General features: G+C 38.1%; 2 protein-coding genes across 2 annotated transcripts; one reads left to right on the top strand and one right to left on the bottom strand.

Moving 5' to 3' along the window:
* Positions 1 to 1,287: 1,287 nt before the first annotated feature.
* prdm6 (PR domain containing 6) lies at positions 1,288 to 27,245 on the bottom strand. The gene is made up of 8 exons (XM_036577992.1): positions 27,068 to 27,245; positions 26,195 to 26,733; positions 23,847 to 24,154; positions 12,090 to 12,217; positions 10,300 to 10,424; positions 7,193 to 7,535; positions 4,547 to 4,723; positions 1,288 to 1,891 (listed from the first exon to the last, which is right to left on the bottom strand). Exons 2-8 carry the CDS (start codon positions 26,718 to 26,720, stop codon positions 1,777 to 1,779), a joined length of 1,722 nt encoding a protein of 573 aa, XP_036433885.1. The 5' UTR covers positions 26,721 to 26,733; positions 27,068 to 27,245; the 3' UTR covers positions 1,288 to 1,776.
* A 6,929-nt stretch (positions 27,246 to 34,174) lies between these two features.
* LOC118813253 (peptidyl-prolyl cis-trans isomerase C) lies at positions 34,175 to 37,874 on the top strand. The gene is made up of 5 exons (XM_036578481.1): positions 34,175 to 34,352; positions 35,499 to 35,612; positions 36,211 to 36,304; positions 36,402 to 36,586; positions 36,847 to 37,874. Exons 1-5 carry the CDS (start codon positions 34,248 to 34,250, stop codon positions 36,973 to 36,975), a joined length of 627 nt encoding a protein of 208 aa, XP_036434374.1. The 5' UTR covers positions 34,175 to 34,247; the 3' UTR covers positions 36,976 to 37,874.
* Positions 37,875 to 60,948: the final 23,074 nt, after the last annotated feature.

Below are 60,948 nucleotides of genomic sequence, written 5' to 3'. Positions count from 1 at the left end.
AAAAATACAGGTGTTAATTCTGACTTAAACGTACTCTTAGGGTGAAAAAAGTTAACTTTTATGGTACAAAATACCAAGAAATGTCTGTCTGAGACTATGATAACATGACTAAAAGCCCCACTCTCCCTTATTTACACTGTCAGGCTGGTCAGATTTTTGGTACTGAATTTTCATAGAACATACTTTCGAAGAGATTGGTGTAGATACACTTCAACATTCCTCTGTCCTCTTCTGTTTAGTCAAGGAGCCAGTTGTGAAAAAAATGCCCTCATATGTACAAAGAAAATGCTAGTGGTTTATGTTGTTCATGCTTTATGTTTATGCAGCCATTACGTTAGTTCTGTCCCTCTGTACAGGGAATGATTTAAAAACTTAGGAATTTGGAAATGATTCATAAAATTAAAAGAACACACAACCCAGTAGTGCGCTTCAGCTTTGTTTTTTACATTTTTTTGACAAGAAATGCGTTTTGTTTTTGGTTGTAGCCCATTGTTTATTTAAAAAGGCATATGTTGAAATCATGCAAACAAGAGTCAAACGTTGATAAGACTGAGCTCATCACACCTTCCAGAACTTAAAGTATTCCGAGACACAGCACAGGTAATGATTATCATACACATGATACTGCTTTCTACACAACCGACTCTTTGTTCAACTCAAAAAGCTAAGTCCATGAAAAACAAAGTTCATAGAGGTTTAGAAAAGGTAGTACATCTTGATTGAGTTACTTTGGTTCAGAGGTAAATCAGTGTGATCTTTTTATATATATATTTTTGACACTTGGTCAAACACTATGTTAAATAATCTGAGACTGAGTTGCTCAGTCTGTCTGTGTTTCTGATTAGCAAAAAGTATGTCAAAATAAGGCTATGTACATTCTGGATTTGGAAAGATAAATCTTCCGCAAAGTCTGGCAAACACAGATACTGTAATATTTGTCTTGGAATAATGATGTTAAAGATTCTTTCTGACAAAATGCAACATTCAATGGCCACACACCCCAAATAAAAAGGAGCACGGCTGCAAAAGCAGTGAGTTTTTATGAATCACACAACAGCCTCAATTCTATATATCACTTTTCCTCTTCCCTTCATATTCGGTAACAGTTTTTTTTAACTTAATTTATTTCACTAGGAATTTTTTTTCTTTTTACTCATACTTAAATAGTCTCCATAATTACATTTTGGAGCATTATCCAACTGAAATTTTAAATAATAACAAAAGTGCCAAAAAGCATGACGTGAGAGAAATATAATTAAGAATTTACATTTTATACAGAGGATATTCTAGGTGAAAAAATGCTTCCCTCAAAAATCCTGCTTTCTAAATGGTGCGGTTATTATACAAACACTGTGCATTCTCAATTTGAGGGATGCCCATTCATGCACCATTCTAGTCTTTTACCTTTTGTTTCATTGTACAGAGTATAAGACTAAGAAATAAAGCTATCTTGTGCCTGTATCATAATGTCTCAGCTTTGGTGACGTTTTAACAGAACTATGATTCTCCCAGTCATGAATAAATAATCTTGTCTTGCCCTCCTAATACGCACCCCCCCCCCTCAATTTTCTATTTGCCATTCCCATCCCCCGCCATGTCCAGTCCCTTATCTGTGTCAGGATCAATAGCTTTTAACATCTTACTTATTTTATTACTGCTTTTGGTTTTCTAGGGCTGATTGAGAGTTTCTCAGAGGAAATCTTTGGTTTTGCTTAAGTGTCCGTGACATTTAATCATGATTTTCCCTTGCCGTTTAATTCCGGCTCGGTCAATCAGCTAATCCACCTCAATTGATTCGCTGCTTTCGCTGATGGGCTTGCACTCGTTGGGCATCCGCTGGTGTCTGCTGAGCTGCGTGGCCTGCGTGAAGCTCCTATCGCACCGCTCGCACCTGGGCACACACACACGCACACAAAGCAGACAACACACTTAGTGAGGGCCATCAGACGTTGCGTCTCATCCCGTGCTGCCTTAATGACAAGTGACACTTGAAAGTGGCTGGGAATCTTACTGGGCCAGAAAGGTGTAATTGCCGCCCACGCCTAAGGGCCTTGATGCCGATGATGGGCGAAGGCTCAGACGCCTCACAACACAGGGACCCTGTCAATAATCTGAGAGGAAGGGGTGCCCCCAGAGAGGCCTGTCTAGATAAGGCCCCGCATCATTGTCACTTACAATAGATAAAGAACAAAAAGAGATTTTCAGCAGGCTGGCTATCAAAGGGGAGCATCTGCTGATGGCTTGTACTTAGCAAGCTTGAAAGCAATAGCATGCACAAAGTGTGCAGAAGTGGGTGCTTATTCAGCTGGATATACTCTATTTCTCGAGTACAAATAGGAACTGTCACAAAAAATTGTCACAAAAAGTGAAACCAGATAGAAATCACATTACTAGCTTGAGTAAATTTGAAACATTTTTACTTTTCACTGTTAACAGCAACACATCCATGTGATATAAATTTCAAATTATGTTAGAAGCACCTATATTCTGCTGAAAAATTATTTGAATAATACCTACTAGCGGAATATACTCACAACCAGATCATGTCACATCTGGTAATCCCCCCAATTATACTATGCAAGAGAGCAACTATTGAGTTCATCAGATCACAGTTGTTATTTGTATTCCAAACTCTAGAGAGGGAACAGCTGAGCTGGAACACCAAATTTGCAGCTGATGTCTTACAGTGCAAAAACACTTCAGCATTCTCCCACAAAAGAAAAGAGAAAATGCCAGCCTTATTCTATCAAGCACATCAGCTCAATGAGAATAACTCAGGCATATTGATTGACTAAAGATTTCTGTGGTGTATTCATTAATGTCTTTGTGTGCCTCTTCCTCTCTGGAGCTCCTGAAGTGCTGATGACACATTTGTGTATCACTGATTGCTTATTAGATAGCTGATTTGTTACTGGATTGCTCTGCTCCAAATAGCCCACCTCCTAACACTGGAACTGCTGAGCTTGTGAGATGATATGAAGAGTTTGTATATGAGACTCAGTTACTAATTCATGGCCTATGTCACGAAAAGGCACGACCTATCACTTGACCTTTGACCAGCAACTAGTAGAAAAAATGTTCTAGCATTGGTTATTATGTATATACTAACCAATAATTTTCTGTGTAATGCTTAAGTCTTGGAATGTGACATATTACAGTAAATAAGAGGGTAATTTGTAAATTAGTATTGTGTAACAGTTGTTGATTATACAAAGAAACAGCTAGTAGTCAGATTGTTGTCAACAAGAAAAAGACAACAGTACCTTTCCGATTCAAATCCCAGTGGCTGCATCATGACTAGTAACGAGTTAAGCATACATATTAGCACAAACAGAACTTTTCATCAAAATAATCAGTTCCTGCAAATTCTTTAAAGCCAGCTATTCCTTAATCAGCCACAATTGCGCTTTAGAGCAGTTTTGGTGCTACAAGAGGCATTTAAAGAGAGCAGTACACATAGAGGTATAGTGACAATGGAGTGTTTCTGTGTTTAAATTACATAGAATGATTTGAGATTAGTTAATATTTATGTATTTCATCTTGTAACTTTGAATTGTAAGTTGAGCTGTTATATCAGCTTATTACAGATTAAAAGTGTACCTCTGTTTAGCTATGTGCTTTTTTTTGAACATTCACATGCCTGGCTATGTCAAGCTGACAATTGCAAGGGATAAATGGAGTAAAAATGATATAAGTGAAAGACCAGATTTAACACTGAAATAAAATGGTGTTTTATTAAATTAACTTTATTCAGTCTATTTCATTTCTTAGCCACAATGTCTTGTGCAAGTCAAGAGGGTCAGGGTGACAATCCAGGCAATAGAGCTACTAAAGTCCTTTCTTTCAAAATTCTATGAAAAGTTGTGCAGTTTAAGTTTATGTAATCATTTCTAATTAGGCTGTCATGATGTTCTGGGTGAACCTGTGTAAAAGTATGCTTTGAATTAAAGCAAAACCCAGTAGTATTAATTAATGTTGCTTGGGAACTTTATTGAAAACATGACCTGTATTTGGTGTAGAGGAAAAAAGTCAAAGAGTCAAAAGGGTCATATGTAAGTAACAGCCCATTGACTTGAAAGAAATCTATTAACCACTCTGCATGTTCAATTTGCTTCACTTTTTTTTTAAGAAACCTATGCAGTTCACATAGTACCTCCCATGAATCAGAGTGGTGTAGCTAAAATGCTAACCCCAGACCTAGACAATAATATTTTCCTCCCATAAGTTGTGGCCAAAGGAATGTCAGTGCTGTCAGAGCTGGAAATACCATGACGGGCCAAATGCAACCAAACGGTTATATAACCTTATGGTGGTTTAAACTCGAGCAAGCTGTATTAGAGGAACTAACAACTGAATATTTATATAGTTCATTAGCTGTAGTTGAATAATCCTGGTCACTGACATGGCTTTAAATATACCACGAATGTAATGTAAATGACTTTTTAAATATTTATATGTTTAATGTGTCTTGTCATTAAAAAAAACAGAATTCAACAAAATTACTCAAAATGGTGACGAGGAAGCAAAGGTACTCACTGTTACTTACTTGAATGGCTTCTCCCCTGTATGTGTGCGGATGTGGTTGTTGAGCGTGGTGGCCCCGGCGAACGCTCGTCCACAGTAGCCGCACTTGAAGGGCCTGTCGCTGGAGTGTGTGACCACGTGGTTGCGTAGCTCTGAGGGCTGGGAGAAAGACTGGGAGCAGTGTCCACACTGATACGGTCTGGAAACACGCACACACAAGCAAATCAGTGACATCCCACTGCTGTTACCATGGCAGCCTGACCTCTCATCAACAACGGGGCACGGAACACAGTTTGGGCCATCTATCAATATTTTCACTTGCTGGTAGCGCTACTCAGTGGGTTAGGGTTTCTTCTGCTTTTCTGTTTCTGAGCTGGTAGCTACAGCTGTAATGATCTCTGTTAATTATTAGCCCAGTTCCAGTTAATCATGGAGAGCTGATAACAAATCACAAATGTATTGACAATTAGGGGCAACAAAGGAAAGCACTTACAGGCGTAATTAGATGAATTGACAATTCAACTGTGCCATCAATCATGTTATTTATTTGGTTAGAGGAGGGAGACAAAATGGTTCACCTGAAAGCTGAGTTATCTCCAAGGAAGGTACAGATACAGCCTTAAGACTGCGTACACAATTATTACAATTTTCATGTGCAAAATATTCAACAGCATGTGTTTCATAGTTTTCACTGGCCTCTGTGACTGAAGTTTTTCTGTTGGGAGATGCATTGATTGTGAATATTTTAACATGATAAATGTTTGGCGAGTATTTACTACAGCAGCACTTGTGATTAATGTCAACATATTGTTTACTGCCGCACTGGGCCCTGGTGCGGCACAATATTAGAGATAAATAGCCCACTGAACTTGGACGACTGCATCTGTACTAAAAACACACACAAACCTTATATAAGCCTATACTGAATAGAAAATAAAAATATGACAATAGGCTACCCATATGCATACACATGGAGGACGGCTCTTCTGTAAAGCAGAAGAGAACTTAGTTTGATAGTTAGAGCTGGTATTTTGGTGTTTATGGACAAGATCAACATTGTAATTAATAGTCTTTGGAAGGCTTTGCTCATTAATGGAATGCAACAAAGTTAAAGAGACTAGAAATGACGGATGTACTCAAACAAAAAACAAGAAAAACGCTTTTTGCTCTGAGAGGTCAGCAAAACAGATAACCAAAACCCTTTTTCGTGATGATATACCAGAGTAATTTATCTCTTCTGAAATGTACATATAAAACAAACATCAATAAATATGTATGGCCAAAGCCCATAAAGCATAGCTGAGAGCATTTTAAACAGATTCACAGCGTCATTTACGGCACCGGCTTCGACTCCAAATACCAACAGATCCAGATTCCCTTGTTCAGCTAAATTTTATCTGCACCCCAGGGTCATAAAGTTTAATATTGACAACCCCTCATATTGACTTCAACTCCTAGGGTATCCCAGCAACATTTTTCTTCTGTATGAATATTAGTTTATTGAATAAGTGGCATCTGTTTTCCTCTGCATCACCGTTGGAGTGGGTATTTCTTTGTGACAGCGGCAACTGATTTATAGGTTTGTATGCACCCAAGAAAAATAGAGCTAAGCAAAAAATTTCCAATACATCCTGGGCCGTATTTAATTAGGTTTAGAGATGTTACACACTGTGTTTGAACCCTAAATCCACGAAGGTTGGTGATGCGAAACTGTGTGTAAATTGTGGATTCTACTCCCCATCATACAGTTTACAGGGAAGCTATATTGTACTGTTTCCTATCAATGGATACTCAATAACTCTGTAACGAAAGATTATAGTTATAGGGCATAAAGAATACATATAAGCTTATATGGCCTTACAATATCTTCCTAATGCATCCTACTACCTATATCTTCCCTATACATCCTACTGAATAGGTGTTGAACAATAGCATTACAGTGCACAAAAGAAATGAAAATATTAATAATACTGAAATTTAGATTAGTGTTGGGATAGGCTTAAGTTAATTTTTTACTTTATTCCACATTTTACCATTCTCTCAAGCAGCTTCAAGACAAGCCACCTGAGATGCTTTTCCAACAGAACTGAAGAAGATATACATATACTGAGACCTTGTTGTTTTTACTGAAACCAGGGGGCATTAATAAAATGCTTTTTATTTATTTATTAAGCATACGCCTTTAGTGAAAATGTATTTAAGATTATGAAAAATGCATCTGCAGTTAGATGTGCCCGCTTTTGACTAGCAGTGTATGTGAACAGTTCATTAAGATATCTTTCACCAAGTACATGAATGCAAATGCATGCTTTAGTAGGACGATTTGTTATAGATGTGATGATGTTGCAAGTCAAAGACACTGGTCACTGGTTTTATTCAAACCACACACTTTCCTGGCAAAATTGTCAAGAGCTGATGTAAGAATAACTGAAAACATTCAATGTTCTAAAAAGAATTAGCATCACGTTGATGGTTTTGGCCATGCTGCCAACACTGGCACACAACTGAACCCCCAGCAGAAGCAACAGCAAACCCCACAGTCTCATAAGCCAGTGTATAAAAGTTATGCAGAAGATTGTTTATGGCATAATTTTTAGTTCAGCAGGGGAGTACAGGTAACATAAATGTAAAAATATTATAAATAGTATCCAGACAAAGTCATGGTTACCTGTCAGGGTTCTGTGTGCATACATGCATTTGTAGAAGAATGCGCTGGGTGAAGGTCTTGAAACACTGGCCACACTTCCACAGATGCCAGTCACTGAACTCAGAGCTGAGTTGGCTGGTGGAGGTGGGACTGGCCAGCACCCGCTGGTTTTTGGCGCTCAGCTGGTTGAAGCCAGACTCTGTGCTGCCTGCCTTGTCGAGGAGAGAGAAGCTCCGCGAGCAGGGTGAGTGGGGGAAAACCATTGAGCGCTGCAGAATGGTGGAGGAAGATTTGGATGTCTTGCTGAAGGGCTGTAGGCTCTCCTGTCGGGACATGGCCTCGATTACAGTAGATGGCACATTCACTGTTCAGAGAAACAGAAGTGCGAGATCAAGAAAGGAACTCACAAAACAAGCACTGTGAAGGACAGTTAGAGCTAAAGGAAGTGTGGCAAAAATACATGCAGACGTTAATGCTTGATTATTTATTAGTGTGTTGTTCTAGCTACTGTTACTATGTTTTAAAAGTTGGTTATATACATTATATACACGTTATATGCATCTGAAGACAAATAACAATCGACTGAATTCACTACTACTGTCTGCCTTACAAAGAACAGACCTGACTTGACTTCATCTTCTTAATATTTTTTATTGAAAAAATATTTGTCTTGAGTAGAAAAACAGTTTTTCTGACGGTAGTTTCTTATGAAACTTTACATGTAAGAGGGCAGAGATGGTTTATCTCATGCTTAGACAAACCACATTCCACATTCTTTGTAGCGCAACATGCTGTGCACACAAACATAACATGACCAAACTGTAAGATGAGACTTGTGGGAGAACAGCTAAGCCTTTCTTATTTAATAAAGCTGTTGCATCCAATGCAATAAAACATGAATTATGTATCTCTGGACTGAGTTTTAATGTATGATGTTGATCTCTGCTGAGCGTCAAGGTAAAGGAGTGTGATTAGAGTTAGCACTTAAGTTAGGTTTTGAAAATACACACACAGATCTTTTAAGGAGCATCTGGGGCAGTGTATTGTAGGGGGTATTTTAAGACACAGAAGTCATTGTTGACCACTTCAAGTTTAAGCAATTCTGTAAATTAAGCAATTCTATTTTTGGAAATGCCTTGCTGTTTTACAATGGTCTGTTGCTTTGTTTGTTTTGTTCCTCAGATTGTGGCCTTCACCATAACTGTGCATTCTCCAAGACAATGCACTCAAGAGTACAACATTGACTGCCCATAAATACAAATGAACACACTAAACAAACAAACTCCAATATAAATGCTTTCAGAAGTGACATAAGGGCCCCTTTAGATAAAGTCCTCAAAAGTCCTGTTACACTGTTTTGTCAATGTAAGCAGTATTTACTAGATAAGGTATCTGATGGACATGAGATTCTTTCCCTAATGGAAAGTCCGTAGACAAACAAATTCGGGAACACAGTTTTATCCAGTATGCAAGCATTTGACCTAAACTACTAGGGTGCAGTCCAGCATATGCAAGAGCATATTGCTCTTGCTGTGTGGTGCTTTTTTTCTTTGGTTACAGTATTGCATCTATCAAATCATACTGTACACTTTGGAGAACAGTTTGGAGGGAGGGAGAGTTGTCTAAACACAAAAGCAACCAGACTGAAGTCATAAAACGTCTCTCTCATAAACACTAAACTGTCAGACTCTGTGAGATGTCCAGGCGTTCCACTGGCCAATGGACTCAACAAACACAAGATCTAACTGTATGGTGTAAATGCTCGTTTACACTGAGAAAATAATGTATTGCCTCAATAAGTACATCCAAAAACATTTAGGAATGTTTCATAAATTCCTGGGGGACTAAAATATATTTCACCTAAAATGCACCAGCACAGTTAATCTCCAATGTCCATATTTGAGATACAAGTTCAGATTTATATGCCAGGTCAAAAAACAGAGACACTCAATTGACTTCCACTACTGTAAACTTTCCTGGCCTACCACAAAGTCTTATGTGAAAAGTACTGTGTGGATGAACTAAACCTATAGGTGACTATAAGAATGGTAAAATGCTGAGAATCCTGAATATCTTTGAAGTCATTTCATGCGTCCAGGAATTGTTCAATGCACAAAAAAGCACTTCATTGAGGCCATCATTTGTTTCGATAAAGTATATAGACCACGCTCCCATATCAGTTCAAACTGCAATCACAGTAAAATATATGCTTAAAAAAGTATTCAGACCTTAGATATTTACAAGGATTGTGTTATGTTCTATTTAAACCCATTAGTTAAGGCATTAATAGAGACAGTAAATTGCTAAACATGTACAAAGTCACTTTCTACTGGGAGGTGGCTGTCCTAAACCCTAACCCTTAAATTTCAACTTGTGAAAATAATACATCGATTTTTTTGCCTTGATTTGTGCTGTTTTTTTTTTTTATCTTTTTCCATTGTTTAAAGTGAAATTAAAAGACTTAGATTTGTTTAACTTTTAAATAAAATAACTATTTTAAAAACGACTTCCCATGTTTTCACTACCGAAACACAAGGAGTTTTAGGTGATAGACGGGGCCTTATTTTGGCCACACCCCTGCATTTTAGAGCAGGAAGTGAGAGGTACAGGTACATCCCATTGTAGTAAATGTGCCCCAAAATCAAAATCATTGAGTAACCTTACGAACTGTCACTACCAAAACACATATTCTGCCATTAAGTAAACATTTTTTGGTTTTTCTTGAAAAATATTCATTTTATATGTGCACAACCATTCAAAGCTGTGTTTGCTTGAGTTCTGCTCAAATTAGCTAATACTGTCACTACCAATACAGTCACTACCGAAACATTTGGTAAAGTTTCTGAGGTGTTATTATTGCATTGGTAGTGATAAAATGGAATGTTCAACCATTTGTTTTAATAAAACAAACATCATTAAGGCACAGGGTCATTCAAAACAAAATTCAGTTAGTCAGTTAAAAGTCTGAAATGTGTTTTCAACTCTGACTTTGAACTAGTTCAGTAGAGTGATTCATATAGGTAAATAATAATGTAATTAATATGCTGCTGTGTATTAGCATGATTTAAAGCACTAGTGGTGAATGAGTGAATGAGGCGTGGTGTGCTTGTCAGAACGGCAAGACTTACAGTTTTCATCTTGTGCGATACATTGCAGGGGGATGCCAAAGAAGGAAGTGTAACTGTCATTGTACCAGACCAGAAGCTCGGTTCCTCTTGGAATGTCCATGCATGCCCGGTAGAAAATGCAAGATCTGAAAATATTTTTACATAATTTGTGTCAACTTTCATATTTTTCATTTTGCATAGAAATATTTTTGTTTTCTCTTTCTTTCTCTCTCTCTGTGACTAAATGGTGTCATGTCAACTGAGAATTAATATGAAAAAATTGCTATTTCAATAGTGGTTTATATAAGAAACCTGTCATTAAATGTAATACTTCTCACAATTTCACAGCACTTATATGAGCATATGTGTCACTACAATTTAACATTGAGCAGTGCTAAATAATAATAGAGGCCTCAGTTAGACTGTAATGGTCAGTTTGTATGCTTGTTTAATTAGTCTGTGACTTTCCAACTGTAATTTCTCAGCTGTTAAACATTTGTAATATGCACAGAATGTGTTTTCGCATGTTTTTTGAGTGCATCAGAAAAGCTATGAACCGGGTTGGGGGGCACTACAAATATTTGGCAATAAGCTCCTTTGGTCTCTGCAGAGCTGCTGAGGTCTGTGAATTTTATTAATTCTTTCCACCATGACACCAAAATAAAACAAGGGGCTAGCCTATAAATCAAAAACATCTCATAACCCACAAGAGAAAAAAGCTCACTATACCATGTACTTTATACCCTTGTAACAGTTCGTCTCTCAGTTTGGCTTCACTTAACATAAACACTGGAGCACACAAATAAATGTACTCGGACTAAATGACTCAGTTGGCCGCTGAAAGAGGGCTGTTTTCGGAGCGATGGGTGGTCTCGCACACTTTCAGAGGAGGGCGAACGAGTGTAAACGAACACCATCTCTTACAACGCTGCCGTCACTTCCAAAATGTGCACAGAACTCTGCACTGGCCAAGCACATCAAAGGCCATTTTTTCCCCTCCGTCTTGGATAACATTTCCCGCGCTGACATGTATTTAGTATTGTGGTTGGATGACTCATAAAGACAACGGCGGGGCGTCCCCAGTGCAAGCGAAGTGAAGCACATGCCAATGGACATTATTGTCAGAGCAAAACAAAACAGCCAGCTCGGGGTCGATCAATCACAAGCCGCTTTGAAGAGAATTCCATTTAGATATTGCAAATCATAACATGCGGAACTCAATCCAGCTGACGGAGAGGACATCCCACCGAACAGCGTGCACGGGTTGGAAAAACTGCTCACAGTCTCTGCCTAATGTATAGTACTTGTATACACAGTAGTGTCTCAAAGCGGGGAAAGTATCAACTCTGAAGCACCTTAAAGCTACAATCCTCTGATGTAAACCTATTTAGAGCTCTAAGCTGTTGCAGTGTTTTAACAGGGAAATGACATCAAAGTACTATTTAAGTAGACACTTGAAACACTACAAGACACAAAGTGACACGGTGTATGGTTTAATCCCTCTGATTGTTGTGGTTCAAAAGAATAACACCACCTTGTGGCCCCAAATTTCCAACTAACATGCACAGTAACCAAACCTCTAGCCGTAATGACACAGACACTTGAAGTATAGCAATGCCTAGCCTTCTTATACTTATCAAAGTTATACCCAACTCAAACTGTGGATTTTCTAGACAACCTAGGTAATAAAAAGACTGTAAGTCTGTCCAGCAGTAGATCTCCGGGGATACAGGAAAAAAGAAGAGCTAATTGGTTGCAGGAATATTACAAATGTCTGGTCCAGCTAAATCCCTAAAAATGTGTTACTTTACCTGTACTGAACCACTGTCATGTTCTGTTCCCCACAGTGTCTGGCACAGCGGATGTACCTCATCCAACTTGACTTGCTCGGCTCATTGCCATCAATAAAGTGCTGTAAAGTGCCCTCCTGGTCATAGATCTAAAAGATAAACAGAAAGTGTAAAAAACAAAACCAAATCTTGTAAAAACACTTCATTGTAATTATCCTTCTTATGTTTATTATTTTCATCAGAATTCATTAGTGTATTACTTTAGTTTGCTTTAGTGTATTGTTTATAGGGTGCAGCAAACAGTAAAAATATAAATAAATAAATAAAAACAAGCATTTGTGGTATATTTCACAGATTATGCACCAGCATAAACCTCTGCCTCTTTCCCTATTTCCAGGTCAATTTTAGTCCCCCAGGGTATAAGCATACAACATGGTCCTTATGGTCAAACTGTGTATCTTTAATGAGTTTTATAGGTACAATTCATTTACCTTCTTAGGGAAAAGGTGCATATATATAACATAACTTTTTAAGTATAAATTTAATGTAAAAAGCATCATGGAAAACCTATTTTTTCTCAAATGTGCTCAAAAAAAATATTGAACATCGAACAGATTTAAAATTTTACTGATATTTCAAACCGATATTTGATGACATACTTATTGTATTCCGGAAGAGATGAAGGTTCAGGCAACGCTGGGCCACTGTGCGAATATATCTGTGTCATATTCATTCTACTACACTTGTAACCATACAGACATAAATGTTATGTTTCTCCATAATGCTTTATACATTTTATAAACATTTACATATCAGCATTGGCAGAAATGTACATAAAAAATATCAGATATTGGCATCTGCTTTAGAATTCCCATTCGATGCATCTCCTGTGAAAATGAGTTATGACTGTTTTTGGTTTAATACACCTACACATATGTTATAAAAGGACATCAGGGAAATAAAATTAAATAAAAACAAATGAGGATAGAGGGTCTTTAAAAAATATAACTGCGAGGGAATATATTGGGAGTATATTGCTGAGATCATACCACAGACTTTATGAAATGCCCCAAAATACGCTTATCCAGCATACTAATACTGTACTGTAATTATTATACATACTATATATATATATATTGTTTATATAATTTATGAATCTACATCTGAACAGTTTCACTGATGCACACTTATTTATATTCTCAATTAAAACACCTGAATGACTACAGATAAAATTTAGCAGTACAAAAGTGATTTCTACTATGGAGATTTTAAAAATGTTTAATCTTAGTACAGTCAAAAACAATGTCTGATATCATTACAAACCAAAAAAATGTAATGCTAGCAAATGAAGCGTCTACATTGTCTCTGTAGTGTTATGTGCTCGATACTGCCAGAGGTAAAACAATGTTCAGAAATGATCCCAAAAAGGCTTCATGTACATGAGTGGAAGCACATAAGTTTTATCCTCCTAGACCGACATGGAACTAAGACCATTTCCAACTCTGACCAAAACAATGCAGAAAACTATATCTATATCTTGTTATTTTGGTCATATCTCAACATCTCTATCTAAACCGTTATTCATCCATCTCCCAGCACAGAAGTAAGAGATGCCCTGCCTTGTCACTGGAGCAAGGCTGAATGAATGGGATTTGGAGACCCCTCTGACCCCACTGAGTCCCTGACATCCAGTTTGTCTGCAGTCATTCCCCTTGCTTATCCTCATGGCTTTTTAGTGAACCTCCACAGCCTCTGACAGCATGATAGAATGCTCCGACGTTGCTTACAGCGAAGCAGTTTGTTACACAAGCCCCGAGCCCAACCTTCCAGCTGCGTTATCGAAACGTTCACAGAAACACTTTATTTCTGGGTTGTTTAGCTCTTTTTAGACAAATATCATAACCAAAATAAAAACATTTACAATGGTGTAAATGTGCTGTTTCCGGGGCAGAATTCTGTTTCTGACACAATTTACGATGTGATATCCAGTAATTTCAGAAGGCTTTCTAAAAGGAAAGGAAGTAATACTAATATTTTGTTGATTTGGGAAAGAAATGCAATGATATAATTTCTCATGTGGACATTCATAAATAAATAAATAAATAAAAATTTAAAAAGGGAACATACTACAGTTAAGCATGCTTGCTCACTAAGACGTTTAAAATCCTAAGGTCTTGATGGTGTATGCTATATTTCTGCTTAATTCATTTAGTCATGGTGTCACATTTGGTTGCTATTTGCAGCATGTTTATTGCATGTGGTCACATTGGTTAAACAATGTAAGTGCAACATCCAAATTAGAGTTGTAACACTGGCCATGAGCGATTATGTAAATCCACTGTGTTTAACTGCTAAAAATGCTACTGAAAAATGAGAAACATTTTGTCTGGAAGGCAACAGACACAAACACAAAGCTTAGCTTTCACAGTGTGGACAAACATGGGGTTACTGTGATCAGAGAATGCCACTGAACCCTACACCCAATCTATCTCTCTCTCTTACACACACACACACGCGCACACACGCACACGTGCACATGAACCTACGCACATTAAAAATGGGTCTACTTGAAAAACTCCTGACAGTCCATTCATTTCTCTGGCCTATGGAGGCCTGTCCTCAGGCCTTTGATGCTGGAGCTGCTCCAGAATGTCCTGCTGAACAGCAGCTTCTTTCCTCAGATCAAGAGGAGATAGAGCAACACATCAAAACATTAGTTATATATAGCTGGACTTTCTTGTCTCTTCAGAGCAGACACACTCAATCACTGAATGCTGTTATACACATTTTGAATGAATTTCTAGTGAGAAATTAGATCATTCCTGAAGATGTACAGTTCTCCGCAAAAGCCAGAGGCACCCTTTCATTTATTTAAATTCCAGCCAATAAGTAGTACAACTTACTCATTTTTCAGTGTCAGGAAACAAGTAGAAAATATATATTTAACAGAAAATTACACAAAAGCTGTATATAACATGAAAATGTTCAGTATTTAGTACGTCCACTTTTTGTCATTAGTAAAGGTTTCGTTCTTTTCAGGAGACTTGCTTTCAGTTGAATCTGCAGAGATATTTTTCTCCTCCAAAGTTCAGTCTGAGAAGTTTGTTTGCGTTTCTGCTTCCCACAATCCAAGTAATCCTAAACACATTCAGTGATGTTGAGGTCTGGACTCTTGGGTTGTCAGTCCATTGTTCTGAGAACACCAGCTGCTTCTTTGTTTTGATGCGCAAATTTTCTTTTTTGTCTCTTTTCTTTTGTCAGTAACAGCTTCTTGACAGCTACACATCCTTTCAGACCATTAGCGCTATCTTCTCACAGTGGAAGGATGGACAGAAACGTGATGTTTTTGTTAGGAGTCCCATTTTGTCTATAACTTTTAATCATTTTCAAATCCACTTTTGGAAACTCCAGAGACCATATGTATGAAGGGTGTGTATGCACAAAAATAATGCTGAGGAACTATTTACGTGAAGATTGATATTTATGAAAGTGGAACTTGATGTGAGAACATGTAACCTATACTCTGGAGGTGGTACACGCATATTTGGTAGAGAATGGAAATTACTGACAACATGTGGAAATGAGAGGTACTACAGAATTCACTCGAAATGTGACTCTAACAGTCTGTTCATGCCTGAATGCAGAATGCATGCGTTTTAAATTGACAGCAAAGTTAAATGTACTTTTTCAATACATAAAATTATTATGAATTCATGGTGTAGAATAACACAAAATAAACACAAATATTCTCAGAATAATTATGATTGTTTCTGCAAATTATAAACACATTTAAACATTACTGTAGTGTGCAGTGGTTGCATCACAGGAGGACTAAATAGAGGTAAACATATCCTCACATGCAGTTTGTGGCAGAAGTGGAGGAATGTTTAAGGGTTATTTACTGGCATTTTCTAATCTTCAGTGGGTAAATATGGGAGTGCTTGCATGCACATGCACATTGTCCCAAATATACACTGGTTCAACTTCACTCTTATTTATGCTGAGAAAAAGGTGTGCATGATTTCTACTAAATCAAACAAAAAATCTGTATAGATATAATTAAAAATCTGTCACTTTTTTGCTTTAGTAGGGATTTAAAGTACATTTTTATAGATATGACCCTTATTTTTTCAGTCATTTTCCTTTGACTTTTGTCTTTCCTTGTACAAGTGGATTATCCTGTTTCTAATGTTCTTAGAAAGAACGATCATGCAAAGTACTGCATGATCACGTTCTTATCATCAAATCATGTAGAAGTGTTCACTTCTTTTCTTCTTTTGGACCACATGGACCACATTACTTCTTTCCACTGCTAGCAGTTTTCAAATGACACTCTTCCATAAATATTAGGTTTATGAAGCTAAGGATCACAGGTTTGGTTAAAATCAGGTCAGAGTTTAAACTGAGTTTTGTAGTAATTTTGTAAGTTGTAACCCAGTTTGACAGTTTTAATATCGTATCGGAGTCTATCCTTGTAGAAGAGCTTTCAGTTCCAGTCACTTGTCCTTCATTACTACAGCAGTTTTTTTTTCTTGTTTGAAACATGCTGTCATCATTTTGCTGTCTCTTGAAGGTTTGTCTGTTTGTTTATTTATGTTTCAATAACTGGGACATTTGCATACTGGCACTCCATCTGCTTGGCTGCTTTTTCTACTTGAAGAGTTTTAATGTAAAATTTTGTGTATCCACTTTTAACAATTTTGGATGTAAAGAGGTTTGAAAAGAAAAAAACTGACGTATAATGCCCTTTATCAAAAAACACATTTTTATTTCTCCAATAAAAGCCGAATTAATCAAAATATAGCACGGATATTTTTGTATGGGATAAGCCCACTCCCAACAATGCACATTATGAAAAAGAGAAAATGTCATGAAAAGGGTGTTTAACATAGTTTGGAAAGAAAGTCTTCACTTTTTATTCTAAAAGACTAATAAAAACATCTTGGTTTAGGTATTGATAAAGCATAATAGGAATAGGTACACCGGCATAAGTATTAAAATGAATAAGAAATGTGATTTTGTTCTACTTATAAGAAACCTGTACATGATGTCTTTTCAAGAGGTGTATTAACTTTTTTAACCTCATATATTCATCTCTCCTTCCATCTATCTAAACACAGAAGGTGCTCTTCATTTTCTGGACCTATTTCTTCCCGCTTCTTCCCCAACTTTCAGCTGGACAACATAACTCAGGCAAACACATTGTTTCACTCACAAAAAAATGTTTGCGCAGCAGATTGTTTATGTTGCATTCTTACTTCATGGCATTAAAAGATTATTTGCGTGAGGCATTGTATTTCAGCATTGAATGTGATACGTTCATCTGGGTTTCATCAGAATGTCAAAACAGTGCCTGGCTTTTTTTAGTATTCCACTATTGCATTATGAATTTATGTGTACATGATGAACATCTTTTTATGAACTGCTCATAAGCTCTCTCAAAATAGAAAAGGTTGTTGAGGTTTCAAATACTGTATAGTGCATTGACTTTCTCCGAATCAGAGGGTTTGTTCTTCCCATACTGACTCAAAGGAAGCAGGATATACGGCAAACTCAAGTAGAAAACCCACTTTGATTGATAGACGTCATTGTGCGCTAATGCACTGAGTGAGGCAGCTTCGTTACAGCTCTAAGTAAGAATTACTGTAACCAGCCTATAAAAGCGATTTATGTCATCTTAAGGCCTGCCTCCACATCTGACATAGCTCCAGTTGAGCTATACTCTAATCTCACATCAAACAGGCTTTAACAACTTCTGTGAATAAAAGAACGCAAATCGGTGATACATTCATAAAACAAGCATAAAAAACAGCATTTTACAACATCCATAGATCTACATAAAACAAAAGGAAAAAATACACTCGGTCATATTTTCATTCAGCCATAACCTGCAACATATAATACTCTTCATTAAAGGGTCCCCTCTCGTGCCGACCTCAGTGTCAATAGGGGATGTCTGATACATTATTAATTTCTGAACATATCTGACCTTGGGATGTCTCTACATGCTAAACAACCGCTGGTGTAATGACATCTCACTTTATGGAGCGTGGCCGGTTTATTACAGAGGTGAGCCATGTCAATAGTTTCACTGCAATCTGTCTATAGCTTGGTGGAGCAATCAATTTTGTAAATGATTGCAATAATCAGGAAAATTGCCTAATTTATAAATCTCCTCATATGAGATTTTAATGGTTCTGAACTGTTAGCGCTAATGTTCTGGAAGCCTTAAGTGAAATGTAGGTTTGTGTGTAACAGTGTGGATTTTGACCAGTGGTTAACTTTGAGTGACATAAAGCATAACATAGTCAAAATTTTAATCAAAAGCCCAAATAGGAATTGCTGCAGGGATGGAAGAAGTAGCAGAAAAAGGATAATGACATCCAGCTTGTTTCTGATGCAATGCAATGCTGCATCATAGGCAGAACTGGGAAATTCGGGCAAGAAAAAGACAAAGAAGACTAAGAAAAAACATATTTGTTTAGGCTAGCATATGCCTAGGAGTACTATAGCTATTTTCTCCTGTTTGTAATTGTGCCGTTCTTGTCATTTAGAGCGAACTGTTTTTATCTTTCCAATGTTTTACTCATATTCCTGTGTAAAGCACTTTGAGGTTCTGTAATTAAAATGAAAATTGCTATGTAAATAAATATTTAACATTGTTATTATAAAAACCAAACTCTTTGAATATTTTGTTGCATGGCCCACACCACCAACTAGTAAAACATCTCAAACTATTCAAAATGCCCTCATGTTAACTATTACTCTATGTGGTAATAAAGAGGGATATTACAGCTTTCGATGTCTCCCTTCTTCTAGCCATTGATCCGGTCTAGCAGTGTCCTGTCACTGCCTTACTTACTGCTCAATCTCTTCGGACCGACATTTACGGCACGCTGATTGGACCCTGTCACTGACCAAGTGCTGTAAATCGTCCTTCAACAGCTGCTCGTCGATGGCTGGGGCCATAGAGAGAGAGAGAGAGAGAGAGAAATAGAGAGAGAGAGAGAGAAAGAGAGACTGAGACTAAACCAGGCCCAGTCGTCAGTCGCTTGACCTCCTGCCCTTATTATGGCGAGTAAATCAGGGCCCTCCAGCCATTAGTCTGTGAGCTGAGAGAACCACAGTCTCAATGGCACAGGGAACACTGAAAAGGTCAGTGTGAGTCACAAGAATGGAACACTTTTGGTAATGGAACTGTGGTGCCTTATCTGAGGAAACACTTAGTGGCCATCGGCCGAGCAGGCTGGGGGCATGTAAATGGCTGGGCTGAGCAGGGATGAGGTGTGCCTGCGTTACAGCAAGTGATAGTGTGGCACTGTTATCTCTTCATTAAAACACCTCCTGGAAGATGTTTGCTTTTCACTTTGTCCCATTGGTCCAAGCAGCTTACACCAAAAGCTGCAGAGTCCTTCACAGCTTTGGTGCATGGGAGCCTAAACTATGACAAATTTGAATCTATGGCACATAAAAGTCTTACTTTAATCCAGTGTGGTCTCTTTTATCAAATATAATGTAAGTGTCAAAGAGTTCAATTAATGATGCAAATTGCACTGTAATCTGTTGTGTTTTCCAGTGCCAGTCATTGACCAGAAGATCATGACACTAACTCAAAAATTATAGACACAAGGGACTTCAAGGTGTTTAACAACAACCTTATCAGTATTTGCAATGATGCAAAAGATAGAAATGTCACACTGCCCAGAAAATCATGTCTAACAGTTATGTAAAAATAGCATAAAACACACTGATGGAAACTTACGGTGGAAAGACTGGAATCTGTTTCCTGGGCTGCATTAATGGGGGTGGTTTTTTGATTTGTCTTCAGTGAAAGCTCAAAAAGCACTGCATATTTCCTGTCTGAGCGACTGTATACAGTATGAATGAAATCATTGCAAGTTTGCCGTCCACTGCAAATATGTTGATGTACTGACATTTTCCTAAATTAGGTGCAAAAGATATACTGAGACAAAAAAATTTTGGTTGGTAATGCTTCATGCCGTAATTGTAATGCCTGAGTCGTAGACGAAGCTGGTAAAGAAACAGACTACACAAAACCTTAAAATAAAAACAAGCATCCATAAAAAAGAGATTCACATCCAAACACTGTAAGCACTGCTGGTGATATATAATCCGGTCCCTGGGTTTGGTGGATTAAAAATAAAAGTGCTAAAAATGCTACGAGGGAAATTATAAACTCAATAGGGGCAGGAATACGCTCTTGAGTATACATACCAACATGTTTTACTTCCAAATTAAACTGTTTTCAGCACCTATTTTGCCACTATTGAATCTAATGGCGAGAAAAAATATCCCTCTAAAAGCCCAGTGTTTACCTTGTAGAGCCTGATACATTTCAAATAAAATTGTTCCGCCATCAAGATGCTTTCTCACACAACAGAGCCTTGGTTCAAGAGGGAAATGGAGCATAAAATAACTTAAATGACAAATTATGGAGCTTTCTGTGTCAGTGAACCAACGTTAAACAAGTCACCTCCATTCTGGCGCACAGAAAATAAAAATAATTATCCTGGCCTGTGGCCTAGGCACTTTATTATTACTCTAGAACACCCGCCGGTGCCTGCCTAAGGGATGATATCATTGTGGTCTGTCATGTTCACACGATGATAGCTCATACGAAGGCAATACCAGTGACCTTCTGACCACTACTGCAAAATATTATTCCTATCAGCCTGCCCCTCAGCACCTGACTTCATCAAGCTAATCAACACCAAATCTCCAGTATTTATGTCTCATTAAACTGACAGCTTTCGTATCTTTGTCTGACCCATTACTATTTTAAATGACCTTAGATTAAGATTTACTGTAAAACTGCATTAATACCATGTTTAGTAATAATACTGAGTAATACCAGGTTAACAAATGTAATGACATCAGTAGGCAGAAAATCTACAATGCTAGGTATTTAAAAAGGATTACGTGGCTTAGTTGGATACTGTGTCTTACAGTGAATACAAACATGACGTTATCGTTTCATTTTTAACATTCCCTTAATACATTATTACAGCTCCCTCAAAGATCTTATAGTATGATCTGTAAAAACAAAAAATATGGGCTTGTGATTTTTCCAGACTGGCTGAAACAGTTTACTCTACTGGATGCTAAATTTGACAACCACACTTACCAGCAAAGAAAGCAAAACACCATGAGCTATGTTATAACTTAAATGTGCCACACTGTGTATGAGGTATAATACTGTTTTCACTAGGTAATAATAACACAGGTACAGAATTTAGCTTTTAAATGAGAATGAACTGTCACATCATTCTTCCAAAGCACCGTGCCATAACCCATCAAACCTATTGCAAATATGTTTGACAACATTGCTAACAACTCTGGGTATTTAGTGGATGAAGCCTACTAGCATAGCTAGTGTAAGTCAATACAAAGATATTTATATTGGGGACACTGACCATGAAACAAGACCAAATAACAGTATAATGGGATTTATAGATGATAAACATTACCAATTGTGTGCAATATCAATGACAGGTTCTACAAGTACTGTGTATAATATTCTTTGGCCAAAAGTATTTGAACCTTTGGGCAGAAATTCCAAAGACAAGTCGATGGAACGTGTCTACTAGGAGGTCTGTGGGAGCACAAAGTCTAGTGGGAAATATTATAAGCTTACAGACTGTACTATCACAAGTGCTCAAGAAGCACACCTAGTACAAACAAAAAGAATGCAGTGTTGTGAGAAATGGGCAGGGGCCTGAGGCATTGTCTTTTTGCTGCACAGATACATTTAGGTCACGCTCAGAGTAAAGGTAGTATGTACAACACTGCAAATTCAGTGTGTCTGACAGAGGGATATGAAGCCTTCATTTATGTGTTCAAATCCAACAAGCACCACATGTTAATTTCAGAAAAAATAGTCCCAATGTATTCACAAGAATTGATCATTATGTGTTTCACACTAAACTTTTCTAATTAATGACTCTTCATAAATACCTGAGCCCCGTTCAACAAAATGACAGCGTCCTGTCATAGCATAGGATAGGATGTGTCTAAGATCATTGCTTTGTGTTGGACATAAAGTGTATCTACTAGAATTAGTTCATCACATGTTTTTGGAAACAGCACTGCCCCTTATAAGATTCTGCTCAATATAATGAGCTGCTTATATGTTTCAGTGCAAAAAAACCCACATTGTCTCTGGAGTATCAAGAGACTTTAATATACATTTATGTAAATTTGTGACACATGAAATGCTAAAAGTGCAAATTTTCTTACTGATCAGCAGATAATCATTACATGAGCATATGTAACAGAGATATTGATTCCACTCTTCCCCTTCCCCACCAAACACCATCGCTACACTGAAAAAAAGCTTAATAAATGACTGAGAAAAATCCTATCCTCATAAAAACTTATTAATAATCTGCAAAAGTTAATTTTGAAATAAACAACCTTGTGCACACTCTACTGGTTAAGGATCATCTGACCAATACCCTACTGGCAAGGTCGAGAAAGAATATAAAAAATAAAGAAAGAAAAAGAAAAATGACGCATTTACGACTCTTGGAAAAACATGAAATTTGCATCAAATCTCTAAGTACAATATTTTGCTCAGATATTAAGTGAATAGGTGACCTAACTCAATAAATATTAGTCCAGTGTGCTACTGAGAGAGAGGCAACACCGCTGAGCAAGACAGCATCTTCTCGCACCATTTGCCAAGATTAGCTTTTGATTAATCCTCCATTAAAAGTGATCACTGAGACATTCCAGAGGATGTTTCAACAGCTACGCACTGTCCCTTTACAGCTCCGCTGCCAAAAACACACAGCCAGCAGACTTCCAGTGCTATACAGCACAGAGGGATTCTGGGATAAAATGTTTGTATATTACACTTTATCAAGACAGATAAAATAGTTCAACACTTTACACACCCCTGAAGGAGACAGGTCTCCTTGGCTGGCATAGCATGGAATACTGGGTTCTCTTCTTTCCCTCACCCACCTCAGTTCTGTTTAAGCCGCTGGAATTTTTACGGTCCTCTCTGGCTGAGCAAGTGTTTAAAATGGCGTCACAGAGAACATATATAACAAGTAATAGTGTTCTATTCTGTCTGTGGGGGCCTCTGCAACAGCAACCTGTACTTGTGTGGAGAGAGCTATAGCACACAATAACAAACTTCTCTTTCTAAACTAACAGCGCCTCTGGGCATCTCAAAAGCAGGCTCTTTAAGTCACAGTTTCAGCTTGCAGTGATTTACGGCCTTAGAGATTAGTTCACATAAAGCAACTGCTGGCTGTACAAGAAATCTAAATTTGTATTTGTTCATGTCTACAATTAGAGAATCTAGTAAGGGATAACTTGTAAACGTGTCTGAGTGAGCATAGTTTATGTCTCAGCTGGACCACAGTTCTGGATTCTCAGCTAAATGGCAGTTCACTCTCAGCCTTCCTCTCTCTCTCTCTCTCTCTCTCTCCCTCTCTCTCTCCCTCTCTCTTGTCAGCTCAAGTGAAACGGCTGGTCATCTCTGAGGGCAGTGACCTTTATTTCTTTGTGTGTGCATGAGATTTTCTCATCCATCTACTCCCCTCTTTACAGTGGACACATATCATGCTGTTTGTATTCAAATGTAAGTATTTTGTTAACCACAAAGAATGCACTCATTTCCCAAACATGGCAATGTGGACTCTGCATGACGTTCACTCATCACCAAAAAATTAGCCACACAATATCCCCACAAATTCATCGCATCTCAACATATCACAGTCTCATACAGTTTTGAGAAAAACAACTCACCTCCCAAAGATGCCTTGTGTTCCGCACCGCTCCGCTCTGCACCTTGTCTAGCAATAGAGGGACACCCTGAAACGGGCCGATCCACGTGCCCTGGGGGATGCGCTGGGCGGCGCAGATGCCATAGCCCAGGCCAGGGACGGTGCTGGTGCATAGGCAGACCTCGCGGGGCAGGTCTCGCAGCCACTCAGGTACCTCCGGAGGGGGCACAGCGGAGGAGGCGCTGCTGGTCCCTACAAGCCGCCGCAGAGAGTGCAGGGGCCCGTGCATGGGGCACTCCCCGTTCCGGTTGTCCGCACACATGTCACAGCCTGGGGGACAGCACAGCAAGAGAGGGGCTTGTTATTTACCCTGCCGCCCAGATGGGACTACTGACTACTACTGCGCACTACTGACCACTCCGATCCTGACTCCCTCAAGTGAATCTGAAAAGCAAGTCTGCAAGTTTGTTTCTTTTTTTTCATAGCACATCAAGACATTTCCTTTCCACTCTTTGATGCTGTAAAGCACAAACAAGTATTATGGAGTATTAATGGCATGAATGTTTTCTACTTCCTACTGTCTATTTCTCTATAATTCATATTATTCAGAACAGAGGACTGGTGACATTACAAAAGCTTTGAAAAAAATCATGAGCACATGGTTAATTCACACAGATGTCTGCTGTTACTATTATTAGAGTAGCTATAATTTTGCCCATGGAAATATAACCTAACAAGTAAATCATTATTTTTTGAAACATTAATTTTTTTGGAAATTGTGTTTTGTTTTATTTTTTTATTTTTTATTTTTTAAATTTCTCTGTTAAAGGTTTTATGGGAGGCACATTCAGAATTTTCCAGACAATATAACACTATTTATTTCATTTTTCAGATTCCCTTTCTAGCTTGTGTGCACGTGGTAGCATTAAATTAGCGTCAAAAAATCCAAAATTTTATTACTAGCCAAGACACATTAATATTTCAGACTGCAACAGTATTAATTTATGACAGATCCTAAAAATCCTAAAGATCCTAAAACTCTTTTTACAAGAAGATTATTCCCAAATATTTCTAGCCAAACACCCACAAATAATTCAGGCATAATTCAAAAACATAAAATAAAGTTTTGCTTCAGTAAGTTTTGCTTTAATAAATCCAACAGCGTAGTTTCTTGAATAAAGCGTGACAACGTATGATGTTCAAAATACAGCGTGAACGAGCGCTCGGTTTTCAGGTAGGTGTCTCTGCTCTTACAGGCCCACTTTCAAAAGGCGCGTTCTCGGGTGAAATATGGAGGTGGGGTGGTGGGGGGGTGGTTCCAAATGTAGATAAAGCAGTGAGTTCCTGAGCCCGGGAGACTCCCATACACCCCGATGGGATGATGAATAGAGGCCGATGGAGAGGATCGATGTGTGATCCACTCTCTTCCACAAAACTATACAGCAATTAATTGTGGCTTGTCCCCCCCATCCCTCATCTGCCTGTGGCGCGTATCGATGGAGATTACTGCTGATGGGCCCGTTTTATCACCTCAAATAAACAGGCACAGCGAGCTTTAATAGAGCTTTTTCCTCCGCGCGCGGGACACGATTTAGTCCGTTCATTAGATCCAAATTTGGACGCTGGTCATCAACGAATTTTACATACAACCCAAAACGTGTGAATGGTGGCTAAATGTGTGACAGCTCTAACCAAATGCTGCTCCCGGAGGATGACTGACCAGGACTGACTTCAAAGTCCAGTCTTCATTAGAGAAGACTACAAAGTATTACTCTAATTAATTGAGTAAATTTCATTAAACAGAAAAAGCAATAAGAAGATCATTTTATAACAGCCGTAGAAAATTCAGAAAATTTTCTTCTTCTGCTGTTTTTGACTGTTATATTTTAAGTAAATCAAATGCTTTAAATTAAATATACTTTAACAAAACAGGGCTGAAATGAGTTTGTAATTATTGGGTGTTCTTTTAAAAACTTTCTATAAGCCTCTTCTCTAAATCATCAATCAGGCTCTACTCTCCGGAATTCAACTCTAGATGAAGCTTTTTTTTTTGGTCGTAATATTTATATTAAAAAAGGTGTTTTAAAGTCTTGTGTGTGCTCACAGCATCTGCCGAATTTATTGCAGCTTTTAACTCCCACCTGTTTATTTTACTGAGTTGTATGTTGCAGACTGTCGAAAGTGTTGCTAAAGTAATTACACCGCTCTGCGCCAACCCTTCGTTTAGACTGTGTGTGTGTAATTAGTCTGATTAGAACGCGATCAGCGTCATTAACGTGTGATGAGACTGAGATGAGGACGGTCAATGTGTCGGTGGTCAGTGTGATGGACAGGCTCCGTGCATTACTCTAATAAATGATCACTACGTACGGTTGTTGAGGTCGCCGGAGTGATTGTTCAGCGGGATAATCTCCATCCTCTGCTGTCCGTACAAGTAATAGTCCAACTCCTCGGAGGTGAGCCTAAACCGGGAGCCCCGGTCACTCTTCAGGTTGGCCGGAGAGCAGAGCTCCTTGGCCGGGGCCGTGCTGTCCTCCACCGGCAGCGCCTCGGAGGAGCACAGAGTTTGTCCGAAGAGCGCGACCTGCGGCACGGAGAGCTGCGCGAAACCCGCCAGGGACGAAACCGCCGCGGAGGAGGAGGAGGACGAGGAGGAGGAGGAGGTGAGGGAGGTGGACGAGGAGGAGGAGGTCGACGACGGAGTTAAAGCAGCCGCTGAAGAGGAGGAAGAGGAGACGAGGCCCGGCCGCTGGCGGAGACTCTCGGCCGGTAAGGGTAGCTGCGCCAGGGCCGCATGCTTCAGCTGGCTGTGCGGGAAGAGGTGCTGCCAGTGCTGGATGTACGCGGGGTCCACTTTGAGGAAGGCAGAGCCGCTGGGCTCTCCGGGCTTCAGCATTTCCAAACTGCGACTGTGAGACGTAAAAAACAGACAAAAGTAAAGTTTCTGTAGTTTAAGAAAAGCTCGTCCATGTAACTCACAGCCTACCTGCTGTGCGCTAATTAGCGCGAGCTCATCAGTTCAACACAGTGAGCTAACACAGGCTACCTGAAGCAGCTAAGTTAAAGCACTGATTAAGCTCCCTCAGGGAGCTCAGACAAAACAGGAAACTTTTCCAACTAGTATTGACGAACCTTTTCTCTGTTTCGACACTTCCAGACGCTTTTAAAACATTTAGCCATCCTGTTTCCTCTTAGAGTTGGTTCCTTCACTAAGGGAACGTTAGAGTGAAAAACACAACTTACCCTGTTCGCCCGAGCGAGTGTGTGAGGGCCGCTGAGAGTGAGCTGTAATTCCCAGACGCTTACACCATCACTGTACTGACGGACTGGAGTCGGTGTGCGCTCTCTCCGTGTGCTGTGTGAATTGAGAAAAGAAGAGCGTCCTCTCTCCTTCTCTCCCTCCCTCCCTCTCTCTCCTCTCCTCTCCTCCTCTCAGTCCTGAGTGCTCCTGAAGGAGCACGTGGGCTGAACGCCAGCGAGGGGCAGAAAGTGGCGCGAAAAACAGTGACAGTGCAGGTCTGAGTGAGCGCGGTCCGGTTTGTTTGGGTCTGTTTTAGCTCGTCTGAGCGGAGGACTCGGCGCCGTAGCCGGCAGCGAAGCTTCGTGCTCGGTTTGTGAGTTATTTTTATTATCGCTGACAGCCTCGTGGAGCCTGAACGAGCCTCGTGTTCTCACACGGTTAGTTTCGGTTAGTTGAGAGGACTTTTTCAGCGCGAGGTGAGGTCATTAGCTGACACTCCGCAGCGCGCGGCTCTGCACAGGACAGCCGCTCGGATCTGAGCGCGATAACGGAGCTCGCGGTGCTGTTAGTGCTGCTCGTTATCCAGCCGAAACGTTTCCCAGCCTCTCTCTCAGACGCCTGAGAAAGTTATAGCTGTTTGGATAGGGCCTGTGTATCTACATGTAGGGTATTTTACACAATTCCGTGCGAGAGGGGCGGTAAAATGTTTTGACTGGCGTCCCTTTGACAGGGCCATTCGTCATCCGGAGGTCTCTGTAGATTGATAAAGAACCCAAACACAAACACAATCGTCTAGAAATGAATTCTTGTCTACAAGTGCAATTCGCTGTAAAAGGAATGCGAGTAATAACGAGGCACCCGAAGCTTTCGATGTATATTTAATGTGACTTTGTTTTTTTTGTTTTTTCTGAGAGGACTAAAAGCCAGATTAATTCGCTAATAAAAAGTTTGATTACCAGCTCGGTTAGATTATGAGAAAATGTTCGAGGCGGTAATGAGACGTATTTGTAAATTAATAATAATAATAATAATGAGTATCCGTATTCTTCTTCTTCTTATTATTATTATTATTATTGTTATTATTATTATTGGCATTTTTATTATTGCTGTTTTCGTTTTTTACGTCGTGCTCAGATCAAATTTGTGTTCTAGGACATTTTACAGTAATTCATGGTTCAGCGCTGCAGATGACATCTTATTGCTGTTTTTGATTTATTTTTTTATTTATTATTTTTTTATTCATTGATAAATGACTGGTGAAATAAAGTGCACTCCAGGGGACAGGACGATCAATACATTAAGTGCAGAAATGCATCATTTTTCTCACCATATAACGAATTATTAAGGCTAACCGGAGCATATAAGGCGCGGTTAATTTGTATATCTCCATAAGGCGGGATGTAAAGCGAGTTGCTCTTATTTGCATACTGGCCCCTCTGTTTGACATTCAATTAGACCGTTTGCGTTTCTCCTTAATGAATTCGCTGTATGCATGAAAGACGAATGAAGGGCCGTGTGTGACAGGAGTCCGATAGAGAGTTCAGCAGCCCCCCCTCCCTGCCCCCAGCGGCCCCTCTTATGGTTTTAAGGTCACGGATTGCTGAGTATATCATTCATTAATATAGACGTATATTCAGGAGGGAGGTGCAGCTCATCCCTGTTGTTTTAGCTAATGTTTGACCATAAGCGTGCTGGGAAATGTGGAATAAATCGCACTTTGAAAAGACTACATGAACAGTCAGGAGTCAATTACGGGTCTTTTTTTAGTCCACTGAAGAGATATATGTGTCACTGTAGGAGAAAAAAAATGAGAAGAGCACTCATTTCTCCACTTTCTATAAAGGGCTTTTGTCCTGGATGTATTGAGGGCAACTTCGAGTTAATGTAATCTAATGTATATATTGCATTGTATTGTGCTATACTGTCTTTGTTTTGGTTGTTTTTAGTTGTTGCAGTGATGTAGTATTTTGCATAATGAATACATTATTGATCAGCCAGTCCTTTTAATTGCTACAGTGTTGCAATGACTTTAAAAAAGCATAAATGCCTGAATAACAAGAAGACATAACTGTTAAATACACAATATATAAAGGCCTATGTTAAAGTTAGAGACCACCTTCATTTACTTAATTTGCAAAAGCATTAAGCATTATATATATATACATTTGCCTTTGACAAGTGAAAAATTTGTATCTTGTGCTTAATGCTTTTGCAAATTAAGTATACATACATATATATGTGTGTGTGTGTGTGTGTGTTGCAAAAATAGTTGCTCAGCAATATTTTGTATGTTTATACACACACTTACACAGACAAACAGTTCTTAAAGCCGTCATCTTTGAGAGAGAGGAGAAAATCAAGCTCCACTCTGTTTTCAGATCTGAAAAAATCCACAGGTGATTCTGTCCATCCTTCCACTGTGAGAAGACAGTTCAACACTATGAGTCTAAAAGGATGTGTAGCCGTCCAGAAGCCGTGACTGAAAAAAGGAAACAGACAAAAAATTTTGCAAATCATACAAAGAAGCTGTTGGTGTCCTCAGAACAATGAACTGACCACCCCAGAGTCCAGACCTCAACATTAGTCAATGTGTTTGGGATTATGTGGATTGTGAAAAAACAGAAAATACTGTTTTATACTGAAAACTTCTAAGACTGAACTTTCGAGGTGTGGAAAAATATCTCTCCACATTTCTGTGATAAACTGAAAGCAAGTCTCCCAAAAAGAACAGAAGCTATAATAATGACAAAGAGTAGAAACACTAAATACTGACAAAAAGATGCTTCTGTGTAATTTTCAGTTAAATATATGATTTCTGCTTTTTTTGCCTGATGATGAAAAATATACATATATAGTAACTAGTAATTAATGGCCATTCTGACTGCAAATTAAATAAGTGAAGGATGGTCTCTGACTTTTGCACAGTACTGTAAATAATTATATATGTTAAGGTAACAACATACTTGGTTAGGCTGCTGTGCAGATCTTTGCCAAAAGGATAAAACAGTGATCTTCTTTAAAAGTCGTCTTTTTTGCACGGTTTCATACCATTGACAGTGTCCTGTCTATTTACATCGAGACACCTACAAAAACATTTAAGGCTATATTTGTGCCGCTGCTCAGACCTGAACATCTTTGAACTGGTCAAATGTCTTGTGACCTCCATGTGGCTCTATGTAAGCATAAAAAGGCACCATCACAGAAAACAAACAGCTCATTGCTGACATTTTTTTCTGCAGTAATTATAGCGAAAAAGAACAGTACAGACTTCAGTCTGAGTGACAAAATGAATTCAGTGTCATGTGGAAGCTATCCTAGTCAAAGTGATGTCAAATCTAGCACAACTAATGCCTTATATGGAACATTTAGTTCAGTGTTTGTCTTAACTGCAGGTAGCCTTCTCACAAGTTGACAGAGGCTTGTGAACTGGCTGGTGATGCCATTATTTTAAGAGGTTTAACTCCAGGTGTACAATGTTTCCACACAGCAAAATCCTCAGCAATAAATTAACCCCACAGTGCTGGTCTGGTCTCCAATGCAGACTGTATAGTTACACAGGTCTCCAATGTACACTGCAGATGTTGATCCTACGGTAAAAAAAAAGGTGTTTCTGTCTTCTGAAAGGTTTACGGCAGCCAAGAACATCATTCTGAAGTTCTCGCATACGTGCGGAACATTTTGAGGATGATGTCTCATGCCAGGCATCCAAAGCAGACCACAGATGATGATGCAAGGTCATGCCCTGACACCTAAAAACAATGTTTTAGTTGATGAGAAGCTAATGGAGTTAATGTAAATGGTAGCCTTGAATATTTCTAGTTCCATTCTTTATGTTAGACAATAACTGCTTATCACCAGAACACAGACTACTGAAGGAGGTGAATAAAACACCCTATGCAACTTGCAGTATATGAGTAGAATTTTTTACAGGCAATACTATTTAATTAAATTAAATGAAAAACAGGATGTATGTGTTACTCATATTTTAGGAGATATTTCTGAAGAGATTAGATGTAAGATCAAAGAGCAAAATCAAAGGAAAATATTATTTTTTTTAATAAATTAAAAAAAATAAGAGTTTCCAAAATTGGAGCCATTAAAACATACAAAATGGGACCCCTAACAACTGTGCAAGACCACCAAATCTGTCCCCATCAGATAAACTTATATCTTTGAGAGAGAGGAGAAAATCAAGCCCAATTCACAAAAAAAAGAAGAAATTAGCAAAAAAATAAGCAAAGCTGCTGTTCTCACAATGCTGGACTGACCACCTCAGGGTCCAAACCTCAACACCACTGAATGTGTTTGGGATTACTTGGATTGTGCAGAAAATGCAACCAACTTCTAAGACTGAACTTTAGTAGTGTGGAAAAATATCCCTGCAGATACTTTGAAGAATGGAAGCTGTAATGAAAGGCACACTAAACACTGAAAATGCTGATATTACATTTATTTGTAATGGCTGCTGTGTAATTTTCTGTTTAATATACGTTTTCTGATTCCTTTTCTGGTGTTAAAAATGAATAGCTTGACTAGAAAATTAAATAAATAAATGGTGGTGCTTTGTGAAACAGAGGAAAACTGAGAAAACTGATAAGGGCCCCATTTCACAGTGAAATGTAGTCTTCACCTTTAAAGTGATGTTTGCTGGACTCTTTTTGATGATGCTGATGTGTTACATTACACTGTTTCTGAACACCAGACTCCGAGGTGTACAACAGATGGTCAGTTATCTTCATCTAAAATCAGCTGATGTTTTTGAGCGATGCTGAGGCAGCACTGCATCCTCCTCAAGGATAAAATAAAAGACATTGTAAAACATACTTGATTAAAAGAATTTTGGAGAAATATTAATAATTTTAACAATATGAAAGATCCTGACTGTACACTCTTAAAAAAAGTTCTTCCAGAGTTCTTTAGTAAAGGGAATGGCTCCATATAGAACCATTTCATGTTTAAATTGTTCTTTGCATGACAAAATTGTTCTTCAGATTGAAGGAGAATGCATTGTATAGTGTTCTATATAAAACCTTTCTGAAAATGGTTCTTCAAAAAGATGGTTCTTCAAGCGTTCCTTAAGTTAGAGTTACTAACTAAAGCTATATAGCACCAAAAGGGGCTCTGCTATTGTTACAAAGTCAAGCTTATCACAATAGGAGAACCTCTTTTGGTGCTATATAGAGTCATTTAGTAACTCAAGGAACCCTTGAATACCATCTTTTTTACGAGTGTAGTTTAGAGACAGTCCTATGTTAAGGGCAGCAGACTGCGTGTCTTTCCATATGTGTCGTGTTAAACTGCATTTTGCCCTGAATTGATTCCAAGTGCGCTTCTCTAGAACCTACAGTAAAGAGATTTGCCTCAATAAAAGGGGTGAGGGAGGAGTAAGACTGAATGAAGACTGACTGACAATCTGCTGTGCACCTTAGGGTCTGGTTTTCACAAGCAATGTAATGTAATACATCAGTAACATCATCACAGTCCAACAGACACCACTTTAAAGGGGCAGACTGTAAGTTTCACTGTGAAACCGGGTTCTTTTCAGTTTTCTCCTTTTTCCCCCTCTTTGTTTCACAAATCATCCATTACAGGCATCTATAAATATTCCAGTTTTGTAAAGGTAGTGAGGTTCATGTCTTTGCTTGTAACTGAAATGAGAGTTTAATGAAGCTTGCCACCTACCTTTGCCCGTGATCTGATTAAAGAATCAATAAGATCTAAATGGAAGTCTGTGACGGTGAGACATGGTGGGGTCAGCCGCTTTCATGTTACACCCCATAGGTACATCAACAGTGACTAATGTGTCAGTTGCTGTGTTAGAACCCCTAAAGGGGAAGTCCACTAATTAAAAAAAATCTGAATAACTCAGCCATATATAAATAAGAGTGGTTTGAGGTGAAATGGTTGAGAGAATGTAGAGAAATTTACCAGCTTGAATTTTCTTTACACTGGTGGCGACAGGAAACAGGGATCATGATGTCTGCTATGCAAATATAAATGTTAATATGGAATGATGATAATGGTAAAACAGTGGTAAATGTGAATAAAATAACTTTGCCTTACAATGCCCTGCATGTACTTGTCCACTATAAATGATTTCATTAAAAAATATGTTTTAGGCCAAATCTTTATCATAAAACCATGAAATAGGGCTGGGCAATATGACAATATTTATCGTTATTGTGATAGATTATGTCATGATATGTTATAATATGCTTTTCTAAGCATATTATGGATATCATCTGTAGTTAAAAACTCTTCCCAACTGCATGTATGACTACAAAGAGAGCATGATTAGGTTTTTAAGTTGATGTTTAATTAGATTTAGTCATCGCAGTATGTGAATTATTGAATACAAATCACTGGATTCATAGTTTAAGAATATTTTATTAATGCAGCACTACTTTGTCTGCTCCAACTTATTAGATGTCAGGAAAAATAAATATTGTGACTTATTGTGTATCGTAAAAAATGTCCTGAAGTATCACGATATCACATTTTTGCCCAGCTCTATCGTAACATAATGTTTCAGACATCAGGCCATTAAATGCTTTGGACGTCTGGTTCCTATCACCACCACTGTGAACAGTTCTGACTCGGTACGTTTCTCTAGAACAGCACATTTCACATCAGATCACTCTGAGTGACCTTGTTCACAGATTAACCATTTAATTATGTAGAAAAGTTGAAAAATCAGAGGAATGCCCCTTTAATAAAGCCAGTGTATTAAAAAGTGACCACACAGTACAAACCATAGGGTCATGTAGCAGCTGACACTCTCTTACATTCATTCTTTCATCCAGCCGCATTTAATACACCTTTAATTTATCAGACGAATCAAATCTCATTTGCTTAAGAGACATCATCCTCCAGAGATGTCTTCATTTAGCCTCCAAGTCATTACGTTCAGGTCCAGGAGGAGGAGCATGACACAGGAAGAAAGCGAGGCGTTTCATTCCCGCCTGTATTGTGATGAATTCCATGCTTCGCACCAGGATTGGCTGATATTATTCTGTATCCTGCGCTACGATTGGCTGGCAGTATATTCTCGCCCTCGATCCGCCGAACTACCCAATCATAGCGCAGGAGGGGCCGGACTTGTCGGAATACGGGTGGAAAATAATTTCACAGTAAACACGAAATCTCAGCAAGTCAATACGTCGCTGACGGTCTTATGCAGCCATGCATTGGGGCAGTATGTGGCAGAAATTTCTCATTTTTTGTTTACCATTTTTAGGAAATGTGGTGGACGCCAAAGCCAAGGTCGGCCCAAAAGTAACGGATAAGGTGAGTAGCCTAGCATAGCATCTTCAGCTGAGGGGTTTTGAACGATGCTGAGGCAGCACTGCATCCTCCTCAAGGATAAAATAAAAGACATCGGAAGACATTCTCGGTTAGAAACATTTTTGGAGAAATATCAAAGATTTTAACAATATTAAAGATCCTCGCTGTATTTTAGACGTTAAGAGGAGCAGACGGCATGTCTTTCTACGTGTGTCGTGTTAAACTGCATTTTGCTCTGAATTGGTTCCCAGCGCGGTTCTGTGAAATGTGTATGGAAACCATATGTGAACCTATCCGTCCTTTAAAATGCTTAAAAGCTCTCTCACGCATGCAAATGGCAGCATTTTGCATTTTCAATGAAAAACATTTTGGCTTAGCCAGAAGATCAGACATGCACCCGGCTGTACTGTCTATTAGGGAGCGATTACCCATTAGCAGCCTAGCGGTGCCACGTGGACCCAGAGAGGAGTGTTAAAAGTCAGGTTTCTTCTGCAAATTAGGAGATAATTTGTCTCAGCTGTAGTTCTACCAGGTGGGGTGTTAATGTGCGAGGAAAAAAGCTATTATATCACATAAATATTAGACCATTATGACTGTCCAATATTGGGATGAAAATTAATATTTCCAATAATACACTGCGTACCTAAAATAAGAAAGGAATTAAGTATCTGGTATTATGTGACATCTGTTAATAATAATAATAACAATAATAATAGTGATAATAGTACTTTCAATAATATCTTTTATTTCTTAAGTAATAAAGCCATAGTGGTCTCAGGTGTTATGGAACAATGTTAGATATTTAACACACATGAGTGCCAAATGACCTTTTACTTCCAATTTCATACATTTTCTTCTGTGATTTAATTAAATGAGAAGGAATAGACTATTTATAATTATCTGAAATTGGAATAATCCAGAGTTTCATAAAGTGTTCTTATTACCTTTACCTAATATATAATATCTGAACACAAGTAAAGCGTAATAACTTGCTGAAAGGACAGTACTTTGGCAGAGAGCTCAACCCCGATCTTTTACAGATAATTGCATCATTATGACTGCCTTATCTTTTATTTCACTTTGATTGATAAGGATAGTGAAGAATTTGTCATATTAGCCTACTCTGTTCTTCCTTGCCTCTCCTTGCAGGTGTTTTTTGACATCACGGTGGGAGGACATGAGGTTGGCAGGATTGTGATTGGGCTGTTTGGAGAGGTCGTCCCTCTAACTGTGAAGAACTTTGTTGCTCTTGCCACTGGAGAGGTGCCACTGCTATTTACTTTCAAGCAAATCTGTGAAAAATCACCATCACTATCATAAGGCTACACTTATTCAGTTGTTGTAAAGTTTAAAGCGATACTTTAGCAGAGAATCAAATTGACAAGGTTTTTTCTTTGCCCTAAAGGCAATCGATTAGCAAGACATGTTTGGTGCTAGAAATTAGATTCTTTCATTTTGCGCTTGCTATGAGGCTACTATTGCTAACATGTATTGAAAGCTTGTATCCAACCAGTTAGCACAGGCCTGCTTATGTAGTGTCTGACATTGGATTAAGATGTTAATCTAAATAACTGGTATATCTATAAAAATATAGAAATTTAGCTTTAAAAGTACTGTTTTTAGATATTCAGTGTACTTTAGTCCCTTGTGAGCTACATTAGTCTTGTAGCTCCAGGGCAAAATTAAAGAAGGAAACTTGAGACATCAAACATGTTTTGGCTGATTGATTATATTGGGGGTGAGGAAGACCAATAGTTTTTCACCAAACTATTGTTTTAAATAACAGCATTTGGTATTTTCATGACTTGAAATCATACTCATAATCATAAACAGACTTGCTTACAATCCTTTCTTATTGTAGAAAGGATATGGTTACAAGGGCAGCAAGTTCCATCGTGTCATCAAAGACTTCATGATTCAAGGAGGTGACTTCACAGCTGGAGACGGAACAGGAGGTAATAACTGACTTTTAAATATTTTACACTGATACCAACACCACTCATTATGGCTACAATGAATTTCTTATAAAGACTGATAAAAAAAACTCTACAGGTAAGAGCATCTATGGGAAGACATTTGCAGATGAGAACTTTAAGCTGAAGCACCAGGGCACAGGCTGGGTCAGCATGGCCAATGCAGGTCCCGACACCAACGGCTCTCAGTTCTTCATCACTTTAGCAAGGGCTCCTTGGCTGGATGGCAAGCATGTTGTCTTTGGCAAAGTCTTGGACGGCATGGTATGTCTGTATATTGTTTTCAGACTGCAAAGATTGTCAGCTTGTCAGTTGATTACTTGTTAATTGCTTTATAATGCAGGAAAAATTTAAGTGGCCAAAATCAATGCTGATAAAAGTAATAATTATGCAAAGCAATTACGCTGTATGTCTAAGCCATAATCTGCTACAAATATCAAATGTATTTGTCTTTAGTTCACAAATTGCTTCTTTCTCTCTCTCTCTCTCTCTCTCTCTCTCTCTCACTCTCTCCATCTCTCTAGACTGTGGTTCATACGATTGAGCTCCAGGACACAAATGACAGGAATGTACCCTACACAGAGTGTGTGATAGTAAACAGTGGGAGGATCGAGGTCAAAGAGCCTTTTGTTGTAGAGCTGGAGGGTTGGTAGTCTGGCAGACCAGACTGAGATCAGAGCGCAACTGATACATTGATTAGCCGCTAAAACTAGCAGATTATATTTCCACAACTGAATCGGCAGCTGATGAAACACTGTTATCGATATGGCTTGTTTAATATTAAAATGAACAAACATCTCTAACATGAGGGGAAAAACACTATTAAAAACACTATATCTTGTTCTTATACCACTCTTACACAGATTGCTAAACTGGCAGTTACCAACTACTCACCTTCATAACTACACTACAGGCTGCATTAGTAAACTTGATGTAGTTTACTAGTGTAAAAATGCATCCAGATCTACCTTTAGCATCAGGAAAACATAACACACAAATATCTTGATGTGAAGCAATAAATAGTAAATGCTAATTAACAGAAACTAATAAGACTGCTAAGAAGGCTGAGAAGCTCCACCCTGTCGCTACATTATTTATTATTTATTATTATTTATTGTGTGAGTTTATGCTGATAGTTCAGACCTGGCAGTCATATTTTACATTTCACAGTTGACAACTGGCAACCATATCAGTCAGTAAATTACTGTTTAAATATTGGAGAATTTTTGATTATATAAATTATAACGGCCGATATTATTGGTTGAACTTTTAGCACCATAAAGACAACTTGAAATCAAAATTGGCCTTTTTACTTTGTTAGGTCATGTTCCTGATCATATTAAGCACAGTTCATGATATGTAATTGTATTTAAAAGACAAAATTCTTTTCCCGCCATCTTCCTTCAAAATGTAATAACTTTAGCCCACCTATATTACATCTTCTCATTTTTGGTTACAAGACTTTGCATCAGCGTGGCAGAGAAAAATAATATTAATCAATAATATCATGTTTCGCCTCCTCCTCCCACCATCCTGAAAATGCTCAGCTAGCTCAGAGAAAATGGTTCTATATAGCACCAAAAAAGGTTCTTCTACAAGCTTGACATTGTAACACTAGCAAAACCCTTTTTTGGTGCTGTATAGAACCATTTTCAAAAAGGTTCTATATAGAACCATATACAACAGATTCTCCATCAATCTGAAGAACTATTTCACCATGCAAAACCCATCTAAGCATGAAGTGGTTCTACATAGAGCCATTGCCTTTACTAAAGAACTCTTGAAGGACCATCTTTTTTAAGAGTGTAGTCTAAGTCTAATACACCTGATCAAAGCAATTAATGCCTTACTAATTAACTGAATCAGATGTGTTAAACTTAGGTTGAAATAAAGCTCTGTAGTATATGTAGTATGTATGTCCAGGAAAAGTGGCTGGTGGCCACTGTACAAAACAATATGAAAGCATTAACCAGTTAGCATGCTTAACCAGTCATGCAAGCTTGTAACACATCATAGGTTCATCTTAAACACTATAATCCAATTAGTCTAAAAGTGCCACTGTGTTAGTATCAATATATCCTTTCAACAATTTTAACGTTTTTCCATTGATAATGTAGCCTGTAGTAGCCAAATAGTATGTGTTGTTAGACAGTTTAGAGGTTAATTGAACAAATATCAACAAAATATTTGTAGTGTTAGAATTGAAGATGGATAGTTAGTTGCAGGGGTCTTGGTAGGAATTTTGGGCCCCCAGAAAACTTAATGCATGGGCCCCTTGCCTCACCTCATTTCACCTAGCAGAACCTGTCAAAACATTAATACGTGCCAAACCTTTTATAACCCTACTCTTTATTTTGTAATAGTTCCATAATTCCATAATTCTTACTAAGCCTACAAGCTGTGAATATGAATATAAGAAACATAATAGCATATCAATATGCTGTATGCAACGGGCCAGAATTTTTAAATGCTTCCCAAAAGAGTGGCATCTTGGCTGTTAAATCAAAATCATTTTTGACCAGTATTGGAGAGACACATTATTTAAATGCTACTAAAATCTCCACAAAGAAGAATGCAGGATGCATTGCTGCTGACACTGTATCTAAAACTAGTCTTTAATTTTGTTAATGAAGCACTGAGCCATTTCAGTTAAAGCAGAAAAATATTCTGCGTAGTTCAATGATTAATATGTAAACAGTCCCTCAGAGCGGTTTGATGTGAAATGGTTGACACCGAGATTTCTTTACAGTGGTGTTACAGAACCAAAGAACCTGGTGAATGTGTCTTCTGAGTTTTCATGTGTGATGTTGATGTAATGTTGGTAAATCTGGAAAAAAAAATGTTTTCTTTGGGGACTTTGCTTTACAGCACCCTGCATGAACCTCTCTGCCATTAATAGATTTAAAAATAAGTTTTAGCCCAAGGGTTTATGTCAAAACTATCCTAAAACAGTGTTTCAGGCATCGGGCACTGTCTTTGTAAACATTTCATGTATCATCTTTCAGGGAGGGAGCATGAAACTCTTCAGATGTCTGGTTCCTATCATCACCACTGTGAACGATTCTGACTCAGTTAAGAGCAATTTACATCAGCCTGCTTATAATGACTTTGTTTACATCTTAACCAATAAATTATGCAGACATTTTTACAAGTTGGTGGATTTCCCCTTTAAAAGCCCTAAACATCACATGCAAAAAAAGGTAGGCCTACAATCACTGTGGGCCCATTATTTTTTTAGTACAAAGACATTACTCATGCTTAGTTTGTGTATACAGTATACTTTATGTTTTCTCTGAATAATTAATATCCAGAGATTTGTATATTTTCTTCCAAATACATGCAATAAATGTGATGAAATATAAAAGACAGCTATAAGAAACAAGGTAAAGCCTAGCTTTTGAGATCCTGTATGACTGTATGTATCTGTTTACTATCTATGAATTGTTAAAACATATCGTTTGTTCATGATACTTATCATACTGGTTATAACAATATGCATACACTCTCATATGTGCCAAATATTTATATTTAGCTGCCAAATGAGTAAACTCTGAAGTAGCAGTCCCTACTCAGGGCTTAGCAGAGTGATGTGATATTATATATAGTTAATTCACTGAACTTTCTTGGAAGTGCCAAAAACAGTTACACTTTATAAAAATGTAGTCTAATGAAGTTGATTGCTAATGTTATGTCTGGTTGCAGTATTGTTAAATATACAGAACGGGTTGTTTACTATGTATCAAATCTGAAAAAAATGGTGAAATATTTGATCATTATGTTTTTCCTCTTTTAAAAATCTCTATCCATAACAGCTGCCCTTGTTTTACTGATTCTGAACTGTAATAATTGTCATTAGTTTTATAGTTTAAATGTTTTAATTTACACTTGAATTTGGTGCATATTTCTTGTTCTTTTTTTAACCAGATATTTTAAACTAACTTTTATTGCTGCTTTTTGCTGCTTTGTTCCTTGAGAACTCAAACATATCTTAAAGTACCTAAAATAAACAGTTTTACCCTACATGTGTTCCCTGTCGCTTTACTGTGGTGTTATGCACCACATGATCAAAATACTAAATTAATTTTACAATAATTTTACAAATAAACATAAATTTGTCTTTATAAAACATATATTACTCCAATGTGCATCTTTGGCCAACAATTAGGGCGCCAGCTAAGAGGAAACTGAGCTTTATTACTCTACACTTTATTCTCTGTTGTGGTTAAAGGGGAGAAACATAGACTCAGAGGTCAAAACAAAACAAAGTCACAAGAGGATGAAGCGTAACATATAAAGCTTTATTTGTAATATTTGTTAAAACCTGCATTGTATTATTCATTGCAGCTTTGCAGGTTAACCTCTATACTTTGTCATTATTATGTCATTAAGCACATCAACTTATAAGTAGTTTATTTATGAAGAGCTTCATTCTGGAATACTGTAAATCCATTTGTAACAAGAGGTTTGGGGGAAAAGCACAGTTTTGTCCCAAAGTCTGAGAATACATTGAAATGTAGGATTTTTCCTAAATTGTTTTAGGAATGTCAAAAACAACAACAAAGTTTTAGAAATTAGAAAAATAGGAGAAATTTGAAGAATTATTCAAGATTCTTAACTATTTCTAGGTCACTATTTAAATTTAAGCAAATTTGTGACATTGACAATGTTTAGGGCTTTATAAGGTCAGATGTTTTTTAGTCTTATTTCTTTCATTGAAACACGTCAATCTTTCACAAGCAGTTATAAATTAAATACATAAATTAAAAGGGCAACAGTGACCTGTTGTTTGTCTAATAGTGAACCCACATTCATTTACACTGTTAAACCTCAGATCTTGCTGCTTACTTTGTCTCCTCCTTCAGTCAGCATTAAACTGTCTGCTTCATCAAATATTCATCTTCATTAGATCCAGCAGTTAACCTCTGCCCTTATTAATGCATTATTATTACTTTTTATTACTATTAATGTGTTAATAACTTTATTAATGATTTTAAGGTGTTAGTGATCTAACTAATAATGATTAATAAACTAATTTTACACCATTTATATAAACACTTTATAAAGATTATCTTATTTTAAAGTGGTACCAATATTTCCTGTATAGTTTCTTGGTCAAACAACATGTTCTGTTAATTTTATAGTGAAAATAAGTTAACAAAAAGTAGCAGAGAACCCACTTAAATATGGAAATTTTCTTCACATTTTAGTGCACAGTCTCTATTTATTTGCTGAATTTAACATATTGGAAAAAATAAAACATAACATATAAAATGCGCCATAACTTTTGCACAGTCCATACTTCAATTTTTATTTTTTTCTCACAATGTTATAGCAAATAAACAGTAATTGTGCTTTAAAATGTGCAGATGTGTGATCTCCGTAGAGGATGTGTTAATTTATTTTCACTTAGAACATCAATAAATTATGTAATTTGACCAGAGGTGCCCAAATTTTGCTTACAACAGCATACATTAAGCTCACTCTCAGCAATGTCTACCATGAAAAAATAATAAAATACATATGATGTTTTATTGGAACTAAACCATTTATATATTAATATGTCTCTAAAACTAAAACCTCATTGATAACATGACATTGTTAAGATTTTCAGAACACACACTGAAGCTGGTGAGTCAATGAGATGCCGCAACAATTTCGCTGAAGAGGAATAAAAATTGCCATTGTTTTGAGATTTCAGTTTAAAACAGATCAAGTAACACCCACTATTCTATCAAGAAACGCTCTACAGTAGAAGCGATAACAAGTCAAGTAAGAAGTGGACATCTGAAGAGGGCTGAAAATGACCAAGAGGTTCTGAGGGAGACACAGAGCTGGTTTGGAATATAGCACTGAATCAATGGAGGACCTGTTCCGAGCTGGAGCTGTGTCCGGCGTGGGCCTGCTGGAGGATGTGAGGGGGATGACAGGCTTCATTACCAGCAGAGCTGGGCTGTGTGGATGGGGTCCCTCAGGAGCCCTGCTGCTGGATGATGGGACAGTTTGCTGGAAAGGTCAAGAGCAGACAAATCAGCCTCGCAGAAACCATCTTAAACTGCCGCTGATAGAGCCAGGCCTGGAGATGTACTGCTTGTCTATATGGCTCATCTACCGTACAGAAATTGTACAGAAACTGCCTGCAATGTATACACATTACAAATCAAGCAGAAATGACTACAGTGTTCTTCAGTATTAAATGTAGAGGCTGGAAAGAGCAAATGTGATGTAGATTTTAGAAATATTAATCATCTGAATGAAGATGTTCCGTTAACACTTCCTCCACAGGTAACACAAATATTTTTCTGCTGATTTTAGTGCACAGTTTCTATTAATTTCCTGTGTTTAACATATTGGAAAACAAACTTTTGCACAGGACACACTTTATATTTTATTTTTTACGTTATGTTAAGTTTAGCAGATAAACAGCATATGTGCATTAAAATGTGAAGAAGTGTGTTCTCTGTAGAGGGCATGTTAACTTTTCACTTACATGATTTGAGAGAAGCCTCAAGCTTTCAGCTTTTCAAAGAAATCAACAGGGATGTTTTTCCACACACTGAACACAAAGTTCAGTCTTAGAAGTTGGTTGCATTTTCAGTAATCCCAAACAAATTCAATGATGTTCTGAGGTGGTCAGTCCATTGTTCTGAGAACACTAGCAGCTTCTTAGCTTGATTTTCAATTTTTTTTTACTTTTTTCTCGGTATCAACTTTCAGACTCACTCAGACTTCTCACGCTGGAAAGACGGACACACCTGTGAATTTTTTCAGACCTGAAGAAAGAGTGAAGGTTATTTTCTCTTGAAAGCTTTAATTGCTATTTATCTGATAGTACTGACTGTACTGCTTATCTGTCTCCTGCGGTTGTTAGGAATCCCATTTTCTTCACACCTTTTAAGCATTTTTGAACCCCTGTTATGGAAACTTCAGTTTTTCTCTTATTTTGCTCAACTTTCCCTTTTCTTATGCATGTGGATTATCTCATATCCAGTCTCCTCAGAAATACCTCCTGATGAATAACTTGAACTCAATGGCTGTTTTGGCTAGAAATTAAATAAATGAAGGGTGGACTTTTGCACAGTACTGTATGAACAGTATTCTGTGTATTGTGCTTGCTTTTAGTTTCATTGGAACAGTTAAATAAAGTGAAGTAAATTAAATTAAAAAAAGATTTAGTATTCATTCAGAATTCAGCTTCCTTTAATGAAGTTGAATGAGAGCTATGACATATAAATAATGCTTCAGTTCTATAAAGTGCATGACAAAGTGATGCTTTCTGGAGTCTTTAACATTCATTGTTGATAGGCTGATGAAACAGTAAGATTCTTCTGTGTCTCACTGCTGACAAGGGAATCATTTACAGATCTCCTTTCAGTTTCTGCCATATTGACTACCCAGTAATGACAGTGTCTAACCCTGTTATACTCTGACAATTATCACCAAGTGCTCCCCGTCCTCCAGGCCTTCACAATTAGGCCCTGGATTATCATATTGACATATCTGACGCACTTCGGCAGCCTTGTGAACAGACGGTGAGAACAGCTAGTATTCAAGGTGCCCTGCTCTGAGGTGCTGTAGTTATGTTATATTTCTATGAGGTAAGTGATTAAAATGAGCATCTTCTGCTTTGGTAGAATGGACAATGGTTTTGCATGGTAGCCACAGACAGTGTAACACAGAAGTTTGTTAAACTTTATATGTCTTCTTCAATATAATTGATGATCTTTAGTATTGAATTAAAGGGAACATCCACCAGTTTTTAAAAATGTTTAATAGTTAAATGGTTAAGATGTAAACAAAGTCATCAAAGGTGGTTTGTTGTGAAATGTGCCATTCTAGAGAAACCTGCAGTGCCAGAATTGTTCACAGTGGTGGTGATGGGAACCAGCCGTCTAAAGCATTTAATGACTAAAACCTCCCTCACAATGAGGTATTATATGGAGAGGTTACGAATATGCTGTCTGATGCGTGAGACACTGATGTGAGAGGTTTTTTAATCCATTTATGGTGGAGAGGTACATACAGGGCATTGTGTGGCAAAATAGTCCCCAAATAAATTTCTTTTTTCAGATTTACCACTATTTTACCATTATCATCATTACATATAAAACTTATAAGACACATTTAGGTTGACAAGTCATTTTGGATAGAAAATAACATCACTGTATTTGTGTTGTAGACACTGTGACCTCTGTGGTTCCATTCACCATTGTAAAAAAATGACACGGTAACTGTCTACAATACACTATGCTGAATGACTATGCTTACATCTCATTGATTGAATTATTCAGGAATTTAGAATCTTCACCAATTGGGTCAAAAGCACACAATACACATTTTTCATATACACAATGTTCTGCACAATTTTTACTGTGCATTATGATTAGTCTTTCAATAAGTAAGGGGCTTGGAAGGGGCAGGCTAAGACAAGATTCTAAAGGCAAAATGCTTTAGTTTACAGTATCTGTTCCCTGTAGTGGTTAAAGGGGCTAGTAGTCATACTCTGACTCTGAGATAACTACATTTAAAAGGGGAAAGAATGCTGTAAACAACTCTAAACTGAACTGAAATGGGGTTCTAAAATCCGTGGCCCCAAAAGCTGAAACATTTCCACCAGCTCCCGAAATGTGGCCCCAGAAATCATTAGAGCTCCATCTCTTTACAGCCAGAAGAAGACACCAGGTGGACAGCATTGATCTTCCCTTCAAGCTCTCTCAGCGGCTCCCCGCTACGCGTCACCAATTGTCAGGCTTTTTCTCTTTCCGCCGTTAAAATATGGTCACAAATTTACAAAAGGGACTTGCGCTCCCCTGACCCTGGCAAGGTACCATCACTCAGTGGAAAACATTGTGAAAATATCAAAGGGAAGTGGCGCCCGACAGGGGAGAGGTATAAACAGCGTAATGATTTCCCCAGAGTTTCTGCCAAGAGCTGGTGTCACCCGAAAGCAGCATAAATGGTGACATATCCTCACTTAGGATCGCAGGGAAATCGAACGCTGACATTCTTTTTAGGGCCCGGGCCTCCTCATCAGCCAATTACTGTGGTAACTGGAGAGTGCGCTTCTCAGAGCGCGGGCAAGAATGCCATGGACCTTCTGAGATTAGGACTGTGTACAATGCCAAAACAGCCTGAACTACACACCTCAGGGCGTCCGTGCCCAAAGGAGCTATTTATAAATGAACTGAAGCTTCTCCGCGCTGAGCTCCAAATCACACATCCTTGTAATAGGACTTTTTTGCAGACTGCCATCAAAATAAATACCCCAACTTCTCTTTTTTTGTTGATGGGAAGGAATGCGCTTACAAAAAAAAACAGCACCAGTACATGTTTGAAAAATGCTTCCAGTTAACAAAAAAAACTTAAATACTATGAAATGGTGATGACAAGGTTTAGTCAGAGAGGATGGATGAAAGCAGTTAGGCTGGCCATCGCAGCAATGTTTAATCATTAAGATGAAGCGTTTATGCCAGAGCCATTGTGTTAAATTTATGCATCGCGCCACATTTATCATGAGCAGGACGCAGGATCGCCAGAAAATCATGGCTTGCTTAATAAATCAGGTGATAGCACACGGGAAGAGCTTTCCCCACCCAAGACAGTTCAGGGCAAAGGCACTGCCAGCAGATGTGCTCTGGTGTGTGGCATCATGTTTCACCTACTGCATATTCCCATTGCCACAAATCAACCCTACACTCTTAAAAATGTTACTAAATAGGCCTGGATGTACATTTCTAGGAAAAAACATTAGTTGGTAAAGAACCTTTACATTGTATTTTAAAAGAGCTCATATCAGTGCTGTGGCCAGGAGGCAATAGAGTCAAGTCCAAGACCGGGAGTGATGAGACTGAGACAAGACCGAGACTAGATTAAGATTACTTCAGAATCTAAAAGTAAAAAGAAGTAAGGAAAAGAACTGAAATTAGCTTGTTGTACATTTATTATCAATCCTTATACATGATATATTTTAATAAATGATTTTATGTTTTATATTTTGTAAAATATAACATTACATAATATACATAATATATAGCCTAATAGCCTGAAATTTTAAAAATACAAATACAATCACAAGCACATCCCCAGGATGGGTGGAGACACACAGGCTAGCAAAAGCAGAAACATCAACATTTATGTTAGTATATGCCACCTTCACTCTGTTTGATTTTGATATAGTAATTGTTTTACTGTCTTTGTAATATAGACTGTAGAGAGACCATATGTCCTACAGTGTACATCACCACCTGGTTTTAAAATCAGTGCGCAGCATGGTCATTACTTGGGTGCGCAGCGTGTTGATAACTCTACAGAGTTATCTGTAGAGGCTGCGTTTCACATAACATGTCTACTGCACTGAGCATTTTCGTACTGTATGAGCATGTAAATTGTAGCCCTTGCCTGTACACGACAGTGTATTCAAACATACAGTATAAGTTGTCCCTAAATAACAAGATTTCTAAAATCTCACAGTGTATGTCTGGATTTAGAGGACACTCAACTACAGCTCAATGTGCCAACCAACCAAAAAGACTCCAACAAGATGCAAAACTGAATTGCCTTGGATGTGATTCCTGTCGTCACTGTGCTACAGACAGTGTTGATGAAAGAGACAGATAAGGAGCGGGGATCAAAACTATGAAACATACTTTACTTACAGCTGCACAAAAGCACTTTTCTGACTTTCAGCAAAATCTATTCCATTTCTCTACAGCACTACCGGATCCACGGTAACTAATGAACCGTAGCAAGTTAATGCTCGTCATTTAAAATCAGCTAGATTTTAACAATTTAACTGTACATTACACTTATTTACACTGACAAGTACTTAATTCTAAGTAGGCTAATCATTATGTATCAAACTGGTATCAGCAAGTACTTGTATTGTACTTGTATTCCTACTTGTACTCTGTCTTAAAAAAATGGTATAGATGCATCACTAACCAAGACAGAGATCATTAATTTATGGTCTCGACATCATGGCCAGATTCAAGTACTATAACACTAGCCCAAATTTGGAAATTAAGCAGCAAAACCGGCCCATTCCGACTTAATTGTTTTTGTGATGTTATACATATACGTATTTCGCCTATAACAGTTTAAACCCTTAAATGGCCAGAATCCACCAGCAGGTCCAAAGTTTTACTATACACTTCTATAACCTAAGAATATTTCAGCCTGTTTGCATTGTAGTCCATGTAGTTACTAAATAATAAGCCTTAGTATGTAATGAGCCATGGATTTTAAGGGGTTAACTCCTAACATATACTTTTGTATGAACTTAACTCAATTCTGCCGCACATTTCCATTTAGTCAAATAGAGTAGAGTCAGTCTACACAGAGTTGTTACTTCGACATAAAGTTCAATTGTTGATAGAAAGCTGAATTCATTGGGATGGATCAAAATCATAAATTTTCACTTTTGTAACTGTTACATAAACCAGTTACTTATAGACAACACAATTCTTTTTTCAGTATTGATATATTTTCAGTTTTTAAGTCTAACAATAGTTCATTTTTTGGATGTATGAACTTTCTGTTAAAAGTGAGCATTAAGGAAAACAGTAAAATACTAGAAAATGTGCAAAGATGGTCTTGTTTTGTTACAGCTATATGAGTGGACAAGCTTTATCAGAATGTCTTAATTACTTTCTATAATTCAATAACATTATTTTCATCAAAAATGTAGGGTTCACACGAACATGAAATTATGTTATTTCCCTCCAATTTTTTCATCACCAAACCACTTGTTCTCATAGTGCTATGTTATGTCTTGTTTTGAGGGGAACTACAGTTCAAGGGTTCAAGGGTACAACACCTCTAAAACCTGCCCCAAAATTTCTCCAGTCTATTTAGCTCATATGCTAACCCAATAGCACGTCTTTCCCCAAACAATGCTGCCAATTCTTTCCGCATTACATTTACTTCAGCTGTAACACAGCTGTAACACAATTAGCCCCAAAATTTTGTGATGTATGTGTTACAAGATCACTTTTGGCTCTGCAAGACTACGATGTGTTTTGCTTGAAAATGATACATCAGATTCTATATGTTTTGGTGAACAACAAATTTCATGGCTGGAAACAGCTTTGTTTAAACAAGAGAACCATCAATAGAACTTGCCAATTAAAAACTGCATTAAATGAGTGAGCTGCAGTCACAATGTTGTAGAAACAGTGCATGAGCAGCTGGGCTTCAGAGTATTACCAGCATTAAAAATATTAATGTCACTAATAATTTATTGCATTAACACGTTATTACCGCATTAACTTTGACACTACTAATAAAAGAAAAACACAATATCTAGATCAATGGCCACTATTACCTAGTGGTAGAAGAAGCACAATTGGAAAACTGAGTCCATCTATTAAGTCTAAAAAGAGATATCTTGGACATGGAATGGGATCTGGCTCTGGGGCGCCAAACATGGAAAAGTTTCACCTGGAGCAGATTAGAATGGATTGCCGTGTCCGAACCCATTTTCCAGACGGTGGGATCTGATGCTAGCTGATGTTGTATGTAACCCCCCCAAAATGCATCTCCACGACAGTAGTTCCAACAGTTTTACAGTGGGGCCAGGCCTTCCCCCGTATTTGTCTCACTAATGCGTCTCCTCCACACTCGGATGCTGTGTGGGGAAGAGCTTGGTTGGAGCCCCTTTTCCCATTCCCTCTGAAACTAATTAGCGCTGAAGGCTGGAGCTGGGGGAGACTAGCGACGGTGAGACATGGAAGGGTTGGGTGGTGGTGGTGGTTAGGGGGGTTGCTCTTTCTTTTATTGCTGCAAAGACCACTCAGCCTTGAAACAATGGATCTTGAGCAGTAGCTAACTTGATTTTGGCATCAAGGCCTCGTTATCGCCATATAACCGTATGATGATTTCCATTCAGCCACTTTTACCTCCGTCTGTCTGCCCTTTGCAGGAGGTCACTGTTCCTGCTCTTCAGTGGTCTTATCATCCCGAAGTCGGGTAACCATGCTCTAAATGACTTTGTGAATTCAAAATTCACTGTGACATAAATGGCCTGCCACCGGATAACGAACTATTTTGCAGCTCCTGATATTCAAATGGAATTGAACGTGCTCCCTCATTGTGTCTCTCTTTGTTTTGAGGGATGGTCAGGGGAGGCGGTTAGGATGGACAGCTTTGCTCTCCATGCCCTGGCCAGGGCCTGCCCCCCACTCGCCTGCAGGGGCTGGATCAATAGCAGCTGAATGCCATCTGCTTGGGGCAGCAGAACGCCACCAGAAGTCCGCGCCATGCATCTTCCCCTATTGAAAGGTTATTTTTATGCGAGTAAACAATTCATCCTCTGGCCTCCACGCTTTTTGCTCATTTACCCCACCGCCCGATCGATGCAATATGCAAAGCAGGGCGAAGAAAAAAAAAATTGAATCCTAAGAGTGAACCTGATGCCCAGGTGACAGCTAATCGATTAGCCTCCCCGCTAAACTCTGACACGTGGCCAGAGTGTTTTATAGACACACATGCAAATCTTCCTCCTCTGGAGCAAAATTTTAATCCTTCACTCTCTCCTAACACCCTCTTGAACTCTTTTAAGCACGCTAATAAGAAGATAAGGCAGTCTGAGCGAGGAGAACATACTTTTTTGTGACCAATTACTGACGATCCCGATCCGTCCCCCGTGCGTTTGTTTCCGTATTGTTTACTTGCGCAAACTGGACCTGCATGTGACCCACTCCTCATGATGCCCAGATTGCATCATGGTGTGTGTAAGGGATCCTGATGAGATGATGCGTGGGGCATCATTGCTCGCCTGACCCCTCAACAGCAGCGTCCAGGGAGAGGCGGATATTTCCACTGCATGCTCTGCTGGCCACACCGAACCTGTTACAGCTCCAGGGGGATTGTTTGGCTCTTATTAGATTTTCTGCAGCACGGCTATTAGTGATAAATGTACTGCTGCATTCACTGTCAAGTTAATCAATGCTGCCAAAGTTTTGTTGACCTAACAGCAATCTATAAAGCAGAAGCTGCTTCGTTTTCTCTCTTCTCCCCCACCACCACTACCACCCCACTTTTCCATGACAACTCTGTCTACCATGGGGGCCCTTTGGAAGTCTGATTCTCCTTCAAAAGGGGGAGGAAGAGGGGGGTGCTAGTGCGCGCTGGAGCAGTGTCCACAAATTGAAATACTGTCTTTAAAAGCAGGGCAATTGCTGTGACGCCTGGCCTGTCAAAAGAAATTGTTTAAAAACCAGAGTCACTCAAATAGATCCAGTTTGATGGTTAAAACACTGGCAAATCGATAACTTCACAGATGATAGAACGTTGTCAAGTTTAAGGAAAAAAAGTGCAATTTTCTTGACAACAAACCCCTTATTTTCAACAGCTGTAGCTGTAAAAAGATGAAAGGAGAGGGATCGAAAGATAGGAGGGATGGGGCAGGGAAAAAGAAATAAGACCTAGCTCTCAAATGTATGGCACTGTCATCAAGCAACCGCTGTGCAGTCCTCTAAAACAAATGACTACCACACACTTTCAAACGCAATTATGGGCTTATGAAATATGAATTTCCATCGATTTCTTTTCCTCTCCTTCGCATGGTCATCCAGCTCTGTGTATGAAATACTCACAGTATAAATTATGAAAGAGTGCTGACATTATTTGAGCTTTGGCCGACCACTACCCCCCCCACCAGATTTTTTTGTCTATTCCCTTATTGTTGCCTTGTTATTTTTTTGGTAGTTTTTCATTGTTTTTATTGGTTATTTATTTATTTATTATCAAGAATGAATATAATCTCCACCCAATCACAGATAATTCATTGCGGCTCGTTGGCAGGGAGGCCCCGTGCACTCTGTCCGAGTCAGTGAGGCTCTGGTTGATGAGGGCGCACAGAGGCACAATTACTGGAGCAGGAGAGAAGCACTGTAACCTGGCTGGAGAATACTGATTAACCTTTTTCACGCCGCTGACAAATGAATTGCATCAACAGCGTACGACAGCATTTATCAACGCCTGTCCACACTTAGGGTCCCCCCCCTTGTCCGGCCAAAGAAAAATAACAAGCTTCTGCTAATAAAGTAAAGCTGCATGCCACAGCACATTACACTGTCACACCCTTTGCAAGCCAGCATCAATCTTCTTTGAGATCGTACCAACAAAAATAAGAAGAATCCTTGTTTAGTGATGGACAGTATTTATTTGATAGGTGTTAAAGGTTTCTACAGAAAAAAAAAACATACAACAATGCTGTTGGTGTTTAGCAGATTGGTCTTGCTTATCAAACTGTTTTGCCTTGCTGTATGTGATTTAACACTATGCTTTCAGTAATAAACCTACTATAAAATGAGATTGTGTGTAATTCTATATAATGAGGGGAAACCAGTGTTTAGACACATTTACTTTTTCTTTAATGTACAGTTGTGTAAATATGTTTAAACATTTTCTCTAGAGAACAAACTTAAATGTGACATTTTTCTGTAAATTTTAGGGCATAATTTCTATTTATTTTCTCATTTTAACATGTTGGAAAAAATAAAACAAATACATATACAAATATAAAATGTTCCATGACTTTTACATAGACCACATTTTATGCTTTTTTTCTGTAATATGTTAACTAAAAATAATAAATATTGTGCATTAAAATGTGCAGATGTGTGTTCTCTATAGAGGATGTATTAACTTTTTGTCACTTTAAAAAATCTACAAAACATGGAATTTGACCAGGAGCGCCCAAATGTTTGCATGTGATTATACTTCCAGTGCATATATCCACTTCAAATTTACAAATGTAACCTCTTTTGATGTATCTATAAATATGAACAAACGGATATGTTTAACCCCTTAAAATCCCAGGCTTATTACATATTTAGGCTTACTATTCAGTAACTACATGGATGCAAAGTGGCTTCAATGCAAACTGTCTCTTTGGGCTCACTGGTTGGCAACGGCCATTTAAGGGGTTAAAAATAAAACTGATTGGGAAAAAACTATTCAGACACTACAAATTTAGAACATTAGTACTCTGTTGCCAAGCTGATGTTGGCAGTTACAGCCTCGAGACATCTACGGCGAGAAGTACATTGCTTCTTGCAGCATTGTGGTTCAATTTTAGCCTATACCTGTTCCCAAAGTTACAAGAGTCCCACTGATGGAGTCGCAATTTCAAAATTCTTCATACATTTTCAATGGCAGCCATGCAAGCACCTTCACTTTTTGGAAACAAGTTACTTTGGCTGTGTATTTGAGGTTTTTGTTTTGTTGAAACATTCATCTTCTCCCCAGAGTCAGTTTCTCCTCTAATATGTCTTGGCACATCATTCCTTTGACATTTCCTTCGATGACGTGTAATGCCCCTGTACCGTTTGCAGAGAAGCAGCCATGTATCATGATGCTCCCACCTCCATACTTCACTGTTGGTATGGTGTTCTTGAGATTATACACGCAAACCTTATATTCTCCAAACATGACAAGCTGAATCATTGCCAACAAGTTTTTTTTGTTTTTGGTCAAGCAGAATACATTGTTCCAAAAGAGTTCTGATTTGTTTAAATGCTTACATGCAAATTTTAGAATATCAGTGCTTCTTTTTTAGCAGAGGAGTTTTGCATAGGCTTCAGGAATGGAGATGGTCATGGTGCGGTTCAGCGCTTATTGTGCTTAACTGTTGTTCTTACTGCTGTCAGGTCATCCTTTTATTTTCGAGTGACTGCTGGCTTTTCTCTTACTTTCCTTTTCATTAGTCTGAGAATTTTATGTTGTAAAATCTTGGGTGACGCACCTGTCTGGGGACGATTAGTTGTGGTTCCATGAACTTGCTATGGGGCTGTAGCTTTTTTCATGAGAGTGTTGTTTAATAATTTTGTCTCTAGGAACATTAATAAGCTCCTTCACGTTCACCATGATTACTACTTGTTCCAAGTCTTTTACAATGACACAATGTGCATCTATCTATCTATCTATCTATCTATCTATCTATCTATCTAGCTGTTCAATTTGTGCATACTTTTTTACATAATTTTTAAAATTTCATGACCAATCTCATGACCAGCAGAAATCGTCCAAAATTACTTGGAAAAAAAAAGTCGTTACATTGTTACAACTTCCATTATATACATATATTCACATCCTTTTTTTGTCAAAATGTACATAAACTTCAGCATGTATGTGCATTTGAAGTGAATATATATACAGAAAATGTGTTAAATAACAAAACCAAAAGTGTCTGAATACTTGCTACCCCTCATTGTATATGGAAGCAATAATATCTTCCGAGATGCCATAGATGTGATAAGTTTATAAACTGTTCAATTTATTTATTTCAATTTATCCATTAATGAGCAAAAAACTCCTTAAAGTTCCTAAATATAGTCCACCCATTGTTTCCAGTTAAGTATTTACACTACATGTGGCCTGTTTAGCTATGAACATTTGGACCATGGCACTAGTAACACCGACCCGCCCCAAAGCTGTCCTTTGTCCATGAAAGGTCACTTATCTGACATGTTACAGTGTCATTTGCATTTAAGCATGCATTTTATTGACCCTTATGTTCAAGCTCCTGACTGCTTGCCATTAATGTGTTTCCCTGCGTGATGTGTTCACTCAGCACATGCAACGATGGTCAATTAACAGAGCTCTCTAATTGCACCTCCATCCAGCACGGCCTTCACTAATGTGCTTGCTTTACAATTAAGAACAGTAGGCAGGCTGTTTAATTTTGCCCTTTTTAATGAGGATTTAGAGACAACAAATGATGATACAACTTGTAAACTAACAGTGCTCCATGCCCTCATCAATCCTCCTTTATGTATTGCGTTCGTTTTTCTCATGTATTCAGGGCTGTTCTGGAGGTAAATGGGCAAATGTGCTAACAAGAACAAAGCCTGGTGCCGTGCACTTGTCCACAAGCGTTTCAGGAAAATAAAACGAATCAAGAGCAAGAGGGAATTATTTTTCTTTATTAAGTGACCCGTGTCCTGGGGGATGCGAAACAAAGCAAACAATTAATCTTTTCCTATTGGTTCTGCAAAGGCACGTTGCTCCAGCCAGGGTGAAGGTGGTCTCTCTACCTGTAGCAGGCAGGAGTGGAATAATTAGGCCTGTACAGGGGAATAAATGGACTCCTGTGAGAGCCTCAGCCCTGCTGAGCTTTCTCCACCTGACAGTCCAGTTACAACCCCCCCTGCCCACACCCCACCCAACCACCTATGGAACCATTAGCAATAACCAACAAAAAAAAAAAAGAGAGAGAGAAAAGAAAAGAAAAGAAAAGAAAGAGAGAGCGAGAGCATAATTAACAAGATTCAGTGTATTAATTGTGGGGAGGCCATTAAAAAAGCAGCCACAGAAAGTACATTAATTGCTATTCCTAACAAAGTGTTTAATCAAATTAAGCCAGGCTGCACTGTTCACAGTTGGCTAAGCAAGAAAAGCCTTTCCTAGCTTTGAAAAAAAAAAAAGACAAACCATATCAATAGGTGCTGGGGGCTTGTCTATAGACAAATTGTTACATTAGAGTTTCTTTTGTAGACCTACAGTTTAAACAACTTAACAGTAAACTGCAAGGTACTGAAATAAGTACTACTAGTGCATTATCCTGCTGAGAGAGATTCAGATGCTGTATGGGTGGGTAACATGAGGATATTTATCATTACCATGATGAATTATGTCACATTATGTCACAATATGGTTTTCTTGTATATATCTTGGATATCGTCAGTACTTAAAGAAGACTGTCAAACTGCATGTCTCATTAAAAAAGAGCACAATTAGGCACGTTTAATTTTTACATAAAAAAAATATTGTATTCACAGTTTATTCACAGAGTATTTAAATCAGGCACTACTGGTTCTTTTTTATATGTTCTAACTCATCAAACTTCAGGAAAACAAAATATTGTGATACTTATTGTGTATTGTGAAAATGACTTGAAGGACCGTGATCTTAGATTTTTGCGATATCACTCATCCTTATGATGTCGTAGATACATTAGAAATTTTTTTTATGCCAGATCACTTTAATAATAAGCCACATGATTGAAAAAAGTAATGCACTGAATTTACTTGATATGATATACTTGATTTACTTGTTTAAATAACCTCAATAAAATACATATTTTTGGTGTCAGTTTTATTACTTTTTGGCAGGATTACATTTGAATCCTGTAAATTAAATGAATTACTTTTCAGTGCTTGTCAGAGTAGCAGAACTGTTTTAGCTAGAGAACATTTAACCCCTTAAAATTCAGATTCCTTTTTTAGATCTTAAGGCTTACAATTCAGTAACTCAGTAACTTGCATACAAACCAATTGTACTGGCAGGGATGTTTAAAACAACATACATGGAAAAGTTATGGCACATTTTATATTTTATGTTTTATTTCTTTCAATATGTTAAATTCAGCAAAAAAGGTAAAGGCTATATGTTAGTTTTCATATTTATGCGTGTGTATTTATGTATACTTAGCCTACTTCTGACCAAATGTCATTAAAACTACATATCCCAGCAATTCTCTGAACTGCAACATCAAAATATCAAATAATAAAATTAATGAAAAAGGGAAAATTAATAGAAATACTTAAAAATGTTATTATTTTTTGCTAATGGGGCACATTAATCAATCTTTTGAGTATGTATGACCTGTGATATTGCGTTTCCTTCACGTTTAGTTATAAAAAAAATTACAACATGTAGATGAACGACATACATAAATTTGGGGTTGAACACATCAAAAACGTAACCATATGTTTCAGTGGTCCTCGCTTTTAAGCATTATTTACACAAAAGCTCCATTTGCTCTATTTCAGACGAACTCAAGTCCTGCCTCACACAGTCACAACTATTCCCTCCCATCGAAACTCCCAACATCAGACTAACAGCACTTACAGCTTTCATCTTTGAGAGAAAATCAAGCTCCACACTTGCTTCAGATCTGAAAAAATCCACAGGTGTCTCTGTCCATCTTCCCACTGTGAGGAAAAAAATGAAGAAGCATCAGTGTAAACAAAAGCTGAAGGCTAGGAGGTTAAGGGCACTTAGTATACCGTCTTCCTTAAAAATGCTTTTCAACCTGCAGTCTACCCTGAGAAGCTTTTTGAAGAGAAATTCTGAAAGTTTTGCTTCTCGGGTGGTATAAATCACATGAGCATGTGCAGCTATATCAGCATAAACAAATACAGTGTAAGCAACATTAAGGCCATTTTGTATTCTACTGGTAAAAAAAAAAACACCCACGTTCTCCCTTTCAAGCAGCATCGGAGGAGGGCCGGGGCAACTAGTTTCACAGTCCGCTGACAAATAACAGCACGGCCTATGTTGTCCTACATTCCTGGGCGAGCTTCCCTAAAAACCTGTGGACTCTGGAGAGAGAGAGAGAGAGAGAGAGAGAGAGAGAGAGAGAGAGAGAGAGGGAGAGAGAAAGGGGAGCTGGGGTGAGCAGGGGCCTGATAGAAACAGTGATGGATTCCAGTTATTAGCTGATCAAAAAGATGGATGGCACTCTGCTCCACCCAATCAACATCATCATCTAGATCTATTTAAAGATAGTGCTTGTGCTAATCAACTTATTTAAGCTGCTGATAATATCACAGGCCAGAATAATCTGCTATACTGGGCCTCACCCCCCCACCCAACTCACTGATCGATAAAATCACTTGAGCCAGTGCAAACGGAGGTAAGTAATGACTATCCCGGTCATTAATATTATTTAACACTCCTCACACCGGACTTAATGAAGAAGAAAAACTGTGTGTTCCGCGCTCTACTCCCAACCTGCATCGGGCCATTATAAAACGTACTGCAACTCAGACTCAGACGGGTGGCACTGAGGATACGGATGCAAAGCAAATTACAAAGTCCTGAATAACCTGAAGTGAGATTACACAGCAGATAATTATAGATTATTATATATTACCAAGCCTGTTTGGTTTGGTTTGCACATTGTTATTGTAAAAACAAGCAGAAAAGCTTGCAATAACTGTAATTATGAACTGTTGGTCACGCTGCAGTGTCTAAGAACACTCAACATTTTGCTGGGCTCTATTTCAACCTGAGATCAAAACACATTCTTTTCACCTTGGTAGTTCGTGTCTCTATTCAAATTAGCACAATTCATCAGATCAATTTAAATGACGATATTCTTGTTTTCCTGTCATAGTCCTTCAAAAATATAATGAAGTACAAACATAATGAGTAATGACTTTTATCCACCTCTAAAAGATCGTCTGATTTTTGATTACATCAATGTGCACAAGTGGGCAGGGAAAAATAATATGAACCAATAACATCACGTTTCCCCTCCCCCCTCCCACAACTCCAATCTATCATCGAGAGAAAATGCTCAGCTAGCTTAGAGACCTTCCCTAACACCATGCTTCCAGGGTTGGCTCTAGTCTTTTGGGGGCCCTAAGCATAAGTTTTGGGGGTCCCTCTCCATCCTGCTAGCTGATGTACTGTTAAATTAGAGGCTAACTATTAACAATAGACTGCCTAAATTATATACATTTATAACTGGCTAATTTGTGTATTGCGGATAATTGGATGCTAGTTTGAGGTTCTAATAAATTACAATTTAAATTACAGATAATCTTCTCAATCCAGGTCTCACAACACAGAATTTTTCGCTCAGCCAGCTAACTCTAGCCCTGGTGGCCGTTCATGGTTTTTTACTGTTATAAATGCTTTACTTTCTACAAATTTAGATAGTATGTATTCTTTTTTCTTTTCATTAGTGACTCCTACTCATGTTTCGCGCAATTGGCTGTTCGTCATAAATGCCATGATTTTGTATGCACACGCACAATAATTAATCACAGCCTGAGTATCTAAACCTGGTTTAACAGAGAAGGTTGTTAACCGCTGTTGTAAAACAAGATAACCGCATCTGTGTTTGTTAGGTTCTGTGAGGCTAAAACATGCTTCGTTAGACAGACCCCAGATCCACTACTTTTTTCAGCTTCAGATGCATACATTCTTTTTTGAGACATGATTACCAGTTACCATTTGAGCATCTTAGACAACATAATGGAACAGTAACAACCCAGAAGTTGTTAGGAAGCCGTCTGGCAGCCACAGGTCCCTAAGCAGGTGCATGTGTCGCTTATTAGGTAGAGCCAGCACTGCATGTTTCACTCAGAAATGCGTCACACTAGAAAAAGAGAATGTGTTAAAATTTCCAGTGCGTGTTTAAATCTTGGGAAGAACAATATAGCTTAGGTGACAGGCTCTGGCATATCTTACTGATCTGTTGAAATATTGGCAAACGTCTAAGAGCTCTCACAGCTCAGTTGGTGGAAAGCTTTCTTATATAGCTTCTAAATTCTAGAATAGCATTCCAGACTACATTATAAATGCAAACTCAATAGGTATTTTTAAATCCAGATTGAAAACATTTGTTCAGGCTAGCATGTGCCTAGAAGTACTGTGGCTTAATTTCTCCTGTTATTTTTAATTGAGCTGTTTCTTTCATTTAGACTGTAGCGTTTTTATCTTTCATCTGTTTTACTTATTAAGCACTTTGGGATATTTTAAAATGAAAGGTGCTAAGAAAACACAGGTCTATTATTTTTATTAGGTTTATTATTATTATTATTATTATTATATGTCTACTGTAATTTTAACTGTATCCTCAAAGTGTGTAGTAACATTCCAAGACATTCCAAGTTCTTTGATGTCTAATGGTGCATTGTAGAAAAATGTACAGTCGCTATAAGGGTGTCAATAAGAACTGTAATGAGTTTTTAATGTTGATGATAGTAAAATAGTAATAAATCTGAGAAACTCCCTGAACATACATCTCTGCCAAGTGTTTTACATGTCATAACAAAAAGAGAGCACCCAAGACGCTTCAGTTCCTGTGCTGATAGGTGCTGGATATACTAAGACATTCCCACACAGGTCTATTACTTAAGTACTCAAGTAGCTTTTTAAGTAGGTGACCTGCTACTTTTCAATTCTCCTCAAATTGTTTTTTGGTAGCTACTTTGGCCACTATATAACAACGGTTTTACCTGAGGAAGGTTTAGGCCACTCTACCTAACTCTGACAAAACTTAATAATAAATTGGTTCCAAATAAAATTATTATAAGCTTAGGCACACGCTGCTACTTTGTTTTGACACAACAAAATCTTACAAATTCACAAAGTACATTCTGGCCAAATGGAGTATTTCAGTCTCATTTTGTTTGCACCAGAATTATGTACTTAATTCAGTACTAGCTATCAAAACCTTAGGCATCTTTTTTATTATTATTTATACATGTGGTTGCTAAACTGCTACTGAATTATGAATCAGTGGCCAGTTATCGGAAGACATATGGCCCAGGTGGCCATAAATTCAATATTTTTCAGAGGAACGCCTTACAAATCGTAAAGTGTTTCTTTTCCCCCTCTCTTTTTCACCACAGGCCTGTCCTGAAGTCTGAGGTATTTGGACAGGTAGCCAGGCCCAGTGACAGTCATTAACAATGGCTGGGCCTGAATGAAGACAAACTGGAGACAAGCCTAGTTTCCAGTAGAGCTAAGCTGCTTACAAGATAAATACTCGGAGGGTGACCCTTCAGCCCATGATGAACAACCTCTCATGCTCCAAGCAGCCTCTGGCTACCACCTCACAGCCAGACTCTGGCCAAGGGGGAGGGGGGAAAGTCAGCATCCTCAGCAGCATGGAGAAATCCACCGGTCATAGTGCTGGACACTGCAGGCTTCCTCACAGGGCTTCTCAAGCGTAAAAGGCAGAGGAGAACCTGAAAAATTTTAGATAAAGATGACCATGATGTTAGGTCAAAGGTGATAGAGTTTCATACTATGAAAAAAAAACAAATGTTGCATTTCCTTTTTTTCAAAGCACTGAGATTTTTTTCAATGATTTTTCAATCATTGAGATGTAAACAAAAGAACCAGAGGTCACAATGTCTACAACGTAAATGTAGCTGTTTTATTTACTATCCAAAATTACCAGTGAAGCTACACGAGTTTTCTGAGTTTTCATGTGTAATGTTAATAATGGAGAAATAGTGATGAATCTGGGGAAAAAAAAGTTTTCTTTGGGTAATATTTTCTAATCTTACATGTACTCCTCTTAAATTAAATTGATCATAAATTGATTTTAAAAATAGATTTTAGGCCAAAATTTTCTCAAAACTATCTGAGATGTAGCTTTTAGAGGCATTGATTTTTCAGATGTCTGGCTCCTGTCATCACTACTCTGAACAATTCTGACTTAGTAAGCTTCTTTAGAATGGAGTATTGTACATCACACCACTCTAAATGACTTTGTTTACATGCTAAAGACTGAATTATGTGGAAATTTTGAAAAACTGGAAAAACTGGTGGAATTCCCCTTTCAGGCTCATAGACACGTTTTGTCAATCACAGATCTAACAAAGAAGAATATATATATATATATAGTCAAAGTGCCTGGACAGTGTGTTTTGCCAAACTGTGAAGCTGGTGATTTTCATCCTAATAGAATTCTCCCCTTCCTACATCTTTCCAGGGAAATGACGTTTATGTGTTATTGTGTACAAAAAAGTCATTAAGTATTTTTAAATGAATATCTTTCAATTTTTTTTATCTCTGAGAACTAAAAGGCTGTTCTTGTAACTGTGCCATTAAACCAATAAATGTAAGTAAGTTCTACTGTTATTGACTGCCCTTCATCA

The sequence above is a fragment of the Colossoma macropomum genome, unplaced genomic scaffold, assembly GCF_904425465.1.
Source record: "Colossoma macropomum unplaced genomic scaffold, Colossoma_macropomum, whole genome shotgun sequence".
In the NCBI taxonomy this organism is placed as follows: Eukaryota; Metazoa; Chordata; class Actinopteri; order Characiformes; family Serrasalmidae; genus Colossoma; species Colossoma macropomum.
Note: the sequence above shows the minus strand (reverse complement) of the source record. Positions and strands in the feature narration are given on the sequence as shown.

What these genes read in the sequence shown, in the direction of transcription:
- prdm6 (XM_036577992.1), bottom strand. Translation starts at nt 26,720, where the DNA reads ATGCTGAAGCCCGGAGAGCCCAGCGGCTCTGCCTTCCTCAAAGTGGAC. An exon ending in ACACAAGGCATCTTTGGGAG is followed by an intron (nt 12,218 to 23,846) that starts GTGAGTTGTTTT and finishes TTTATCTTTTAG; the next exon opens with ATCTATGACCAGGAGGGCAC. An exon ending in TGCACACAGAACCCTGACAG is followed by an intron (nt 4,724 to 7,192) that starts GTAACCATGACT and finishes GCGTGTTTCCAG; the next exon opens with ACCGTATCAGTGTGGACACT.
- LOC118813253 (XM_036578481.1), top strand. Translation starts at nt 34,248, where the DNA reads ATGCATTGGGGCAGTATGTGGCAGAAATTTCTCATTTTTTGTTTACCA. An exon ending in GCCCAAAAGTAACGGATAAG is followed by an intron (nt 34,353 to 35,498) that starts GTGAGTAGCCTA and finishes CTCTCCTTGCAG; the next exon opens with GTGTTTTTTGACATCACGGT. An exon ending in GCAAAGTCTTGGACGGCATG is followed by an intron (nt 36,587 to 36,846) that starts GTATGTCTGTAT and finishes CCATCTCTCTAG; the next exon opens with ACTGTGGTTCATACGATTGA.